General features: G+C 42.8%; 3 protein-coding genes across 3 annotated transcripts; all 3 read left to right on the forward strand.

The window, feature by feature from the left end:
* Positions 1-9315: 9315 nt before the first annotated feature.
* NPVF (neuropeptide VF precursor) lies at positions 9316-10923 on the forward strand. The gene is given in 3 exon segments (XM_037041299.1): positions 9316-9527; positions 10719-10757; positions 10759-10923. Coding segments are annotated over 3 exon segments (342 nt in total). The 5' UTR covers positions 9316-9389.
* Positions 10924-18786: 7863 nt separating this feature from the next.
* Positions 18787-45748, forward strand: SPMIP4 (sperm microtubule inner protein 4). Its single transcript, XM_037041276.1, has 10 exons — positions 18787-19079; positions 19752-19909; positions 24451-24618; positions 31882-31953; positions 35675-35704; positions 37276-37457; positions 39266-39354; positions 41104-41278; positions 41562-41653; positions 44704-45748. The coding sequence occupies exons 2-10, from the start codon at positions 19776-19778 to the stop codon at positions 45523-45525; spliced, it is 1764 nt and encodes a 587-aa protein (XP_036897171.1). The 5' UTR covers positions 18787-19079; positions 19752-19775; the 3' UTR covers positions 45526-45748.
* Positions 45749-56634: 10886 nt separating this feature from the next.
* CYCS (cytochrome c, somatic) lies at positions 56635-59162 on the forward strand. The gene is made up of 3 exons (XM_037041277.1): positions 56635-56757; positions 57844-58020; positions 58130-59162. Exons 2-3 carry the CDS (start codon positions 57852-57854, stop codon positions 58276-58278), a joined length of 318 nt encoding a protein of 105 aa, XP_036897172.1. The 5' UTR covers positions 56635-56757; positions 57844-57851; the 3' UTR covers positions 58279-59162.
* The last annotated feature ends 12434 nt before the right edge of the window (positions 59163-71596 follow it).

The raw sequence follows: 71596 nt of genomic DNA on the forward strand, positions 1-71596 counted from the left end.
CTCAAAAGTCTGAGGATCAACTTGGCCTTAATTACGAGATGCTCCACATTCAGTAACTTTTGAGATGGGGCAGGGGCGGGGGGTGGGGGGATGAGGAAAAAAGGCAACAGGCCAAGAATTATTCACTAGCCTGGTTCCCTCCTCAGTGCCAGAAAGAAGACCTGTAAGATAGCAGTTCATCTTCTACCAGCCTTCTAATTATGCCCTTCTCCCATGGCCTCTCCCTCCCACCACATAATTAGTTCTAAAGGACAGCGACAATAAAAGCAGCAGGGGCAGCGGTGACCAGGAACTGACGCCTATGGGTAATCTGGGCGGATGACTCAGTCAGCCCTGCTGAGGATTTGCTCAGTGTTTTCTCCAAATGAGCCGTTGGGAGCTGACTGGGGCCACTGAGCGGAGAAGAGCGGGCACTGTGGCTGCCCTTCAGCTCGTGGTTCTAATTTGGTCCACAGTGCAGCCAACCCACATCCCTCGCCCCACTCCAACTGGGCTCACAGCTGACCCCTCAGAAGGCTTTCCGGGAAGAGGAGAGCGTGTGTCCTCTGCTTGGGCTCTACCCTGAGGAAGAGGGTCAGCATGACCCAGGGCATCCTGAACCTCGTTTGTGAGCAGTTAGTTAAAGGACAGGCTGTGGAACCAAATGGCCCAGCCTCCTAGATGGAGGAGCAATGGAAGGGAGAAATGTCCTGGCAGATTTTCCATTTAAAAAACTTTATAAATTTTTAAATCTTACTCTTTCAAAATGAGCCATAAATGGGTCAAATGATATAGAATAGTGAAATGGATGTGATATGAATTCTTTATAATTATGAAAATGGCAGCTTCCTTATTGGCTACATGAGTCATGTAATATGTAATTCCCTGCCTTGGGTTATTAATAATAGATACACAGTTATCAAATTGTTTTAATGAACACTTCTAAAATACTTTCTGTCACTGAAAGCAAATATTTTATTGTAGACAGATATGCTTGCAGGACTGAACTAGGATTCCCAGTATTACCATTTCCAATTTAATGTAAATACTGTCAAAAAATTGACAGAGAACAATGAAGCTAATTACCAAAAGAATATATGCTTATATTTGGAATTGTACTCGAGAGTCCTATTTTTACCATTTCCACATAAACACTCCTTACTGATCTCTACACGGTTCATTATATAATGAGAGGGAAATCTGGACTGTTTCCGAGGGAAGACTATTTGAGTGTCAGGCACAGAATGGCAAATCTGCCAACTTAATAAAACAATAAACTTTCTTTCTCAAAAAGCAACAAGCCCCTCTACTCCAGGTCACAGAACTCACCTGGCCCTGATAAACTCAGTGGGAGGAAATGAGGCAAGAGAATATCACCACAGCAAAACAAAGGATGTGAGACATTTAGGAAAAAGGCCCAAGTTGAAAAAGAGGTTAGGACTATTTAGGGACCGAACCACCTGGCCTTGAAATTCTCAGGATAGCACTTCGTAACTGGTGCTGAGAATAACACTGGAAACAGGAGCACCTCCAAATGCCAAAGAAAGACACCTGAGCCAGGGCTCTCACCTGCCAGGGGGAAAAGGGAGTCTTACAGGCCCTCAGAGTTGGCACGGCTTTTGATGGATATGTAGAGAAGTGCCTGGGAATTGTGCCCTCAGCTGCCCCTGGGGAAGGAAGATCCAGAATTTGTTTTGTTTTGTTTGGTTTTCTATCATCAAAGCCCCACACGAGCCACAAAAATATCGCACCAGAACACCTGCTTGCAAAACAAAGACCCAGATGGCATAGATGAAAGCAGTGTCTACTGGAATCGCCAGGCTGGGATAGCGACCTTCCTCAGCGTCTTCAGAGAGAAACAAACACCCACACCAACAATAGCTAAGTGGTCTTCTGACTGCCAGTCAGAACTTAGTTTTTCACCAACTTGGGAAATAGTTTTCCTCTGAGCAGGGAAATGGATTCAGGGAGAGAAGAGTCTGGATTTGCCTTACATCTACCCAGCTGTACAGGACACCTTTTTGATTTTAGTCTTCCCAGTAGCATCACTGATCCCCAACACTTCCACAAGTTTGCAATTGGATCTCATATGTTAATGCAGTTTGCCCACCTCTGGTCCCAGATGATTGGTTAGGATGGGGCACCTTATCTAGATGGGGCCAATCAGAATCCTTCCCTGGTATTTTGCATCTGCAACTGAGATAAGGCAGTTCCTTGAGGGAGGAAGAGAGTGGCTAAAATTGAAGCTATGTAAACCCAGAAGGTATTAACAAAGTGATAGAGAAGTAGACAAATCAAGGCAGCAGTAGGAGGGGATAATGAAACTGATGTGCTGAGAGAAAAAATGAGAATCCAAGAGGAAGTCCCAGTGGTGATCTGAATCCTAGGCTTCAGGGGTTCTACAGTCCCAATCACATTCATAATGCATCCCAGTATCCTCATAATCAATTCCCCATTTTGCTTAAACACAGTAAAAATTTCAGTAACATGCAACCAAGGAGATCTGAGTAATATATCAGGTACAGGAGAACCTGGTTTTGCAGCTGTGCCAATAGGAAAGCCACAGCTACAAAATATTTACAAGAATAGGGAACTGCTCCAGAGGCAGGGAGGTCCAAAGTGAGCCCGCGATGATTTCTCCCCTATTCCATTTCTCACCATGCATCGCTCAGCCCAGGATGCAGGGACTCCTTATCCCTGAATATTTCCATCCAAATCAGGTCAGGGGAAGGTATACAGTAAGGGAAGTTTTGAAGTGGTAAATTGAAACAAACAACTCCGGCCAAAAAATATGGAAACATAAGAAGGACTATTCCACTGCTCCTGACCCAGAGGCTGGTGGGCAGGGCGTGGACAGAGGTGGTATTCGCTGGAAGATCTACATGAGTCTTCCCAGTTGGATGCTTCTAGACCATGGATCATTGACGACTCCTATGAAGGATCATGAACACACCCCTTTGAAGGGGGAGACAAAAGCAGTGTTGAAGAGAAGTGTGAACCCCTTCTCAGTGATGAAGCCCAGCCACTGTGATCCCAGTGATGCAGGAGGCCACCAATTCAGGGTGCCCCCAGGATCTCAGTCCTAGAGCAGAGGGGCAGGCGGGATGACCAAAGCTGAAAGACCAGTAACAGAACGGAGCAGAGGCCAAGGGCCAGTGTGTCAATGCAAGGGCACAGAGCTCACCCTGCTTCCTGCTCACACCACAGCAGTGACCTGGCTGCTGTGAACCTTTGGGGAAGTTCTGAACAGCCTTCTGGAGCACAGACACCACAGAAGCCCCCATCAAGGAAAAAATTCATATGCATTTTTCAATTAGTCCTGTTATCTTTTTTCAAGAGAGGAGGAAGAGCAACTTCCAGGGTGCACATTAGTGATGATGCTCATTTTTAATAGCCACCCATATGCCTTTATTCCTGTTTAAAATGAGAAAACAGTCGTCCTTTCCAAACATCCCCCAAACCCACACGGGTGTGGGTTTGAGCAACAGGTTTCCTCCCCATTGTTGCTAGGCTAAACCTAAGGATTAGGCTACATTCTCCCTAAACTATTCAAATTTGCAAATTTTCTTTTATGAAAGCAAATTATTCTTCAAGAGCACATTCCACTTTTCAGAGCAGGATCCTCCAAACACAAAGATAAAATGAAACTCAAAGAATTAAAAATTACAAACCAAGATCTGGAAAAAGCACACACTTTGTAAGAAACTAAATGATTCTGCTCGGGTTGGAATAACAAGGTGGCTGCTGGCTTATTTTAAAAATATCAAAAGCAAGACTAGCCAGAGAAAAAGAAAAAAACCCAAGTGAAGGTCTTGGTTTCCATTACCTATATTTGTATAAAAGCTATGTGTTGTTTTAACTAAACATATGGTCTTTGTCCCGCATGTAAAGAATTCTGAGTTTTCCTGACACTTTGGCAAGAGGTACCACAACCCCCTGCCAGGCCAGTAAAAATCACACATTTTTTTTTCTGCAAGGGAAAAAAATGTCAATAAAAATGAGCATTAAAAAGCGTAAAAACCTTGAACTGGAAAGCAGTGCTGGAGAGAGGCTGCTTCCTAATCAGCCTCGCACAAGTGCTTTTACAATTTTTTATAACATCAGAGCTCCACTCGTTTGAGAGATCTCATACCGGTCCTGAAAGTTTGTTCAGTATGTTGTTCTAAAACATGTTCTTTAGACATAGGGACCTTGCCATTTAAACAACCTTCTAGAATAAATCACATGGATAAATTTTTATAAATATTTAATGTTCTTGCATTGTACAAATTGATTCTTTAAGTTACTTCAACTAGAATTGAATTCCAGCAGCTCTTAGTACGTAGAGGAATAATCTCTGTCTCACTTTCTCGCGGGCACCGTTCAAGACCTTGGTATTGTAATCTGTCATAATAAAAAGCAGAGAAGTAAATACAGCACTGCTATCAAAATATGACAAGCTCATTATAACAAGCCACTCATAAATCTTGAAACAAAGGCACAACCATACATTTTAAAAATAGTCATTTTATGCAATTTGCATAAGATGATTTTATTTGAAACCAAGGCAGGTATTTCTTTCTCTCTGCACACATAATGCTGAAATGAATTATACAGTAATTCCATCGCCCACCTCTAAAGAGGGCCTGAAATTAGTTAACAAATGGCTGAAAAATACTTTGCAATCATGAAATGCAAAATAAAACGATAATGCCCATAAATTCTTCTGCATAGCACAACTGGATTGTGCTTAGATGGAAAGGCGGGGTGGAAAAACAAAATGGTGTAAAAAGGCAGATGCCCTGGAAGTAATCTGCTGGGTCAAGGGTGAGAAGAAGGGTTCCACAATGAGGTTCCTCTGGATATTAAAATTCAGCACCTCTCTGGTAAGTCTCACCATGGCCTCAGGAGACACAAATAAATGTGTGGAGTGAGCTGGCCCTTCTACATAAAGATTTAAATAAAAACTTGCAGCCTGTGGTGCAAAAATAATCTCTAGTTTTAAATATTTCACTAGAGCCTTAAAAAGTCCTAAACCCAACCCAAGTCAGCTCAGTTCCCGATTTGTGGAAATGATCTGCCCCTCTTCTCTACCTGCCTGCCAGAGCTTAGGATGCATCCAGTGGGCATGGAAAAATAATAAGCCACCAGAGAACCGTTTTCTGCCCCCAGCCAGAGGAGCCAGTAGGCCTATGAAGTCTGCCAGCTGGGAGACCCGGAAGCATCATCAAGAGGCCCTCCATGGAGCCCTGTAGTTCCTCTTCACACCCTTCCTGGTGTTTGGGCCCTTCACGGTGGCCAGATCCATATTGAACCTAATAAGCAGTATGTTGCACTACAATACAATAAATCTAAACACACATCCAACCTAGTTATGCCTGACTGTCCACGTATGGGTCTTCGTCCTGGAAAGCCTCAGATGTGAGTCCTCAACAAGAGAACCTTAAGATGCTATGATTTCAAGATAACCCAATCAACTTAAACTCTGATCATGTGTAAGTCACAGTAAAGAGCCAAAACTGGGAAAAACAATGAACCAGCAACTTCAGTTTTAACTGCTATTTCCAATACTAATGAAAACTTTATCCATTTACTTAGAAGTAAAATATCCTGAGCACCTATGACAATGGAAAAACCACTGTGGCCTGCACAAGATCCAGCCCTCGTATAGTTTCTGGAGCACCAGAGAGGGAAACAAGGAAGCAAGACAGTGAGAGTGAACAGAGCCATGATTAGGGAAGAACAAAGAGCCATTGTTGGAACTGGAAGCCAGAAGAGACCTGTTAAGACGTGTGATGCCTCAGGCGAGACTCAAACAATGATAAGAAGTAAGAAGTGGATGAATATTCCATGCACAGGAAAATCACAAATAAGAGACTTGGAGACAAGAGACAGCACATCCATTTGGCAGGACAGAAAAATGTTTGTCATAAAGCATAGAGTTGGTAGGGTGTGGAGAGAGATAATGCTGGAGAAATAAGAGTACAAGTGATGAAAAGTGGGCTTTCTAAGGATTGGGAGAGAAGTGGGAAATCATAGAAAGGTTTTAAAGAAGAAATCATAAATATTTGTATTTTATTTTAAAAATTCTGATTGCATTGTAGAGGGAGAATTAGAAAGGACCAAGAAAAAGGTCTAGGCAGTAGAAAAATGGTAACTGCATAATGGCAATGGCAACCGAGAAACGTGAACCAATGTCAAAGCTATTTAGTAGTTAGAAGAGACCAGACCCAACTGGGGAGGCTAGCAGAGTGAGTTAAGTATTCAGATGGCTTGAGTTCAAACCCCGAGTCTTCCACTTACAGGGAAAGTTACTTAATCCTTCTGCACCTCAGTTTCCCTTTCTGTAGTGTAGGAAAAATAATAGTACCTGCTCATGAAATTATTATGAAAGATAAGCTAATTCACAAAGTACTTCCAACAGTTCATGGCACACTGTAACTGCTCAAAAAATATTGTCTATTGAGGGTGATGGCTCAAAACTAGAAACAGTGGTTCATGAGCTGCAGATGGGATGGGATGTGGAAGACAAGAGGAGGAAACAGTCACGGATCCATGAAGGACTTTGGCTTGGACAAAGGGGTGGAAGGAGACTAACTGTGCCAGTGACCAAGTTGCTGCCTCTCAGCTCCAGATCCACTCTTCATTTTCTGCTCTGAGATCCTGGAGATGGACCCAGTAAGCACTTCTCCTTTGCAGCTGGCATTTGACTTTTTCAATAACAGGCAAGAAGAAGGGACCTTTTCTGGTTCAGATGTGCTTCCATTTGTTTCTTTTTGTTCCTACACAGGGCTGCCTACGGTGCATGTGGGGCATCCAGGAGCACCCACCCCCACCAAACTCCAGTAGCCCAGGCCCACTGAGTCTGAGAAAACCCAGAGGTTGCCTTCCTAGCCTTGGCCCATCTGTACCCTGGAAGGGTGTCTCCCACTTGTAATGTGGCCAGGCGCAGCTGGAAGTAACTCTGCAAACTTCCCTGCCATCCACACCTTCTTCTGTATGGTCTGAATTCCAGACACTTTGTCCTTCCCTGGGATAATCTCCCTTGGCCCCAGGGTGTTCTTTACCCTTTCACAGTTAGTCCCTGCTATAGTGCACAATTCTTTCTGTTAATCATTTCCTGGTCAAATTACTGTGTGTTTTCTGTCTCCTGATTGGACCCTGCCCAATACAGAACTCTTCACTGAAGTGGAAAACATGGGAAGAGAGACAGGTATGGAAAAAAAATTCCATTTTGGACATACTGGGCTTGAGATGCTTGTTGGACGTTTCAACAGCACTGTCTGGTGGGAAGCTGAGTACCTGGGGGTCTACAGCTGAGGAGACATGTCCAGGCTAGAGACACAGGCTTAGAAGAGAATAGCTTTAAAGTCTCCAGAATCTTAGTGAATGAAGCAGGTATGTAAATGCCACATGCCAGGGAGACAAATATATATTTTTAATCTTTCGTGTGCTCATATGTCTCATCAAGAGCCCCTAAATGTGCTGTATACATGACAGCACATTTCATCAAAAGACTTATGGTAATTTTGCATCCCGTGTGTTAGGTAATATTGTTTCGTATCTGTTAATATTTTCAAAGTTAACTGCCAGTAGGGTTGAAAACAGCCAAGCCCCACAAGAAGATAACTCTAATTACACTCCCAACTTGGAAGCTTAACCCTGGCGGACGTAGGGGAATCATTCGTCACTCAGCTACTTCGGTGCTGCAAGCAGGAGCACTGTGAGCCGCACTGAAAACCGGTGAACTGCTGAAAGGGTCAGACAACTAGACACAAACACATTTTGAAGGAGTCCCGGGCCAATCCCTTCCACTTTTTCCAGAGTGTGAACTTGACCAACATAACTTGCCCCTTGCTTTTCCTATTTCTCAAAAGTTTGGAGCTTCTGACCACAAAAAAAAAAAGAAGTCCCATCAGCAGTTTGCAAAGAAACAATTTAGAAGAGAGATGTATTAAATCCTCAGGGAAATTAAACCCAAATAATCCAATAACAGCATCACAAAATTAACAATAGACTATGAATTGAATCCATTGCCTCCTACTGTGGGGATCCTGTGGCTACCCACAAACCAAAACAAATGGTGTCCATTTCCTTCAGAGAGGTGGTGGGCAAGGGTGACCTGGGGTACCCTAGAGTTTACCCAGTCGTGTTTTCAGCTTTCTGACTGATTCTGGACATCTACAGTATAGAGAAAGGTCTTTGCTTCTGCCCATTTCCTACCTCAGATCATCGCAGATTAGTGATAGAGGCCAAAGGGGTACAATCCTTGAGACAAAAGGTGCAATTTTATGACTCACTCTTTTGTGAATTCCCCTCTAAGTGTCTGTGTCTAAAAGTAGCTCGAGTATTGGAAATCAATCAATGTAAGGCTTTTTTTCTACGGAGAGGGCTGAATGGCAGGTGGGAACGTGGAATGGTTCCTCTAGAACCCAGGCAATCAAGTGGTCAGGTGGGTCTTTGAGAACACCAGGCATCTGCTCCGAAGGAGACTCTGGCATTTCAGTAAATAAGCATTTATTTCTGTAAATTCTTTTCTTATGCTCTGATGTCTGTCTGCTTGGGGCAATGTGAGATTACTTAAGCAACATGGGCCAGGGGGGCCACAAAAGCAGCCTGTGTGTGACTCACCAAACCTCTGCGCGGGTTCTTAAGAGCTTTGAGGAGGAAGGTAGGATGCAGCATCTCATAGAAATAAAATCCCGGTGATTTATACAGCTTTGCCAAATAAGGCCCACAGGGCAAATACAAACAGCCTTGAACTGCCTCCGGCGTCCCTGGAGACAGCCAGTTTGTCAAAATGCCTATCACATGGTCTCATGCACACCCTTCCCGTTACCGCTGACATTTACTCCCGAAGCTTTTGAATAACTGAACAGCATTTCACAAAAAGTTAATTAAAGGCACTTTATTTGGGTATTATGTGACTTAGAATTATTTTCACATTCTTAATTTTGTTTGACATTTTGAAAACACTATGCCTAATTCTTTTGTGGGGGTAAAAAAAATTTTTTTTAATGTGGCTAGCATGTACTGAATGCTATTTTATTTTCCTTCTCCCAAGAACTGACGCAAACACCAATATACTTTTTGTTTGAGCATGGAGAAATAAAGCATTCTGTTTGGAATCTTAATTACTATGGCCCCAAACTTACCTAATTAGAAGTTCCTTTTTAATGAGAAAAGGTGATTTCCAACGTTAATGAATTTGTATACAGAAACACTGCTGGTTCCCACAATGAATTACCCATGTTCCTCACAGACATATTTTAGTGAAACGCTTCAATTAATATTAGCACTTGAAACATGTGGGACTGATTTCCCCGTTAAAGCAAGCTCCCCTTTGTTCTCAGACAATCCAGGAAGACCACGGTTTCCGTCCTTGGAGGCATCGGCGACACATAGAAACTTAATTCTAGATTTTGGACAAAATGGATGTTATTTCATCAAAACAATTCATTTTATTGCCTTGAGCCACTTTGAGCTTGTTAACATCAAACATCTTTTGTGCGGATGAGTTAGCAATGTCTAATCTTCCCAGCAAAGAAAATCATGACAAATATTCTGAGGTAAGTTTTTTAACTCTCGTGCAGCTAGCACTGACTATGCATTTGTCCAGAGCCCAGTGCTTTCACAAAGGGTAAGGAAGCGCTCATTGTGCTTTGTTTTTTTGTCACACGTCAGCCTTCCCGTGACAGTGGATGGATGTCACACAGATTTTCGAACCCAACAATGAACAGCCCAGCCTGTCTGGTGACGGTGTGCATGCAGGTGTGACACTTACCAAGTGCAAGGTGCATTAATGATCTTCAGTTGATGCAGAAGCACCCAGTTGTAATAAATAGTTGCAGAATTAAGATCTGGAGACATTGCAGCTGGACACCTGAACTGTCTTCAACTACAAACAAAAAATATGACATTTCTATTTTCTACTTGGCAAATGCAAGCTGGTAAGTTTGTGGTAAGTCTGACTAGAATGTTTATCCCTAGATGATGGAATTGCAAGTTGTTTTTATTTTCTTTATGCTTCTAGATATTCCAAATTTGCTGAAACCAGGGTGTATTACTTTTTACAATCAGAAAGCAATCATCTAAAAATCCTTATATGGACAAACCTCCAAGGTTAAACTAAATCTAATTATACATTGCTGTTTTTTAAATGGTTTCTTTAAAGTTGGCATATTACTGGGGCTGTAACCCACAAACTAATTGGTGCCGTGCTAAAAATGTGATTTATATACCAGTAAAAATACAATCTGTGTCTTGAGAAATGCTTTTGGGCTGGAGCTCTGAAGAGGAACTGGTGAAAATGACATTCCGTGGGGTGTCCTCCAACTGCACCCCAAAACCTGGCTCGCGTCTCTGTTCCCACGTACCCACCACAGAGGGAGGAAAACAGGGAGAGGAGGAAACTTCAACAACATGAATCAAAACCCAAAAGCGAATATCTGCATTCAAATACACTTTTGCCTCATTTCCCACCTCATTATATTCCTGCTGCTCAAACACATTGCTGTCTTCACTTGATATATTTTATGAATATTTTATAGTTGTCTTACAATAGTCCAGGTACAGAGAAACTGGATTGCTTTAAGAAGCATAATACGAATTATTTATTCAAATGTTCTGTACATGAAAACAAACTTTGTTTATAGCTTCACCAGTTCTACAGATTAAAGTTTGGATTTAAGTTAATTTTGGGTTAAAATCTACTGCTTATAACAATAATAAGTAATTTTAGTGATAATTTCTACTGATAGCCTAGAAAAGACCTTAAAGGGGAAAAGAAAATAAATCTGTTCTAAAGAACTAAAAGACTGGGGTCCAAAAATTTTCATGAGGAAGAGCACGCCTACCGCCAACAAAATGCCACACTCGGTGCCCCCCCCCCACCGTCCTTGAGGTTGGGGGAGGACCATGGGGGAGGAAAGAAGCACTGGATCAATGGCCAACCCTCCTCTTTGACTTCCATCGCTCACCCCAGGGTGGTTTCATGGGCTTGCAACCCAGGTGGTCACACAGGGTCCTGGGTTTGGTTACATACCCTCTTGATTCTGTCTTGAAATTCTTCATACCTTTGGACAAAGGGGCCGGTATTTTTAGTCTATATTTGAGTTCAGGACAGGAACATGGTCACATTCTGCCTACTCTCTCTTCCAGCCTCACCTGGTTTCCTCACTCTCTGCTTTCCTGGACCTCACTGGGATGGAAGAGAATTCAAGATGAGAGGCAAAGAAATGGTACTGTTCTTACCAGGGTGGAGAGATTCACTCCTGGGACCCAGAGGATGGTACCACCCACCATTGTGGGGCCCTCTCCCTGCAATTCTTCTGTTTCCCCTAACACCTCTCAACCCCCAGGCTGGCCCCAGCTGTCACCCAGGGGCACAGGCACCCACTCCATCCATGCCCATTTCTCTTCTGGGGTCCTCTTCTGTAAGACTCAAAAGAGCTTCTCTTTCCTGAAGCCTCCTCTGCTTGCCCCCGGCTCACCCTCCACACTGGAGGTCCTGCTCTATTCTGCCTTCCCAAGATGTATTAGCTTTCCGGCCTGGAGTCGGGCACCAGGCCTCTGTTTTTCTCAACCACATGGAACACATCGCCTCATCCTGTGGAATCCCCTCCCTGGTGAAGTGGAAGGGACGCAGTAATCCCCAGACACCTGGGCATGGGTGAGGGCCATTCACAGCAAGGTCACAGCTCTTCAAAGAAATCCCCTCTAAACCCAAATCCTGTCCTTTCATCATCTCTGAGTAGCTGAGGGAATTGAGAACTAGGAGAACAACTTTTCAGCCACTTCCTTCAAAAAGTCTGCAAATGGTGATCTTGCTTCGGGAATCTGACATCTGTTAGATTTTGGTGTTTCAGTGAGACTTCACTTTTGACATCCTTTGCAACAAAGACAAATCTGTCTTACAAGAATGCTTATAGCTGGTAAAAAAGACAACTTCTCTGAATCATTTCAGACATATGTACATTTTTCTGAGGAGAAAGTTTGGAGTTCAGGGTTAAATTTCTTTTTTATTTTTATTTTGTATTAATTTTGGAGAGAGAGAGAGAGAGAGAAACACTGCTGTGTTGTTCCCCTTGTTGATGTATTCATTGGTTGATTCTTGTATGTGCCCTAATCGGGGATCAAACCCACAACACTTGTGTGCTGGGACGACACTCCAACCATGGAGCTTCCGGGCCAGGCACTGGAGTTAAATTCTCGTGGGGGTTTGTAATCTCACAAAGTTGAAGAATTACTGCAAAAGAAGGTTTTTATTTCTAGAATTGTTTTAAATTAATATCTAATTCAATTTGTAAATGAATAGTGTTATCTGAATGGCCATTAAAATGATATGGACATAACACCAAAATAATCAGAATTGTTCAAGTGGTTTAATCCGACCCTCCTCCAAATGCTGGCTTTTAACCGCAGCATGAAACAGGGTGAGCAGGTGGTTATGCTCCTCTCCTCCACATCTTTCCCAGGCTCACCCCCAAATACCCTCACTTCCAACACCTCCCTTTCCCAAGGAAATCCCACCTGGATCGGTCCTGACCTAAAACTCAAGCAGCCTCTAAAGGTGAGTGGAGGGTAGGGGCTTTGAGGGAAAGGTGGGGACTACCCCAGTTATACGTCAACCACTGTCACGGAAGGCAACTACCATGCGATCTCAGGCCCCCCTTTCATATATCATACCATGACCGTGACCTTGAGAAATACAGAAAGGAAAAAAGACATGCACTGACTCTGGGACCAATTTCTCAGTGAGAAAAATGAAAGGTCGGTGCCCACCTAAGTGTGACCAACAAAATGAAATAGGCGAGAAAGGGGAGAGTAATGGCCTCCACTCTGTGTGTGTGCGGGTGTGTGTGCAGGTGTGTGTACGTGCGGGTGTGTGCTTCTTTCCCTGAATGCAGCTTTACAGGACTCTTCTCCTTCGGACGGTCTCAAACTACATGTTATTTCTAAAAACATGCACTTTCACATTTCTGTATCTTTGTTCATTCCAAGCTCTTCACCTCAAAAGCCCCTTTTCTGTTAAACTCCTTCAACATGCAGTTCAAATTTGGATGCAGCTGCGTATAACAGAAAATCTAAATAACCTTGTTTTAACCAAGAGAGACTTTTTTTTTTTGGCATAAAAATATCTGGAAGGAAGCAGTGCTGGGCTGGCATGGAAACTCCACAGTCATTCCAGAGCCTGCCATCTCTCTCCTTCAGGGTCCTAAGTATGTGGCTCCCCCCAGGCCATCATCAGGTCCCCTTCCAGGCAGCAGAAACAAAGGGACAGGCAAAGGGGCACTCTTTTGCAAAAGGGCACTCTCTTCCAAAGGGACCCTGAAAGATCACCATCCAACATTTGTCCTGTCATTGGCTGCCCCAATCGGCAAGTGAAGCTGGGAAATGTAGTTTCTCCACTGGACGCACTGCCCCAGCCACTGTAACTATGGCTAAAAGAGCAGGGACGTTGGATGGACAACTGGAGGGTCAGTCCAGCCCCGATAAGCTCACTTTGCGGTTATCTAAAATGTACAATATTTCCTTTTTTTTTCTTTCACCAGGTCCAAGTCAACACTATTAAAATTTCAGATAATTCTTTGCTGTGGTGGCTAGTCTTGTGCTGGGCAGGGCGGGGGGTGGGGGGGATTTAACAGCACCCCTAGTCTCTACCCACTAGATGGCAGCAGCGCCAGCCCACAAATGTGACAACGAAAAAAGTCCCCAGACATTGGCCATTGGTCCCTGCGGTGCAAAATCCTTCTTAATTAGGAATCACTGCACTAGATCGTCCTGCTCTTCCCCAGCTTAATGCTGCTATGGGAGTGACTGTTTGTTGTTATGATAACTATGCCTGTTTTAGCATCTAATGCTGTGTTGCCCATTTCTGTTATGTTCATTTGTACACATGAGGACTGCGCTGAGAAAGAGCTTTCTGAGGAAACAGAGTTAACACGTGGGCCCCACTGACACCCGTCTGGCTCCACAGTCTGTGCGCTTCTCCTCCAGACACTGCCTGTCCACAACCGCCCCTCCAGCCCGGCCCTCGGACATTTTAAGCATTCAGGCTACATGTGTTGAATTAAGCTTTAAAAAGTAAACACAAGTATCCTGGAGCCCAGGAATAGATCCTAGTGTTTAATAACACCACATACAGGTTTCATAAAGGAAAGGGAGAAAGAGAAAGGGAGGGATGGAAAGACGAAGGGAGGAAGGAAGGAAGGAAGGAAGGAAGGAAGGAAGGAAGGGAGGAATGGATTCCTAGGCAGCTTTAATAAAGTATTTATCTTTAAAAGCAGGTAAGGAGGGGAATACTTCTCCTTACAGAACAAATGCTGGACCACTTTGATCTTACACTCTAAAGGAGAAATCGATGCTCTCCCCCTCCCCGCAGCACATTGAGTACTATTGTAGAAGATTCGACTCAACTATCACTTCCTTCCGTGGAGAACTGAACTGCTCCAGAGAGCCACTGAATAAATAGGCAGTCAGTGGCAGAGGGAGTGGGGAAGAGGCGTCGGCAGACAAGCTTCTGCAAGGATAGCTCTTTCCGTCTCTGGGTTATTCCCAGTCTCTTACGGGTCTCATTCGTGAATTAGGACAAAGCAGTCGAGGAGTTAAAATAAATCAGAATACAATTCACTGACATGAATTGTAAGAGAGTTCCAGTATTGTGGCCATTCCCTTCCTTTCCCCAGACTTAGGTTTGTTTCCAGATGCTCCGCGGAAAATATAACTGCTTTGCTTCTTACACTCAGGCTTGAATTAGGAAGATACTATGTAGCGAATGTTTGTCTTTCTTTATTACATCTGTGTTTATGTTAACTCACTACTTATTAAGTGGCCCTGAGTACCAAACTTATTCATTAGGTATGGCACATTTTATTCATAATTGTTAGAAGTATTAAAAAATCTGGAAGATTTCACTTGCCTTTTTTATGCATTCTTTTTACTGTGGTAAAATATATATAACATAAAATTTACCATTTAACCCTCTTTAGTGTATAATTCAGTGGCATGAAGTGCATTTCACTTCCCTTCCGACATAGTCTATTCTCTAATTATACTCACACTATTAATATCTAAATAACCAACCCAACACTTTAGGGTTGCTCTGCCTACAAAAAAAAACAAAAAACTCCTATGACAACAATAAGGTTGATGCTTTTAGAGGTGTCCTGACTCTGACGGATTGACATCTTGTTCAGGACTGTCACGTTTTCCAGCAAACCTTGAATTTCCCCTGTACTCACTTCAAGCTTCTTTGGAGTCGGGTGATCGTTGCCCATCTTTTCCCCCCAAACTGTGTTATCATCTCACCGGCTCACGAGAGAGACACTGGATCACCTGGGGTTAGAGCCAATGCTTCTCCGGAAGTACCTGGGACAGTCAGGTAAGAGGAGGTAACAGTAATTTTATAACGGTCATGAAAATGGAAAGTTAGTTTTATTTTCCTGAGGAATGAAGGGTGGTCAGCAAACATCCATAAGCTATTTTCCAGACCTTCTCTTCGAACTTCAGTGCTCTACCCATCCTCCCTACAGTTCATTTTATCCTATGCCATGAAGTTTTCCTCTCCTAATGTAACATTCATGCAATGTGTTTATTCCCACGTGTAGCTTTGGAAATGGGAAGTATCGCTGCCCATTATTCTCTTTCTAAATATAGGAACTAACGTATGAAAGGACTGACACAGGAAAATCACAATTAGAATCAGGAGTGAAATTAAATTATAGTGAGATGAATGTCAAATGAATGCTCTTTGTAGAGGTAGAAAAATAGTATTTAATCCTGAAAAAATTATCTCAAAATTTATTTTTCTTCCTGCCAGATTTCCAGGCATTGGTATATTGTGGTTAATAAAATATAAAACTATTGTGTCTCTTAAAATATGCAACAATACTAATTAGCTACAGCAATGCACCTACATAATTTTCAAACTGCTTTAAAAATAGCATGTAGCTTTTTTAATATTACTGTATTTTTTTATTGTTGTTCAATTACAATTGACTTCATTTTTGCCCGTTGCTCTCCCCTTCTAACTCAAAGCACTGAAATGTAACCAACACTGAAAAATTGCTTTTAACCTCTAGAGGGCAGAATATGCTCCACATCTGTACTTCACTAATTTTAAATTACTTGACCAAAAACGCAAAAACCACCACCACTACCACAACAAAAACCCTCTAAGATCCTCTGGTTGCATACTATACAATGCACTTGATACTTAAGGCCTAGTTAACAACTTAAAAAATTTTAACTAATGTACAGTTGCCTACATTCAACAGTTTACAAAAGGCAAAATTAACAGTTTTGCAGCCTGAGTCTAGCTGTGAGTGAAGGATTATTAGCACCAGGCAGTCAGTGCACACTCAGAGAAAGGCAGAGTACTTTAAACAAACTGTGATAAAGTTTAAAGAGTAAGATGTTAACAGCTGACAGCACCATATCTGACTTCGAAGGGAAATGTAGGCACCATGTGTGAACAATGACATTTCTTTCCCTACCACTACAGTTTGTTGATCTAAAATTCTAACATTTTGTTGAGAATTTGTATGTATATGAAATCTCGGAAAAGTGAGAAGGGGGAGAAGTCATTTTTAGAGGAGCAAGTGTTCAAACAATGTACCTTCCAGGCATCTCTTTCTATTTGTTCAAGTTGATCCCCTACCCCCTGGAATTCAAAGGCAATTTTTAAACTGATACAATTAATATAATCTTTTTTCTTTGCTTTCTTCTTTGTTTTAGAAATTTGAAGTCCTATAGAAAAAAATTCTAAAGAAATTCAGAGTAGTGGGTTCTGGGGAATAGAAATTGGGGGTGATTAGGTTGGGCTTGAGACAGTAGTTCTTCATTCACTTGGGACACTTTTAAGGATGAAAGGGGGCACTCTTAAAACTACACTGGGATAATGAGGGTAAATCAGAATCATTCCTGGAAGATGGGATGCAGTCATCCTAATTGTAAACCCTATAGAATTCAGATGGCTTTTTAAACTTTGTGCATGTATTTCTTTCCAACATAGAATTAATGTTAAAAGGAGACTGATAAGTCTTTGGAAGTCCATTAGTACAGCTTCACATGCAGAAATGTCATTGGTGATATTCCTCATGTACCACCACCCAGCCTGGGCCCACACACCTTTCCTTGGCTCACGTTAGATTTATTACAGGGCAGCTGTGGATGTGAGCAGTTTCTTTTAAACTTGCCAATCCCACCAGTAGGCAATAGCACAGCACCCTTTCTCTCCTATGACTAGCCCTGATTTTAAAAGCGCATTGCTCTTCTTAGTCCAAAAAGGAGTGGTACTGCTACTTTGTCTGGTCCCCCCATTGCTTTTCTGAGCCACAACCTTTGTGTTTATTAGTGTGAGAGTGAATAGGGCCTGTCAACCTGAAAAGTGGGGAGAGCAGGTTTGCTTAGGTTAAGAAATGAGACTTCAGAAATGATTTAGTGTCCTGGGTAAGGTCATGCATAACCCTATAAGGCAGAAGCCTTATCAAGTTTGATTGGCAGGTGAATGGCTCCTGCATCTGAGAAACTGCTGACTTCGGTGATGTATCATCCCCGGGTCCATGCCTGCTCCACTCCTCCGTCAGGCTGCCACCATTGCCTTTGTGCTGTCCAGGGGTGTGGGGCATGGCCAAGACTGACAGAGAGAGAAGGTTGAAGGGGCAGTTGTTAAAATGTCACCCATTCAGAGTGAAACCCAAACGGCTTAATTTACCATGATGTGTTTTAATTAATGAGAGTGAAAAAGTGAAGAGGTTGTGGTTTCTAATCAAACAAAGTAGTGCTTTAGCTACTGAAATGCAAATGGCCTAATTTGGAGTGAAACAAAAGTTAATTAGGTCAAAAGATGTATTAAGAGGAAACTAAAAGCATCTTTGCCACGGTTAGATCTACAGTTGGTTTGTGGTTAAAAAAAAGGTACACATGAAAATTCAACAGTGAAATGTTAGTATTGTAACATTTGATCACCTTGTAACTATTTAAATTTTATAATAAGTACAACCTTTGCATTTCATTGCAGAAATTTTAACGTAGAAGATGGCTGGTCCTCGGTCACAGTTTAGGAAAAATATAGGAAAAACATAGTATATACAGGGATCAGTACTGTCCACAGTTTCAGGTATCTGCTGGGGCTCTGGAAACGTATCCCCCCAGGATAAGAGGGAACTACTGCAATTTACCATATGCTATGTAGATGCGTGATGTAAATCCCTGTGTTTGTTGGGAAGAAGGTGTATGTAATTTTAAATCCTACAAATCCCCTAAGAGGTAGGTATTATCCTCATCTGACATGAGGAAAATAAGTTAGGTTTGCCTGGAGATCAAAGCTATGCTCTTATCCCCTTTACTATCCTGATTTTCCTATCTTCTCTGTGGAAAGTTCAATGTTCCCTCTTATGTTCCACCCTTAGTGAAGTGCCTTGTTACTACAGCACTAATATTGCAGTCCCTATTGGTTTATGTGATTTGCCTCCCTCGATCTGGCCTCATTGTCCCCGATTAAAGCGAGGAGAGAGGAAGGACCGGTCGAATGCTCTAGGATTTCCTTCCACCCCTTTTCCCTGGCCCTGCGCTCTTCCTCCGTCCAGTGGACACAAAAGAACGCCCCAACCAAGAGACACCGCTAGAACAGGCATGACTCCAAAGAGAAAGGATTGCGCCGCCAGAGGGCGCCTGTAGGCGGGTCGGTGAGCGGGTCGAGACTGGACCAAGGGAGGGCCGGGTCTGGAGCCGAGGGCCTGATAGGAGGTGGATAAGCCCATTTCGACCCCGCCCCCCGACTGAGCTTTCGGTCTTCTTTCCTCACTTCCGGTTCCGCTTCGATTCTCACCTGTCTGGGAGCTGCTGGGCTGGCTTCCTGCGAAACTTCGTAGCGCTGCCGGCCGCCCCGCAAGAATGCATTACCTAGTGCCACGGTCATGGTCACCGTCACAGGCACCCACGACCCCACCCCTAGCCTCCTCGCAGTCCCTCTCTCTCCCTCACCCGCACCTGCCCGCAAGCTCCCCGGGGCCGCAGGTGCGGACGACGGCGGAATTCCACGCTCCGCGAAGGCCCGCCAGCTCTGGGGAGGAGAAGGGGAGGCTCAGTCCAGTGTTGCTCCCAGGCTGATGTCCCAGGTGCGTGGGAAACCCCGAGATACCGATCGGCGGGGCGCCGAAGGCAGGGAGGCTCGTCCTCAGCTTCCGGGGCGCACGGTCCTAGCCACCGCGCCGCCTCGGCGTCCCCCTTCAAGTCCAAGAGAGGGGTGGGATTTTCACCCTTTGGAGTCCAGCTCACGTTTCACCGCTGATTATCCACCTCTCTGCTAAGGACTTAACCTTGTTGGGATACTCCAAGACTTAAGAAGCTGTTAATTTTCTTGGATAATGAATCCCCCTGCTTTTTAGAAAAGCCGTGAGAGGCTGGGGAAAGGGGATGGTGGCGTGATCAGCTAAGTTTTTTTGAATAGTTATGGTTAAATTTGAGGCAAGAATGGAATGTCGGCTCTTGTCCACGAAGTGGAGAGGCCTTGTGTGGACCTAGAGTACTTTGGAACATCTTCCACTTCGTGGATTTGTTTCAGCTGAAATTAATTTTCACAGAACCTCAGTTGCTATTTATTACTGATGTGACATCTGGGAATCCACAGAGGAGCCCTCAGTGAGGAAGGAAGCCCCTGATTGTTTGCTTCGTTGCGCTGAACACTTTCGCTGTACAGAGCATGTCTCCTGCCTGCCCCTAGGGAGGAGCAGTGTGACAGTGATCCAGTCAGTGCACTCCCAAATCAAGTGTGCCCCCCTTTTTTCCAGGTTGTGCTTTTTTAGCCAAGAAGCATGGAGGTAATCCACCACCGGCCCTGCTGTTGCAGGGAACTGGAAGGAGCTGACATGCTCTCAGACACCTTTTACTCGAATGCGTTGCACACTCCACTACAGACGCCTACTCGCCCAACTGCCTCAGAGGACAGGTAAAACAAAAGCTAGAGAAAGCAACACAATTTAAAAGGGTCTTAATAGATTTCTATAATTTTATGTATGAGAAGAAACACTTAGGGTTATGGGGCTCTTCTGTTTATCACATCATAGGGAAGGCATAACATGACAATTATCTAAAATAGCATGCTCATATCTGTTAGGAACTCGATGAAAAGTAAGTTGGTGTGTATTTTTAGAAGTGGACATCAAATTCATCCACTACAGTCTAGAATTCTAGAATGATTGGTTCCTTCATTTGATAATTAATATTTTTTTTTATTTTGTAAGACCATCTGGTTAAAAATACTCCCATAGTCTATCGTTCATAGTTGCTGCCTAAATTTTTGCTTTACCAGATTTTCTGTAACACATTAATTACAGGTTATGATTAAAATTGCATCTAATATATATCTAGTCACTACTCTATGTGGACACTGTACCAAACGCTTTCTAGAGTAACTCTTTTAATCCTCAAACAACCCAGTAAGGAAAGTATTATTATTACCCCCATTGTACGTGTGAAGGAACAGGTAAAACAAATTTTCCAAGATCTTAGTGCCCGCTTTTCTATGTTGTATTTACTTGAAGCATTTCGGGGGAGGAGGGAATTCATAGAACATATGGACAGTGAAAAACTAGACTGTGTGGTTGTTTTCTTGTTTTTATTTTTTAATTTCATTTTGCCAGACCTCTTATTTAAGAATTATTTCTTTAAGAAACCAAACAGGGAGTCACCTAGCCGCAGCTTAAACACTTGCAAACTGAGACACCAGCTGCCACACAGTTGATGCCACACAGGCAGATCCGTTCCATCTCTGACTGCGGCTGATGGTTAGATCATTTTCTTCCCACGGAGAACACTTTTCCTCCTTGAAATTTCTACCTGCTTTCTATGGCTTCTTCCCTCTGAAGCCGTACAAAATAAGGGAAACAGTCATTTCCAGGACAGCAGCCCTTGCTCAGAGTTCTCTTTGCCAGGCTGAACCCTGCTCTCCACAGACTTTCCTGTTGCGTCTTCTTCCCTCTTTCATCCAGACGTTCACCACCTCGATCAGACTTGCATGGCCTGTTCCAGTTTGTCAACATGCTCTTTATATGAAAAAGGAAAAAGGCAACTAGTTATAAGACTAACACGTTCCTTGAGAATAATTTAGAACTCTTTAAAATCCACAAAGAAAACAAATTTTTTGACAGAAAAATTATAAAAGTAAAGCACAAGGAAGAAAACCTCTGCACTTCCTTTGTTGACCACTGTTAACATCTCAACATGCGTTGTTAACATCTCTCCATTCTTTTTCATTTAAAGATCATATTCGACTTATTTTTCAGAAACTTCTATTTTCATACCTGTGGTGAAGAGGATTCAGCTCACTTCTACTGAGTCAGTCCTTGCTGCACCTGCTTTTCTATGACCTGATTCCAAAATGTGGCCATCAGCCCAAAATTCCTACTCAGCTCCAAGGCCTAGCAATTATCCAGAGCTTCTCTGGAGTCAGAGGGAACCTTTAGCAGGTCATGTGTGATCTGGGGAAGAGCAGGTGACCCTGGCTCATAAGCAGCATTGTGAGGTTTTCTACTTGGCCAAAAGGGACCTGAGTAGGACTTTAGGGTGGCCATATCCGACTAATTCTTTATCCCCTCAAAAGTCCTCATCTAGCTCTGGCTGGTTGTGGCTCAGTGGATTGAATGCCAGCCTGAGAATCAAAGGGTCGCTGGTTTGATTCCCAGCCAGGGCGCATGCCTGGGTTGCAGGCCAGGTCTTACACTGAAGCTCCCTTTTTAGCATTTTTAGTTGTTTTCAGTGGGAAGGTTGGTCCAAATAATCTAGTCTGCCATTGCTGGAAACTGGATGTCATTAAATCCTTCCTAATTAGGAAGCACATCTTTTGCCATATTCTTAAGTGCTTTGTGAGACCATCTTTCTACCCTGAATTTTTCATTACTGTGCTGCAGCCCTAGAAACAAATCTATCTCTTTAGTTCTTGCCCATTCACTTATGTATGTATGCATGCATTCAACGGACATCCGATTTAGTACCTCCTATATAACGTGGATACAACAGGGAACGAGGTAGAGTCCCAGCCCTTCACTTCCTTATTAAGAAAGAGCAGAAAGACTCCTCTGAAGTACCAGATATGCCCATGTCTCCAGCCCATGGAATGGTACAGTTGTAAGGGGTTGGACTTTTGGAGACCTGATTTCTGGGAAAGGTAACTGCTGAATAAGGAAGTGTTTCTAAAACTTTAGCAGGTATAGGAATTATCTAGAGGGCTTGTTGTAACAGATTACTGGGCTCCACCCACAGAAATTCTGAGTCCTAGGTCTGAGGTGGAGCCTGAGAATTTGTACTTCTAACAAGCTCTTAGAAAATGCTGATGTTGCTGGTTCATGGTCCACACTTTGAGAATCACTATTAAAGAAGCTGTAGCTAGAGCTTAGGAGCAAGTGTTTCTGCATCTTTACAGTACTCTCCATTTTTTAATATCAAAAGATCATCTGTAGCCAAGACCAGTCAATGCGGGAAGAATAGTCTTTTCGACAGACGGTGCTGGGACAGCTGGATATCCACATGCAAAAGGACGAGATTGCATCCTTACCCCACATCCTGCATAAAATGAACTCGGCGTGGGTCAGAGACCTGAGCTTGAGCTGAAACTGAAAAACTGTCAGAAAAAAACGGGAGTATATCTTCATGGTCTTGGATTTGGGGATATATTCTTAGATATGACACTAAAAGCACAAGCAACAGAACAAAAAAATCGATAAATTAGACTTCATTTTAATTAAAAACTTGTACTTCAAAGGATGCTATAAAAATGAAAAGATAACATACAGAAAAGGAGAAAATATTTGCAAATTCTATCTCTGATAAGAGACTTCTATCAAGAATGTATCAGAACTTGTACATCTCACTAATAAGACAGCCCAGTTTAAAAACGGCCAAGCATCTGAACGGATGTTTTCTCAAGGAACACATACAAATGGCCAGTAAGGACATGAAAAGATATTCAACATCATCGGTCATTAGGAAAATGAGAATCAAAACCACAAAAAGATACCACTTCACATGCACTACAATGGCTTTAATTTTTTTTAAAAAAAGGTAATTAACAAGTGTTGGCAAGCATGTGGAGAAACTGGAACCTTTGTACATTGGTGGTGGAAGAAATTTTCCATTGTGGAAAACAGTTTGACAGTTCTTTAAAAAATTAAACAGAATTCCTTTGTGACCCAGGATTCCACTGCTAGGTATTTACCCGAAAGAATTAAAAAACAAGTATTCAAACAAAAACTTGCACATAAGTGTGCGGAGCAGCTTATTAACAGTAGCCAAAAGGTAGAAACAACCCAAATGTCCATCAACAGATGAATGGATAAAGAAAATGTCTTACAGCCATAAATGGAATATTATTCAGCCATTAAAAGGAATGAACTACGGACACATGATATAGTCACAAAAGACCACATACAGATTTCATTTGTGTAAAATATCCAAGGTAGGCAAGTCTGTAGAGGTAGAAAATAGAATAGTGGTTGCTTAGGGCTGGGTTTGGGAGGGCAGGATAGCAAAAGAGTACAAAGTTTCTTTTTTTTTAAGATTTTATTTATTTATCTTTAGAGAGGAAGGGAAGGAGAGAAATATCAATGTGTGGTTGCCTCTCGTGCGTCCCCTGCTGGGAACTGGCCTGCAACCCAGGCATGTGCCCTGACTGGGAATCGAACCATGATTGTGTGGTTCGCAGGCCCGCACTCAATCCACTGAGCTACACCAGCCAGTACCCAAAGTTTCTTTTTGAGGTGATGAAGATGTCCTAAAATTATTGTGGTGATAGTGGTACATATTTGTGAATATACTGAAAACAATTTAATTATACACTTTAAATGCATGGATTGTAGGCCATGTGAATTATATCTCAATAGAGACATTTAAAAAAATAAGCATACATACTACAAATGCAAAAATAAAAATGGTAATCAGTAGGCCCTCAGGAATTTAACCTCATTCCTCTAGCAATCCAGTGATGCCTAAATAACCAGTCTCCTATCATAATCTACTTAGCACTGCAAATTCTGTCTGTGGTCTAAAAAATGTGGTGTAAAAATAACTTCGAAGCTATGGGGATTTTAGTTGTTTGTCTTAGTCCGTTTGGGCAGCTATGACAAACAGCCGCAGACTGGGTAGCTCATAAACAATGAACATTTATTTCTCACCATTCTGGGGGCTAAAAGGCCAGGACATGGCACCGGCAGGGGCACATTCTGCTGAGAGCCTTCCTCCCGGTCCATAGCTGGCACCTCTGTGCAGTGTCCTCATGTGGTGGAAGGGGTGGCAACCCCCCTGGGGTCTCTTTTCAAAGAATATTCACCCCACTCATAAGGGCTCTACCTGTGCGAGCTAGCCACTCCTAAAGGCCCCACCTTCTTGTACCATCACTTTGGGCGTTAGGATTTCAACACCTAAATTGGGAGGACACAAACGTTCAGACAACAGTATTCCATACTGAAGCTATTGAAAGTCTGTCTTTTCCCACAGGTACCAGGACTTCAGGGAGTCACTCCAGCAGTGTAGGCTTCCATGGGGCGCTGACAGGGAACACAGTGGGACCGTCCCCACTTCACTCCCTGAGGAGCACAGGCTGAAATGTCGCGTCCCGGGCAAGGGACATCAGCACTATGGATCTGGTGGAGAAACCTGGCTAAGGTAAATAATCTTTCTGCCTTCCACATCAGCGTATTCATTGTATTTCTATTGTGAGTTCTTTTTAACTTCATCTACCTCCAAACTTATTTCTTTTACTATGTATAAGAAGACACAGATGGAAAAACTAATCATATAATTTCTCATTGTGAAGTCAGTAAAAAAAAAAATCTGTGTTTATGGTTGTCTTTCTGCCCTTAGAGGTGTTCAAGTATTATGATCAGAAATTTGGATTCATTTAATTGCCTCACTAATCACACTTCATCTAAAACTAAATAGGAATATTCCTGTGAAAGATTCAATTAAAAATGTGTTTGCTCGGACAAATAGCTGGTCTAATTTATACAGAGGTTCTCGATTTTGGAGGACTTTTGATTTCTAATTTGTTCGTCAATCTGTAGTCATTAGTACCTATTGGGCATTGTTTTCAATGATAAAAGTATTTCAGAAATCATTTATAAAACTTAAAGTCACTCTTCCAGTAACTTTATTTAAAACACGGATCAAAACTGAAGAGAAAGGAGAAAAAACCTGAGCAGCAAAGAAAATGTCAGATTAATTATTTACTAAAAATTATGAAATGTAGTCAAAATAAAATCCATCAAACCTTCACAGAGTCCTTATTCCTGCTTACTCTAACAATCCTGGTTGCCTAGTTTACTAACTGTCTAGTTTGGTTTGTTGTTCTAAAGCCATCAAAAGAAATGAGGAAAGACAAGCCACAGCTAGAGAGAGACGGTGACGACATGGGCATGTGGCAGCCAATGACCTTTGCAAAGCCTCAGGAAAGCCATGGGAAGCAAACCATAGCGTGCAAAGGGGAAGGCACTCACCTCCCCGAAAGGGGAGACTCAGAGTCACAGCACTTCCTGCCTCCAGCCCCAAGTCGAGGATCTCTGTGTGCCATTCACCCCTGTCTGGTTCAGTTACAAACGCAACCTGATAGATAACCCCCATGTATGCCCTTGATAAACCACCAAAACACCCTATATGAAATAGTAAGGAAAAAGGAGAAGAAAAAATAGTTAATATATTAAAGTATACAGGACATAGTGAGGAAGAAAATATGGGATGTGGCTATAGTGTTTGTTTCTACAGCTGGCCTGAGGCTCTTGTTGGTGTTACAGGGGTTTGCTTTCTCCACCACTCAGTCCAAGTTCCCTTGCCCTCAGCCCGAACCTGAGCTGGTAGGAGTTCATTATCGGGGCGGGGGGCAACCCCAAATTCTGGTTCTGAGAGATCTAAGCTTTTAGTGTGAGGTTGCCACAGTATTCCATTAACTTTATGCCCCTGGAAACAATACTAGGAGGTGTCAAAAAAACCACTTTAGGTTCTAGAAATACTCCTTTCATACTCCCATCATCGTATATCAGCAGTCCTTTGCCCTTGACTTTAAGGATCAATCACCCCTGCCTACTTGGTACAGTCCTTTCTTATCTGCTTTCTCCATAGTAATAAGGAGCCCCAGGTGACCACATTCTCAGTTCAACTTCCAGTTCAGTGGGACCATNAGTACCTATTGGGCATTGTTTTCAATGATAAAAGTATTTCAGAAATCATTTATAAAACTTAAAGTCACTCTTCCAGTAACTTTATTTAAAACACGGATCAAAACTGAAGAGAAAGGAGAAAAAACCTGAGCAGCAAAGAAAATGTCAGATTAATTATTTACTAAAAATTATGAAATGTAGTCAAAATAAAATCCATCAAACCTTCACAGAGTCCTTATTCCTGCTTACTCTAACAATCCTGGTTGCCTAGTTTACTAACTGTCTAGTTTGGTTTGTTGTTCTAAAGCCATCAAAAGAAATGAGGAAAGACAAGCCACAGCTAGAGAGAGACGGTGACGACATGGGCATGTGGCAGCCAATGACCTTTGCAAAGCCTCAGGAAAGCCGTGGGAAGCAAACCATGGCGTGCAAAGGGGAGGGCACTCACCTCCCCGAAAGGGGAGACTCAGAGTCACAGCACTTCCTGCCTCCAGCCCCAAGTCGAGGATCTCTGTGTGCCATTACCCCTGTCTGGTTCAGTTACAAACGCAACCTGATAACCCCCATGTATGCCCTTGATAAACCACCAAAACACCCTATATGAAATAGTCAGGAAAAAGGAGAAGAAAAAATAGTTAATATATTAAAGTATACAGGACATAGTGAGGAAGAAAATATGGGATGTGGCTATAGTGTTTGTTTCTACAGCTGGCCTCAGGCTCTTGGTTTTACAGGGGTTTGCTTTCTCCACCACTCAGTCCAAGTTCCCTTGCCCTCAGCCCGAACCTGAGCTGGTAGGAGTTCATTATTGGGGCGGGGGGGGCGGGGGGCAACCCCAAATTCTGGTTCTGAGAGATCTAAGCTTTTAGTGTGAGGTTGCCACAGTATTCCATTAACTTTATGCCCCTGGAAACAATACTAGGAGGTGTCAAAAAAAACACTTTAGGTTCTAGAAATACTCCTTTCATACTCCCATCATCGTATATCAGCAGTCCTTTGCCCTTGACTTTAAGGATCAATCACCCCTGCCTACTTGGTACAGTCCTTTCTTATCTGCTTTCTCCATAGTAATAAGGAGCCCCAGGTGACCACATTCTCAGTTCAACTTCCAGTTCAGTGGGACCATTGTTGTGTTCTCTGATAAAAGTATTTTGCCCTTAACCTCTGAACCAGCAAAGACCCTGGCTATGGAAGAAGTTTACTTCTCAAGTGTAACAAACAGTGAGAGGCATTATCCCCACTTCTGCTCTTTGCTTTTTCGACCGTTCGTTCTGGCACTGGGGGGAAGTATTTATTGGTTATTGCTTCAGGGCATGTGCCACACTCAGCCATAACTGAATCTTCGATAGCTATTCTGCCGTTCTGTGTATCTGGAAAGACCAGTGAATCCTTTAATTCAACCATGGCCTCATTTCTTGTGTGGTAAATTACTTAAGTTGAAAGTACTGTTGTTTAAATGGCATGCAGTGATTAAGGCAATCAGGAAGCCCTCCAGTGATGCGACTGGCAGGAGTATAGTTAGAAGGAAAAGGAAATCCATGTTAACAAGTGTCTAGTCCTGTGACGATAAATCCGGTCTTTCATGGTGGAAGGGTCCAGTGTAATCAGCCTCCCACCAGACGGCTGACTAAAAAACCCACTAAGACACCCAGGGAGACTTTTCTCTCTTCAGTATTTAGGGTTGGTAACTTCTGGCAAACTCAAATGTGGCCAGGTCCTTTTTGATGAGGGTGAAGTTCATGTTGACGGATCCACACGAAACGACTTCTCTCTGCCACTATGCTAACTCAGTTTATGGACACATTGAGCAAGTGCTGGGGTGACCAGAGAAAGCCGGACTGGTGCTCACAGAGGTGCTCGTTTTTTCTACCTCATTAATCAGGACATTCTCAATCAGGGAGTTTTCTGGGTGAGCATTCCGTGGGGTGCAAAAAACCCTCACACTCTACGGCCATTCTTAGAGGCTGAGAAAGCAAGCTTTTTGGAATCTGCATTGGGGTATGAGATATAAGGTAGGTGTTCAAAAGATATTGGGCAGCCACAAGGGACAATTGAGTGCTACAATCTATTAAAATATTACAAGCACCAAGAGTAAAGGCTTTGAGTGATAACGTGTTCATGTAGGTTCATCGATTAGACACTCCCGGTGGGAGATGGTGGCCATGAGTGAGGCTAAGGATCTGTGAGGGTAAAGTGGATATGGGAAATCTCTCTACCTTCCTCTCAACTTTGCTGGGAAATTAAAACCGCTCGAAAAAGTTATCTTTTTAAAAAAAATCTACGAGGTCCAGCCTCCTTTGACCACCCCCCACCAATCCCAGTCTCTTTCCCAGAGAGAAAGATACCACTTTGGTGTGTCTCCTGGATTCACTCCTTTTGTTATGCATTTACATAATCATCCAGGCACCCGTTGAAAATATATTGTGTTATTTTATGTGTGGATACACTTAATACATAGTATGAGGCAAGTTAGTTCTTTTTATCTTTGTAACCTAGACATTATAAATACAGGTCTACCTCATTCTTTTTAATTTGTCATAGTATTCCGCAATATGGATACAGCATAAATGATTCAGCCATTCTCATAGTATTCCCCCCCCCCCTTTTTTTGGCATCAACTATAAGTAATGAATGTACTCAAACAGTCCTGCTTGAGCTCATACTCGAATGTTTCTGTGGGGAAAATCCTAACGGGAAGTTATGGGTCACAATATATAAATATTTTTTATTTTGGTAGATATAGCCCCAGTGCTTTATATTCTTTTGGGAGTGGCTAAAAATGTCTGTTTCCCCATACTCTTGGTATTATAGTATCAAACTGTACAATTTTTACCTATCTAATGAGTATCTTGTTTATTAGAATGTGTTTCTCTGCTTAAGTTGAATACTTTTTTCTTAGGTATTGCCATTTACATTTTCTTTTCTGTTCTTTTTCTTTCTCCGTTTTTATTGTTTGTCTTTTAGCTGTAGATTCTTAGTTGTTTTTTGTGTTCTATATATTAATCCCTTACATATCTTTATTGCTAGTATTCCAACCTGTGTTTTATTTGAGATTTTTATGCTGTCCTGTGTTTACATTTTTCTTTTTTAAGTACATTTTGTTGATTATGCTATTACAGTTGTCCCATTTTTTTCTCCCCTTTATCCCCCTCTGCCCTGCACACCCCTCTCCCAGCAGCATTCCCCCCGTTAGTTCATATGCATGGGTTATACATACAAGTTTTTTGGATTCTCCATTTCCTATTCTTAACCTGCCGCTGTCTATTTGGTTCATGCCAATTATGCTTCTTATTCCCAGTACCTTTTCTCCCATTCTCTTCCCACCCCCTCAACACTGATAACCCTCCATGTGATCTCCATTTCTGTGATTTTGTTCCTCCTGTTTAGTTGGTTGCTTGGTTTTTGTTTTTTAGGTTCTGTTGTTGATAGTTTTGAGTTTGTTCTCACTTTACTGTTCATAGTTTTGATCTTTTTCTTAGATGTCCGTTTAACATTTCATATAATAAGAGCTTAGTGATGATGAACTCCTTGAACTTTACCTTATCTGGGAAGTGCTTTATCTGCCCTTCCATTCTAAATGATAGCTTTGCTGTATAGAGTAATCTAGGTTATAGGACCTTGCTTTTTATGACTTTGAATACTTCTTTCCAGCCCCTTCTTGCCTGCAAAGTTTCTTTTGAGAAATAAGCTGAAAAGTCTTATGGGAACTCCTTTGTAGATAACTGTCTCCTTTTCTCTTGCTGCTTTTAAGATTCTCTCCTTATCTTTAATCTTGGATAATTTAATTATGATGTGCCTTGATGAGTACTTCTTTTGGGTTCTCTGAGCTTCCTGGACTTGCATGTCTATTTCCTTTGCCAGATTGGGGAAGTTTTCCTTCATTGTTTTTTCAAGTAAGTCTTCAATTTCTTGCTCTTCCTCTTCTCCTTCTGGCACCCCTATGATCTGGATGTTGGAACCTTTAAAGTTTTCCCAGAGGTTCCTAAGCCTCTCCTCATTTTTTGAACTCTTGTTTTTTCATTCTGTGCCAATTGAATGTTTATTTCTTCCTTCTGTTCCAAATCTTTGATTTGAGTCCCCGTTTCCTTCCCTTTACTGATGGTTCCCTGTATATTTTTCTTTATTCTACTTTGCATAGACTTCACTTCTTCCTTTATTTTGCATCTGTTCTCAAATCATTTCAGTGAGCATCCTGATTACCAGTGTTTTGAACTCTGCATTCGATAGGTTGGCTACCTCCTTGTTGCTTAGTTCTTCTGAAGTTTTGATCTGTTCTTTCATTTGGCCATATTTCTTTGTCTCAGTGCGCCTGTTACATTGTAAGGGGCAGAGCCTTAGGTATTCACCAGGATGGGGCAACCCACATCACTGCATTGTGGCACACTGTACATGGGGAGAGGGATCAGAGAGGGAACTGCCACTTGTTTGGCTCTTGCCCTGGTTTCAGTCACTTTCCTTGCTTCCCACAAGCAGATTGTACCCTTTCATGTGCTGACTCCCAGATGCGTGAGTTTATATATGGTCTAGGACCTCGTGGGTCTTTCCAATGAACTTTCCTGTGAGGCTGGGAGTTTTTCCTGCCACTTCAACCCCCAGAGATTTTTACAGCCAGAGGTTTTGAGGCTTTATTTCCTTGCACTAGAACCCTGGGTTGCATGGTCTCACTCCCCAGTTGTTCCTCTCAGCTTATCTGCACACAAATGTGGGACCACTCAGTCCACCAGCCACCACCTTTAGTGTGTCCTCACACCGGGCTTTCCATCTCCACCCCTCCTACAGGTCTGGATGAAAGTTCCGTTAACACCTTGTTTTCAGGCTTCCACATGTTCGATTTTCTGGCAGCTCTGGTTGTTCTTTATTTTTAAATTGGTTGTTGTCCTTATTTTAGTTGTGCAAGGAAGTGAAGCTTATCTAACTATGCCTCCATCTTGACCCAAAGCTCCTGAAACTTCACATTTTTTATTCGATGTTATTGTATTTCCTTTTGGTTTTTGACTTTTAAAAGAAAAATGTTATTTAAAATGTTTTTTCACCCTGGCTGGTATAGCTCAGTGAACTGAGCATGGGCCTGTGAAGCAAAGGATCGCAGTTTGATTCCTAGTCAGGGCACATGCCTGGGTTGTGGGCCAGGGCCCAGGGAGGGATGCACAAGAGGCAACCATACATTGATGTTTCTCTCCCTCTCTCCTTCCCTTTCCCTCTAAAGATAAATAAATAATATGTTTAAAATTAAAATGTTTTTCCTACCACCAAGACAAAGAAATACTCTTATATATTTTCTTTCAATATTTGTCTATATTTCTCAATCCTTTAGATTTTAATCCATCCGAAATTATCTTTGTGAGTAGAACAAAGTAGAAATCTATTTTTTTCCAAATAGCTAGTGAAATTTTTCCTGCATTGTTTATTTTCCCTTTTCTTTTCTTTTTTATTGAATTTCTCAGGGTGATATTAGTTAATAAAATTATGTAGGTTTCAGGTATACAATTCTACAATACATGATCTGTATATTGTATTATATTCACCAGCCCAAGTCAAGTCTCCTTCCATCACCATTTAGTCCCCCTTAACCCTCTTCTCCCTCTCTCAACCCTCCTTCCTTCTCCTGTACTATTTATTGAAAAGTAAATTCTTCTCTGCTAGTTTAAAATACCTCCTTTTCATAAACTGAATTTCCATATGCATATAGTTATACTAATCTATTTGTCTTTTCCTATCTCACTGTTACACTATATTAATTTGAAGATGTTCAATTTAATGTTTTCTTTCTTTTCAGAAAGCTTCCTATTGAACAATTCTATTATTTGACACAGAACAAAAAAAGTGACATCTATGGAAATGATTCATTGTAAGTTTGGGTTTAGTTTCCTTATATAAGATCAAATAACATTTTTTAAGTGAAAATGAGTTATATGAGAAATAAAAAAGCCCCAAAATGGAAACTTTTAGAAAACACAAAAGTGTTCCTTTTTTTCAAAATAGCATTAATAATAAAAACGAAGACCAAATGACAAAAGTAAAACAAATAAACCTAAAACACACTAATTGCTTGTGGTATTTAAACAAGTAGAGAAAAAATTGGATATATGGAAAAGTAATGTTTGAAGTAATTCGTACAGGCCATCTTGGTAATTTCCCTGCCTTTGACCTAGTTACTCAATCTAATGGGAATATTACTTTCCTTTAAATGTTCACGGAAAATGCTCCAGTGCCCTCCACAAAAATGTTTATTTAGAATTTTATAAGATCTTCATTCTGATAATCTACAAATAACTTGGTAAGATTATTCCCTAGGTCTCCTTGGGATAAGGAACACTTGGTCATTATTTTTTACTCATTGAAATAGTTTGTTGTATATAATATAAAAATTATACTATTTAATATTCAGATAAAAATAAAATACTGGCAGTATTGAAGTAACAATGAAAATATCCCTTCTTTGCCTTTAACCATTAGAATTACTAGGAATCTGTTTATAGGTGAGAAGTTAATATAGATCTTGGCCACAAGAGGGAGCCAAAGAGACATATTTGTGCTTACTAAAACTTGTTTATCCCTTTGGGATGGGTTAACTTGGAAAAGTAAATATAGAGTACAGCAGTAAAATACTAGAATGATTCAGGTCAAGGAATCAGTGTCTATAAGCCTATTTTCTTTTCAAACTTTGAGGGGCATTTTTTTTTTAGAAGCTTTCCTTTTACTTTAAAAAAAATTCCACTTTGAGTCAAATCAATTTTAGGCATAGACTTGTCAATTTCATACTTAAATTTGCTACACAAGAAAATTTTCACGTGCTAACCTAATGTTTCATAAATAACAGCCAATTGAGTAACTGGATCCCTTGGAATTTTATATTCATTGTCCCACTTTCCTCAACTCAACAGCAGTATAACTGGAAGATGAAACTTTTTTTTTAGTTCAAATTTCATAAACTTAGAATCCAAATAAAGCAGGATATAAACATTTTATGATTTATGTGTTAATAATATAAACTAATAAAATTATATGGTTAATATACCATTTTCTAAACAGAAATATAAAAAATTAAAGAGGATATGCAGTTTTACTGATCTTTACTGTCAACTGATAAGCAGCCTGTTCATTTTTTATGCCTGGAATATTTCATAAATATTTGAGTGATTTGAAACTAATTGTTAGAATCCAGTGGATATGGATGGCTGTCCTTCCATAGTGTGGACTTTGTTCCTGGGCAGCGTAATTAGTGAATACACAGCCTTCAAATGAACTGATTCAGAAAAGGTATACCTTCAGAAGCTTGTAGTCTTGTCCTAGCCTCTCTGTCAACTGGGAGAGATCAACAATCCTAGGCAAAATGTCAAAGAACATACAGTACTGATATATCTTCTCCAACCAGGCTGCACTCACGTGAGTGTGCAGTTACTTTAGGTCATGTAATTGCACCACATGCCTGGTGGCAGGCTGCCTCAGAGAACTTTTGCTACCACCTGACTATGAGGGTGAATGTCAGAAAAACCAGAGCTCTCTTATCGTTAGAAGTAGGCAGTTCTAACTGCACTGCAAATAAGAAATGCAGAATAGGACACCTGCTACATTAGGCAACTCACCAAGCCTGGGAGACACAGCAGCTGTACCCAGTACATAGAAACACACATGGAGGTGGCCAAAATGAGGTGAGAAGAAACATCCCTAGTGAAATAACAGAACAAAAAGCCAGGGGAAAAATGGAGACAAGTAATCTACTCAATACAGAGTTCAAAACACTGGTTATAAAACTCAAGGAACTTAGTTTTGACCTCAACAGCATAAAAAAGGACCAGTCAGAAATAAAGGATACACTAACTGAAATGAGGAATAATTTACAGGGGATCAACAGTAGAGTAGATGAAGCTGAAAATCAAATCAACAATTTGGAACACAAGAAAGAAAAAACACCCAATCACAGCAACAAAAACAAAAGGATCCAAAAATATGAGGATACTGTAAGAAACCATCTAGAACAACTTCAAGCACACCAACAGTCACATCATGGAGCTGCCAGAAGTGAAGAAATAGAGCAATAAACTGAAAACCTATTTGAAAAAATAATAACAGAAAACTTCCCTAACCTGGTGAGGGAAATAGACATACAAGTCAGGAAACACGGAGAGTCCCAAACAAGGTGAACTCCAAAAGACCCATACCAAGACACATCATAAATAAAATACTGGGTTGGCCAAAAAGTTAACTCAGTTTTTCTGTAAGATGGCTCTAGTTATATTTAGTTGTCTTTAACTTCATTCGAAACAATTTTGTTAGATTGTATTGTGACAGTTGTCATATCAGCATGCACTTAAAAACTCTTATCAAAATTGATAAATTTTTGTGTAGCCATTTTGATATTGAAGATGGAAGAAAATATGCAATATTTTCAGCATATTATGCTTTATTATTTCCAGAAATGTAAAAACACAACTGAAACACAACAAAAGATTTGTGCAGTATATGGAGAAGGTGCTGTGACTAATCAAACGTGTCAGAAGTGGTTTGCAAAGTTTCGTGCTGGAGATTTTTTGCTGGACAGTGCTCTATACTTCAGTAGAGGTTGATAGCGATCAAATCAAGACATTAATTGAGAACAATCAGCATTATACCATGCAAGAGATAGCTGACATACTCAAAACATACAAATCAGTAAAGTTATGTGAAAATGAAAAATATGTCTTTTATTTTTTCACAAAAACTAAACAGACATTTTGGCCAACACAATAAAAAAGGTTAAAGACAGAATGAATCTCAAAAGCAGCAAGAGAAAAACTGTTGGCTACATACAAAGGAGCCCCATAAGACTGTCAGCTGATTTCTCAACAGAAACTTTTCAGTCCAGAAAGGATTGGCAAGAAATATTCAAAGTCATGAAAAGCAGAGACCTACAGCCAAGATTGCTCTACACAGCAAAGCTATCATTTAAAACCAAAGAACAGATAAAGAGCTTCCCAGACAACAAAAAACTAAAGGAGTTCACCATCACCAAACCATTATTACATGAGGTGTTAAAGAGACTTATTTAAGAAAAAGAAGAATAAAACCATGAATAATAAAATGATAATAAATACACATCTATCAATAATTGAATCTAAGAAACAAACTAAGAAAACAAGAACAACAGACAAAATCATGGATATGGAGAGCATTTTGATGCTTGCCAGATTAGAGAGGGATGGGGGAAGTGGGTGAAGAGGTGAGGGGATTAAGAAGTACAAATAGGTAGTTACTAAATAGCCATGGGGGTGTAAAGCACAGTATAGGAAATGGAGTAGCCAAAGAACTTACATGCCTGACCCATGGACATGAACAATGGTGTGGGGATTGTCTGAGGGAGTGGGGTGTACTGGGTGGAGGGGGACAAAGGGAGACAATTTGGGACAACTGTAATACCATAATCAGTAAAATGTAATTTTGAAAAAAGATTTTATAAAGTTGGTGTTGTCTAAGAGACACTGTAGTTGGAAAATGGATATTGTTTTATTCTTATGCAAGTTTCTAATAGAAACGTAAGCTTTAAAAAGTCCTTAATAAAAATTAGGATTTGTTTCCTGTTTTTATTCTAGGATGCCCAAACCACCTAATTCAATGGTACGGTAAGTATACAGTGTGGCTTTTCCTTCCCAGTTCTGTTCAAGGAAACAGCGTTGGCATCCACAGGTCTTAGTGTGAGGACAGATGGGACTTTGCATGGGTTTTAACAAGTGGCAGGAGAGGCTGGCGGAAGTCCAGAGTAGCAATATTAATCTTTTCCTCCACTTATATCCCCTGCTATTCCTTTTTTAAAAAAATCTCATTGAGGATATGTTTATTTTTATTCATTTTAGAGAGAGAGGAGGTGAGGGGGAGAAAAACAATGATGTGATAAATTTTCATTGGTTGCCTCCCATACGTGCCCTGACCACGAGTGAACCCACAACCTTTTGACGTATGGGACAATGCTCCAACCAACTAAGCCACCTGGCTAGGGCACCAATCTAACCTTTTACTTTTGTTTTCTAATAATATATAAATATTTTTCTATTCCATGTTCTTCTTAATTTCCAGTTTCTTCTAATTTAGATAGCTTTCCAAGATTTTTTTAAACCTCTGCTAGTTTGTCAAAGGACAAACTAGGAAATGATAGGAAACTTATATCCTTATGATCTTTTTAACTTGCAGAATTTTCTTTCAGTGTACTAGCTACCTTTGGCTTTTTGATTTCTGAATAGCACTGTGTACATATACAGGCAGTATATATGGTTGACTGATTACTTACAGAAACAGATGGCCTGCCCTAACCAGTGTGGCTCAAGGGCTTGAGCATCATCCCAGAAACCAAAAGGTCACTGGTTTGATTCCCAGTCCAGGCACATTCATAGGTTGCAGGCCAGGTCTCTGCTTGGGGGTGTGCAAGTGGAAACCGAATGGTGTTTCTCTTGCTCATCAATGTTTCTTTCCCTCTCCTCCCTCCCTCCTCCTCTCTCTAAAAATAAATAAAATCTTAAGAAAAGGAAAAAAAGAAACAGATGGCCAGGGTTGAAAGTTCAATCCAAGATGGTCAGAGATCACTATGTGTACTGAAGCTAAATGCTCAAAATGATCCATAAAATAAAGTACTAGAATCCTCTTAAAACAAGAGGCAAGAATTAAAAGCAACTGGAAATTCTAAAAACAATAAGATTCATGTATCTTCTGCTTCATATTTTTATGTCAGCTGTGAAAGTTATTCACTGATAAAGAATTCATCATCATTTACTTAGAAAATTATGGTAAACTTATTCTTTTATTTGTCTAGCAAAATTAAGAATATTTCAGCCCTGGCTGGTATGACTTGGTGGATTGAGCTCCGGCCTGCGAACCACAGGGTCGCTAGTTCAAGTCCCAGTCAGGGCACATGCCTGGGTTGGGAGCCAGGTCCCCAGGAGGGGGAGCACAAGAGGCAACCACACATTGATCTTTTTCTCCCTCCCTTCCCCTCTCTCTAAAAATAAATAACTATAATCCTTTGTAAAGTTTTTATATCTTTTTTGGTTTATATTGCTAACTACATGAATACAGGGACTTTGGCTCACTGTCATATCCCCAGGGATTAGACCAGTACCTGCCACAAAGAAGGGTTCCACTGAATACTTGGTTAATTTTTTTAAAAGTGCACTTCTGTTTTTTTTTCTCAACTAAATCTCAGCAAAATCTGCTCCCCGTATCCGATCGAACACCCCTACCACACGCACATCTGTCGCGGCGCCCTGTTCCCAACCTTCACATCACCCGAGGATCTCTACACTGGCCTCAAGGCCCGGAGCCGACAGCCCTTTCCACCCACCGTGCCCACAAAGGCGTATGATACAACGGTTCTGAAGACGAGAGGTGAAATATGATTTAAAATCAGAATGGCATTAATGCTTCTTCTATTTAGAGTTTACTCAATAATCAAAGTAAAGAAAAGTGGGGCAAAGACCTGGAGTCACAGAAGCGTGACCCGTCAGGTTGGAAGAGCTGTTCTCAGCTGTGGCCGCGCTTCTGAATCGGCCGAGACCCCACCGCCCGCCGCTACATTCAGCCTCTGTGCAGGTGCTCCCAGCCCTTCATCTTCATGCACAGCTTCCCATGGTAGAGTCAGAAAGAAACGTTGTAGTGTTGGTTGTTTTTATTCTGCTTACATTTTGTTTTTATTTCCTCTTTCTTCCTTTGGTTTAGCTTTTAAAAACTCTGCCCTAGCTCAGGTGATCAGCCCAAGGGACCATGGTGGGTTCAGAGTCTGGACCCGATGAAGCGGCCATGATGAAAAGAAAAGGTCTTCATTGAAATGAGACTCAGAAAGTGATGGGAGCAGTTTGTTCAGTCCCTCTGACGCCCGGGAGCATGTTATCACATGTTATCACAGAGGTGAACACGGGGGCTGTCCCAGATGGACAGTAACAAAGGACAAAGGACTGTCCTTTATAGCAAAGGACAGTAACCCTTACACTGGTCACCGAGTCTCTCCCACACTACACACCTCACGACAGGAGAAACCTGTCACAAACGAGTGCAGGCAGCTACAGTGGCAGAAAAGGTGCATGGTAGGCAGAGATAAATATTTGTTGGACACGTGTGGTCTGTGAAGAAGGTAAGACCCAAGAGCTGTCCGTTAATGCAGGTCCTCTGTACATGAACAACTGAACCCACCTGTAAGAACAGACACTGCCATCCTCACCCCAAACCTCAGTGCCGCATTAGGAGACAGGAAGGTTTTGAGAGACGTCACGGTGGAGTGTTTAAGCGCGTGGACTACGGAGTCGGGCTACAGGGGTAGAGCTCTGGCCTTGCACTTACTCACCACAGACCGTGGGCAAGTTTCTTCACTTCTCTGCCTCCACTTCCCAATCTGTAAAGTGGAAAGAGTAGTACTACCCCATGGAAAATAGAGATAAGTGTTAGCAGTTACTGTTTTTATTACTGTTACCCACAGTCAACCATGGTCTGAAAATATTGAATGGAAAATTCCAAAAATAAAAATTCGTAAGCTTTAAACTGCACACCACTCTGAGCAGCGTGATAAAATCTCCGAATGTCCCGCTCTGTCCCACCCTGAACTACGTCATCCCTCTGTCCTGTGTATCCATACTGTGTGTGCTGCCCACCCCTGAGTCATGAGGAGGCCTCTGGGTCACCGGACTGAAAAGCAGAGTGTGTATAGGGCTCAGTACTGTCCTTGGTTCCACGTAGCCCCTGCACATAAGGGAAGGACACTGTCCCACCAATGCCTAGGAAACTGTTCGTTAAGATGTTCTCTTTCAGGGCCCTTTTAGTAAGCAAGTACTAACTCCATTTCTTAATGTATATAGGCAGGGAAAGGCAAAACAGGTAGTTTAGAATTACATTCACTTAAACGAGAAAGAGGATCCATAATTTACCTAAAAATTCCTTTCATTAACAGGAAAGGTGGAGGACCAGTCCTCCCACTGCTGGAGCTCGGGGGCTAGCGAGTCAAACTCAGTTTAGGTGGCCCTCATGCCGTGCCTTAAGGGGGCGACGGTGAGAAGTCAACCAGAGTTAAAACTAAAGCTCCGATGTGTGCCTGCATTCCTCTCTGCCTCATACTTTCCTGTTTCCATGTATTGCACCCATAACTCCATTATGAGGAGACTGTCCTTGTATATTCAGGATAACAGTGCTCTCCCTGAAAATTTCAGGTAATCCTTACAGATATGAACTGCTTGACTTTCCCATGGATTCAAAGAAGAAAGGCTTGACTTGGCCAGGCCAGGGGGTATATTATGATGTAAGTACCTTTTTAAATGTGTTTAAAACAAAGTAAAAAGTGTTTCTACATGTTTATAAAAATCCAAAAGACGGATTGTTTTATATTCTCTCTGGGTGAAAATTTTGAGATTTTGACCAGGATTCGCTTTTTTTGTCTTGTTTTGTTTTCTTAGCTGATTTCTGATACTTTTGGCAGTTATGTAACATTTCCAGTTACCAAAAAAAAAAATGGTTCCTCCAGAGAGAAGGCGGAAAAGGGCTGTATTTCACTGACTGTGTGTCCCACAACTCCATCTTTATGGCTCATAATATAGCAAGTAACTCCAAATATGCATACAGGAAATGGGAGATTTTCTCAGAAAGATTCACAATTTATTATGCTAGCCATTATATTTCTGTAGAATCAAAAATAAAACAATAGCCACTGTTTATCAAGAAGTTGCTACCCACACTAACCACTCGAGACCACTTTATATACGGTACTTACAATAAGGCTCCGAAGGTCAGGATCAGCGTCCCCATTTCATGGATGAGGAAACCAAGGCTCAGAGGCTTTGTGACGCTGCTATTAGCACAGCAGTCGGGCTTGTGAGGCTTCAGTCTCTGCTCTTAACCTCCATACCATGACTCCACACAGATAAAAAAAAAATTTGAGAGTATGTTTTTTGTAGCTGGGGACAGTGGAACAAGGAGGGACTAGAAGATAGAGGGGACAGCAGAAGGGATAGGAGTGAGCCGAGGTGGGGCTGCTGTTGGCTCACTGGAAAGTCAGAGAAAAGGGGGTCCTAGAGACAAGTTCAGGAGGTGAGCCCCGGAGAGTTGCCACTGCCCATGGCTCCCCTGGTTGCAAGTCTCATCGGGACCCTTAGAACTTAGAAAGAAAGAGCACACCTGGGAAAGAAAGGGGAAAGAAAGACGTGGGCATGCCCCTGGGAAGAAGTGCGCCAAAAAAGAAAAGTTTAAATCATAAAGGAAAATATCTAGAAATTTGAAAGTAGTACTGGTTACCATTCATTGGCCAGTGAGTGAGTTTGTGAGGGGCAGTGCCCAGTATGGTATCTCTCGGTACCTAGCAATCTATGAGGTACGTAGGGAGTAAGGGTGGAAGACTGGGAACCTTTGATTTCCATTTAGAAAGACCATTGCAGCAGGCCATAGTGCGGTCACTGCAATGTCACATATTGGTAAGCAATTTCCTGTTTATGTTTTCTGAAATTGTGCATCAAGAAAAGTCCTTGGAGAATCATCTGTTTTACTGGATCTCATTCATTCCTTCAAGTAAAATCTAAGCAACCCAGAAATGCGAGAAGTTATTCTAGAGATTATCCTGCCATTACGTGTTCTTAGAGCCAAAGTTTCCACCTCTGGAGTTTAGTTTCTTCTCTCGGTTTCCCTCATTTCTACTCGCTCTTTAAAGTGATGCTTTCCTGTGTCACACCCCTTTGCAACAGCTTTGATCGGCTCCCCTTCACCTAAGTGTGAATGCCAGAGCCAGAGCTACGAAGACACTTCAGGGTCTTTCACTCTTCCTACACCTGGCTCCACTTGCTAGTCCTCCAACAGGTTCATGGCCATTTCCTATTTCTGAATACCCTCCTTTCATGACGTCTCTTCTACCTAAAACTTGCTCACTCCTCAAAGCTCAGCTCAACTCTCATTGTGTGTGTTGCCTGAAATTCCTTTGCACTCACCCCTGGTGAGACAGTGGGTCGGCTCGTGTTCTGCTAGATGACATTAATAGCAATAATCTTGTATGTTCATATTCTAGTTTCCTAAATGTGTTGAGAAAAACAAGCAAGTATTCTACCCCAAACCTCCTAAAACCTTCGCTCCTAATGCCTGTCTAAATTCCTGGGATCATGTTAACTCTCCAAAAGAAGCCAACATACAAAGGAATCTTGAGAAGTCCCACTGGGTCACTTCATACACTCACGATTTTACAGGTATGAGTTCCGTTTCATACAGATAAAAAGAACAAAATTAGAGAGTTGACAAATGCTGTTACAAGCTTTCATCTTCTAATATTTCTCCTTGTTTCTTAATCGAATTAATAGAAATTAAGGTGGGTGGTAAGTTTCTCTTAGCAGATAACTCGGAGGTTAAATTGGTTTTCATTTTATTGGTCCTAATTATATTTCAAAGGGGAATGGTACGTTTTTCTTCGAGAGGTCATTTACGTGCCATTTTTCATTTAACCAAATAATAAGGTATGTTGTTTCTGTTAAGGTCTGGGGCCCATGAACCCCCTTGAACTGGATGATTACCATGAAAAGGAGGTGGCAGAGTTAACTGGACATATGGGATTTGACCCAAAGCCTGTAAGTAGTTGCAGTCAGCTCTCAGTTATTTGGGGAAAAGTATCCATGTGTTGGTCTCTTTCTTGCTTGGCCCACTTCTTTTTGCGTATTGGTGACTAAACTAGAAAGAGGAAAGTTTAACTCATTTTAGAAGTGAATTCTGAATTGACTTGAACTGGTTTGAATACCTTTCTCCACTATTTTGAAGGGTAAGCAAGGTTTCCTTTTTTCTTCATGATGCTGGTGGTGTGTGTCGTTGTTTTTAGCAGTTTTTATACTGTGGTACTGTTGCTAAAATTGACAGAGGAATTGATTTACAAAAGCTTACCTCCTAACTTAATGAGATTCTTAAATTCTGTGAATCTCTCCATATTAGTATATCTTATACATTATCACTGCTCTTGAAAAGATAAAGCCTTCTTCCAGAAATCCACGATAATTGAGAGTTGGCTGAATTACAATCAAAAGCCAATTTGCTGTAAATATCAGGTTTCTTAATTGACTGTGTGGAATGGTCTCAAAGTAATGATCATGCCCTTTAGTGACAGAAGCTATAAACTTGTCAGCTTGAGTATGTAAATGAAGTAAAATGACCTAATAGTACTCATTTATTGTTTTATTTGGGTCTAGATTTTATCCTCCAAAACTACAAAATTTTGAAAACAAAATTAATAGTTTCAACGATAGAAATTATGGAAAAACACATTAAAAAACAACTAAGCTATTTCAATATGAACTCTTTTTATGCTGAACTGTATACTTTTTTTTTACATTAGCTTCAGTATTTCCCAAAGCGATATAGAATCATTAACACCTGAAGTAGTACCATAGACTGTGCTGTGTCATTCACCGAAGGGTTTTTCATTTTCTTTTTTTTTTTTCCAATTTTTTTATTTAATTATTTTTCAAGTACAGTTTTCTGTCTATTACTCCCATCCCATCCCACCCCCCAGGTTTTTCATTTTCTTTATTCCTCACTTGCAACAAGTATTCTCTGAGGCTAGGAGAGGTGAGATGCATACCCTGACATTGGCAGGTGTGTTCAGCAACTGTCCAGATTCCCACAGATTCGACCCTGTGGGGTCTAGCCCTTTAGGAAGTGGCTTTATCATTTTTATGAAATACATGTACAGTTGTACAAAGGATGCTTGTCAAGTACATTATATGCAACATTACTGTGCAAGTAAATCAACACCTAAGTTCTTACTAATAATGTGATAAAATATGCCCAAAGGAGTTGGAATTTGCAGTGAATCCTGCTGGTTTCTGACTAAAGCATAAATAACAGATCCAGGAAGCCATGCATTTGTGGTACTAAATATGTGTATGAAATATTTTGCTGCAGTAGAATAAAATAATGGCATTAAAAACTGCTTCTTACATGAAGGGATACTGTCAAAGTAGAATATGATACACCCTATACTTCTAGTTTATGGAAAACTAAACAAAGCATTTCAAAGAGTTGGACTTTTTTCCCTCATTTTGATAGTGTCTACTCAAACCTGATTAGTTAAAGCTTATAACAGATTTGTTAATAACAGTATGGAAATTTCTCCGACTGTGAACAAAGCAGGTTCCAAAAGGATGTTCCCAAGTCCATTTTTTCTAAGTCCAAACTGCCGTTACTTTCTTAACATTGTCATTTTTATTTCCACTATCTGTTCCATCATCGTCATATAGCCATTGTTTTTCACTCTTTTCTTCAACGTATACAAATTTTCAAGCACAGAAAAGTTTAAATAATTTTACAGTTAACATGCATGTGCCCATCACCTAGACTCTACGACTGGCATGTTACTATACTTAGCACATAATTCAGCTTTCCATCCCTCCAACCACCCCATCAATACACGTATTATTTTTATTTGTTAAAAGATTTTATTTACGTATTTTTAGAGAGAAGGGAAGGGAGGGAGAAAGAAAGGGAGAGAAACATTGATGTGTGGTTGCCTGTCACATGCTTCCCACTGGAGACCTGGCCCACAACCCCAGGCACGTGCCCTGACCGGGAATCAAACGGGCAACCTTTTGGTTTGCAGGCCAGCACGCAGTCTTCTGAGCCACACCATCCAGAGCAATACACTTATTTTTATACATTTCAGAGTAAATTGAAGACATTAGTCTACTTCAGCCCTACACATTCAGTATGCATATCATTAACCAGAGTTCAGTTTGTTTGAAGTTTCTTCTTTTAAGGTAAACATTCAATGATTTACAAAAATCTTAAGTGTACACTCAGTGAGTGTTGCAAATGCACACACCTCCATAACCCAAACCTCTATCAATATATGGAAAATGACCATCATGCCACAAAGTGCCCTGGTGCCCCTTCCCAGCCAACTCCTCTCATCCTCCTGCCCCGCAGACCGGTGTCTATCACCAGCCCTTTCATGCACTCCCTGCTCGCAAAGTTATGGGCATGACTGAGTCCACAAGTTTTATAAAACATCTCAAAAAACAAGAATAGATATAACTAAATCCTCTTAGACCAGTGTTTCTCAAGCATCCTTAGCCGTAGCATCACCGAGGTGCTTCTTCAAAAAGCAGGTTCCTGAGCCCCACTGCGACCGACCTTCTGACTCACAGTCTCAGAGGATCAAGTTTAGGATCTTGTTTTCCACCAGCTCCAAAGCTGATTCTGATTCCACCAAGGTTTAAGGACTCTTGCCTTGGCCTAATAAAGAAGACTTTGGCAGAGACTCAAATAACTGCCCCAAACTGTTAACATCACCTGTTGCTGATGGGCAGAAGTTTTGTTCCAGGGATTCATTTAGATCTTTGAAAGTTTGAAAGCAAAGCGTTCCCACATAGAGGAATTTCCATGTCACCAAATGAAAACACACCCTTTCCATATTAGCAAAAATGGATAGAGGAGAAAAAAATGGGCTCATTAGGACCCAAATTCACTATTTTTAAACATCAAAGGACAGTGGAACGCACACTGCCACACCCACCCTGTGTTCCCTGACAGTGAGAACAGGCAGGACTCTTGACCTGCCACGGTGGCAACACCCTTGCTGTGCCGTGTTTATTAACGCATCACTTTTCTCCTTTTTATCCCTCCACTCCAGCCAGAAAAATCCCACCCTGCCTTAAAAACCGCCAGACCCTTGGAAGGACGACTCGCTCGATTGCTTCAGAACCGACGTCCTCTGGAGGCTATTGTCCAGCAAGGGCCACCTTCCTGTCCCGATTGCACCCCTCGAGTGTTGTGTAACTTTCATACCTTTGTACCCAGTTCTACAGAAATGATGGCACTTAGTGACAACACACCAGCTGGTGTGACCAATAAATACCAGGAAATTGAAGAGAAGATTAAGGAAGAACAAAGGTTCTTGTCTCCCTGTGCATACCGACCTTGTTACCCAACGAAAGATCTGGCTGACATTTATGGCATACAACCATTTCCAAAAATCACAGATACTCAAAAGACAGAGGATTTGTACTGGAGACAGCTGTCATCGAAACCCCAGCCTACACCTTACAGTAGCCCAGACCATTACATTCCATACGAACATTTTAAATCTGCCTTACATGACCCGTATGCTATGTATCCTAATCCCGTTAGCCTTGGTAAGCCTAGTATTTCACAAAATAAACTGGACTCAACAGCTTTGGATCTAGAACGCTTTTTAGGTAAGCCAAAAGAACAGTTGACCTTCAGCACAGAAAACGATGAAGAAACAAGATCACTTCTGGGTTGGATTCCTAAAGTTGGAGAGGCCAAGACTCAAACCGACCTGCTGGCACTTAAGAACTCCTTCTCAAAAAGCGATGCGCAAAAACGTTTCCATCAGTCGATTCTAGGAGACCATAAAGACCTCAGGGACAAGATGCATTCCGGGATGAGACACCAATTCTATGGCCATAATTCGTATTATTTCTATAATTGACATAATCATCCTTCCCTTCGAAACCCAGCCTCTTGCAAGAAAAGAAAATGTAACAGAATTTCTTCCCTGTTGTTGGATTCTGTTTTATAGAGGAGCCATAATGACCTTGTTAATGAGGTTTATGTTTTCAGGAATTTAAGTTAGGATCTGCTCAGAGGAACCCAGAGAAGGTGATGTTTTGACTTCTTGAAAAGTTTAACGATTTGACAATAAAATATTAGTATCAGAAAAACTTAAGTCTTTAATCTCATTTTCAAATTCTACTCCAAGGAATTTTTCTAAAACCACAAAAAACAACATGTATAACAAAGCTTATATTACTGTTTTTTAAAAATGAATATTTGAAAAAACTCAAATGCCCAATAATTGACAGATGTCTATACAATTTATATTAGCTTAGTAAAATAAATATGCATACACGATCCCTTTATGTAAATGTTTGTACAAAATAACACAAGGTATGAAAGGCCAAACTCAAATGCCCAGTTAACTGAGGGACGAACAAGCCCACAAACTGTATTACCTTAATAAAGTATGTGTGTGAGGCTTCTTTGTTTATGTAAATGTAGACAAAATAAGTCAGTGGGAAAAGATGATACCCAAAATGCTCTGCATGCGCACATTCTACGCTGGATGTTTCTTTTCCTTTAACCTTACGGTAGAGAAACCCATTTCTTTAATGCAGGAAAATTGCAGTGTGAAGAGCTGGCCATGGCTTTAATTAGTAACTGATGAGTTCTCATTGTGGCAAGAAAGAATGGTGTCCTAGTCCCTTATATAACAAAATACCATATACCAGGTGGCTTATAAACAACTTTTATTTCTCACAGTTCTGAAGGCTGGAAAGGTCCAAGGTCAGGGCCCTAGCACTTTCCATGTCTGCTGAGGTTCTCGCTGTCACCTCACATGGTGGAAGGGGTGAAGGAGCTCTGTGGCCACCCTCTTATAAGGGCATTAATCCCGTTCCTGAGGGTTCTGCCTTCAGGATGAAACAATTCCCAAGGCCCCATCCTCATAAACAAGGTTGGGGGTCAGGATTTCAACATGAATTTTAGGGTACACATTTAGACCAAACAAATGGCTTAATATCAGTTACCCTAAAGCCAAATATCATTTTTGGAAGGTGCCCACAAGAGTTCCACTAACCCCAGAGATAGGTCAATCTAATTTGCCAACGCTACAGGGGAGATCTGGCGAGATGGTTGGAGAGCGGAGAGGGAAAACAGCGGTGCTGGAGTCTGCCTTCCCTCGAGAAGGGAGGGGTGGGGAAGTGCGATGCCCTCTGCCCCCTCCCCGCCCCACCCCGTAAGGATGAACGAACTATCCTGGCTTGTAACAGCAGGAGGAAGCTTGTAGAGTGCACATGGGTGGGAAAGTTTGCAGCACACCTGTTCTGGCAAGTTAACATGATGGCAGCGGAAGGCATCCCCACTGAGCATGTGCCAGGGTAGAGAAATGTTTGGACACAGGAAAAGGCCCTCCCACTTCCTTCTGGAGCGCCTAGGATTAGGGGCCGAGATTTTTTAAGAGGGTGGGCGGTGACTCCACTTTTTCTCCCTTTTGGTTCCCCTTGCTTGCGCTGTTAGGAGCCCAAGCCTTCTGGGCCACTGGGCCCTGGAAGCCCCAGGTCTGGGAGGGTTTCCCAGGCCCCTCCTGGTGAAAAAAGCACCCGAGGCACAGACAGTTGGCACTGCGCTGTGCAGTTCTGCTCTGCCTGGAGCACGGACTCTCGGGCGGGCAGATGGCCTGAAGGATGGGGCCTGGGCGTTGGGCCTGCCGGCAGGAGCGGAGAACAGGGCAGCGGATACAAGTAGCTCCAGCGAGCCAGACTCCAGAAAGATGCCTGAACCCGGACTGTGGCCAGGAACCAACCAAGCCACCTATGTGATCGTGCTGCAGCTTCCCACGTTTCCCAAAGGATGGGATTTTAAATGGGAAAAGGAATTCCAGGTGCAGCCTTGAACTAATGTGGCAAAGGGTGGCAGGATTGCCTTTAGGTGTTTTAGAGGGAATGAGCTCTGAGGCAGAAGAGCTCAAATGGCCCCCCAAGCATAGTGCTAAAGTGCTATCTAGTGTTCCCACGTGCGAGAAGTGCGTGCTGTGCATTACAGAGAAAATGTTGGTTAGATTTGCTTCATTCAGACATAAGTTCTTAGACTTGACACTAAACTGTGATCCATTAAAAAAAGGAGATAAATTTGCCTTCATCATAATTTAAAACTTTTGCTGTGCAAAAGATCCCAGTTAGACGATGAAAAGCTATGCTACACACTGGGAGAAAATGTCTTGCCAAGCACGTATCTAACAGAGAAATAATATCCAGAATACATTAACAACGCCAAAAATTCAACAGTAATTGATACGGAAAACCTTTGTTCACCCGACCCCCAAGCACCCCAGGGAAGAGCTCGCAGGCCATTTAAGAAAGTAGGTAACAGGATGTTCCCAAGGACTAAGATAAGCCCGGTAGCCAGAACTAATTCCTGCATTCTGCTTCCGTATTCCGCTTTGCCACATAGACAGGAACCCTTTGTTCAGGGCTCAGAATTTGGAGACTGACTCTTCTGGGCCTGTGCACGTAATAAACTACTCGTGTTTTCCTCTATCTCCTCTCAGTATTTCTTCCCGCAACATTTGGTTCCCTGACTGGGAAACGAGCTCATGCGAAGCAGGCATTTACCTCCGGTGAAGACAGTGGGGGTTCGGTGGGCAGACCCGGTTGTGAGGGGAGGAGCACTTGCCCCGGTGATTTCGGGCCTACCAGTAAGGGAGGACCCTTTCGCTGTACCCTTGGCTGCTCCAAACCCCGGGCGGGATGGGAGAAGCGGACCACGACCTGTCGGAGGCGCCAAATCGCTAAGTGCCCCGGGGACCGGACCCAAGACCAGGGAGAGACTGAGCACCTCTCAAGCCAGAAAATTTGATCGGAGTCAGGAGCTTAGACTGAGTCCCATCGCCGGACCCTCACTCGGGGAGGGAAACGTTTTAAACTCTTGGGTGTTTGTCTGTGTGTTTGTAGGAGTGACTGTGTTTGTGGCTTTGTGGGTGAAAAACCTATGGAGCAAGAGTGACACCCCACCCCCTCTTGCTGGAGGGAGGAGAGGTAGCCGAGGCCCCGCATGGCCCCCTGTACCTGGTCCTGCTAAGCGGGTTGCCAAGGTGACAAGCAGGGCTATCCCAGCCGAGTCCCCTTGACTGAGCCAGGAGTGAGCTGTGAAGACCTCCCGGCCGAGCTGGCCGCCCCGGCAGTGGGTCCTTCAGGAAACCTGATACCTCCCGGGAGTAGGGAGCCACCAGATTTCCTAAGCAGAGGAACCAAGATTAAAAAAAGATAGATAAATTTAAATAAGTAGAAATATAAAGGATGTGAACGTTTTAAACCTGGAGTAAAGGAAACCTAAACTACTTGTTTTCTGGTTTCGTGGGAAAAGAGCAAATTTCCTACATGTGGTTCTGTTTCTGATCAGAAACCTGTATTGTAAGACCTAGGAAAGGTCGCTTGTAGCCGGTTGGGGAGAATGCCTTTGCCACCTGGGACCCAGGAAGGGTGAACTGGGGCTGATGAGTGCTCCAGCCTGAGGCAAAGCAGCACGCCTCTGCCATGAGACTGGGCCTGAAGGAGCATGTCTCTGTGAGGCACCAGTGGATGCATTGGTGCATGAGAATGCCTGTGTGTTGTTTCAGAACTCTGTGTTTTGGATTTTGTTCTGTATCTGCTCTGAAAAGGAAAAAGAAAAAGCCCACTGGCAGGCAACAAAGACCAGGGTTACAGGTGCCTACAGTTCTCAGCCTAGCTGGCTTAGACCCAGACCAGACTGCCACAGTGCTTAAGAAACTTTCCCACTCACCTCAGAGAGGCCCTGGCCAGAGGGATCTAAAATCATTCACCGAGAAGGAGACTGGATGACCTTGGACTGATTTGCTGCTGCTGGCACTACTTAGAATTAGGAATGCCCCTAAGTCTTTAGGAGACCTCCTCCCATCCTCAGAATAGATAAAGGGGGGAGATGTAGCAGGAGACCTGTTTAGACAAGCCCAGACAAGTCAGAGGGACTCGTCCGTTTGCTGAGCCACTAAGATAAGGAGGGGTAAACAACTAAGTAACTAAGAAGTAAGAACAAAAGAACATTATATGACCCTATCAGCAGCCCTGCTTTCTTGCTTCTGTAAACCTGCTTAGCTGTGTGCTGCTGCTGTGTGGACCCTGCAGCAGTCAAATTCTCTGTGTAACTGGTTTTGATAAGAATGGCTCTAGTTTTGAAAGTTATGAACTGAGGTCCAAGGCTGACCATCTGATTTATAGGGCGTTTGCAAGGTCTAAGCTTCAGAAAGGTGAAAAATGTCCCTGCGAATCTAGGGACTTTTAGCTGCCAGATACTGAGTTTAAGTACAGTCCTTCCCAGTGTGGGAAAGGAACAGGGATTAAAAGTGAATTATGGATAAATCTGGATAGGTAAAAAGGCTATAGAAGGTTTATGAATATTGCAGAAAGTCTGTGGAAAGTTATAAAAATAAATGGAAATGTGAAAGTTTTGGAAAGAAATTATGTGGTGTTAGTAATAGAAGGTATAAGGCATGGAGATGCATCTTGATGGGTATTAGAAGGAGAAAGATTTTCCTTCAAGCTTTGTGTTTTTCTCCCTACCTGATCCCTCCAGAATTTGGCATTCTGAAGGAATGAATGATGACGTAAGGTTTCTTTGCATAAAACCAATAAGACCAGTCATTAATAGTGGTTTTGTTAACCAGGACTTTGACTGGAATGTCACGCCTGAAGGAGGCATGTATGGGTTCTGGTCGTTACCAGAGAGCTCAGAGGAACTGGGATTGACCTGTGAAGCTAGCGAAAGCCCACGAAAAAAAAAAAACCTGGTACTTTGGTTGGTTGTGCAGTTCCAGCCAGCCTTTCCAGGGAAGGAACGAAGGTTGTCTTCCTGAAAGATGGCTAAAAGGAACCTATAGGCACAATGGAGGCTCAAGGATTTGAGTGAAACGACTAGTACAGGCGAAGCCAGATGGAGGATGTGTGGCTCTGCTTCTGTGCCCTGAGGGGCAGACTGAGAAGTCAATCTGAAGGTTCCCTGTGTGAGTTCCAGCAAAGCGGATTTGAAGATCATAAGTGATCCAGGCTGCTCTTGGTGTGTTTATGCAAATAAACAGTCAAAATCAAAAGTGGAACCTAAAGTAGTCCTTATAATAACAGTGAGGGTGATCTTAAGGAGAAAAATTACAGTTCTAGGAAAATCACTATGCTCAGTATTAGATATCAGAATGGCGCAGCTAACTGTCTTAAATTTTCATTTAAGAGTTGAAACCAGGTTTGTGATGTCACCAAAGATGTACAATTTACAGGTGCAAAGGACCTGTCAAATTGCCACTGTTAAATGTCATTTCAGGAAGGACCTTGCAATGGAATGTCATCCCAAAAGACAGTCTCACAGGCACAGCAACTGGTTTAGGGATTATTGTCTGAATTAACCTGTGGGTTCTTCTGTTTTCATAGGCCGTATGCCTATGACCTGCCTATGCCTATAGATGATTAGTTACAATATAGGCCTCACTTAAGAAGCCCATCTTCGTCACGCCCCCCCTTGAGACTCAATGGTTTGATTAAACTAAGTAGTTAGGTTGATAAACAGTTGGGGTGGTCTGTGGGCTTCCCTTTAGAACTGATTTTCCCTTTTCTGTCTTGATAACTTGGACAGAAAGGGCTCAGAAATCTGAAAGGAGGGAAATTCTAATGTATTCCCCTTAGCTCAAGTGAAGTATAATGGGCCACAAGTCTTGGATAGGTGTAGCATGCCTTATATACCTTCCTCCAGATAAGCCATTCTTTACTGAAGTCCCTGCCTTTGTCATTTAAAAGTTATAATTTAATTGTGCTTCCAATTTCTTGCCTAATCTATCACCTCCAGAATATGACCTGACCAGAAGGCCAATGGTCCAGTAATGCCAGCCTTCGGACACCAAGCCTGCAACTTCCTGGTGACAGCCAACTGACCAGGACCCTGTAAGGTCCTTCCCCTTGCAGGAAGGACTCCCTCCGTGCTGCACCCCCCTCCTCCTCTTCCAGGGTACCCCTGACCCAAGTGTAGGTAGGACGACGTCCACGTCCAGCCTGAAGTAGTTATAAGAAGATGAGACCTTCGTCCATTGTCCTTTATATGATTCCAGAAGGAGAAAGGAATCTTAGAACCCCTCCCTAATAGTAAATCACAGGAGGAGAAAAATGATGAGGAAAGAAACCTCATTAATGCTCTGAATCCAGGAAAAGGGGGGGACCTGTATATTCCTAGGATAGAAATGTTGCTACTATGTAAATCAGTCAGGGATCATAGCAAAGAAAGTTAAAGGAACCAGAGAGCAGATCAAGCTGCTAAGGCAGCAGCCATTGGCTTGGAAGAAGCTGAAACAACCGCCCCGTTGATGGGCCCCCTCTTAGGCCTACAAATCAACCTGCAGGCGTACGCCCCAGCTGAAATAGAGTGGGAAGACAGGCTGGGGGACAGGAAACTACTGAAGGGAATTGGAGGCTGCCTGACGGACAAATATACGTCCCCCGGGGGCAAGCAAACCATCTAGTGAGGTGGTATCACAGCCTCACTCACATGGGCAAGATGTCCCTAGAAAACTTGTTAAAAAGGTACTTTTACTTCCCTAATCTGGCTGCGCTCTGCGCTTCAGTGGCCATGATGTGTGTGACGTGTGCCAGGAACAATGTGGTGGGGCACCCAGGAATAAAGCCAGAAAGTTATGTATAGGTAAAAGACTGGAAAAAGGAACCACTCCAGCCTGTATGGACTGGGCCCCACCTAGTACTACTAACTACCCCAACTGCCCTCAGAGTTGCAGGTGTCGCCCCTTGGATCCATTACAGCCAAGCCAAGAAAGCAGCTGAGCCAGTCCAGGTTTCGGAGCCCCCTGATGAGCAGCGGAGAGTGCCAGCCCTGAGAATCCGGAGATGGCAGGGAGGAATCGGGACATCGGAGGAGTGGACCCTCGCACCCGCCACTGTTCCAGAAGCTCCAGAGGGCTAAGGAGGACCCAGAGCCACCAGCAGACTCCAGCGCATGGATCGCTGTTCCTGGGAATTCCTGACTCTTGGCATCTTTGCGGTGATCCTGGGAACTGGACTAGTGACTGCAGCCCCCCCCCAAGAATGGAGTACTGGGGAACAGGCCACTCTTGGAGCAGCCTATCTCTGTATTGTCTGTACCTTTGTATGTATAATACGTTTTTGTCTACCCTGTTCAGCCCGTCTCAGCTCCGGTTTGCAGATGCGGCATGCCAGGAGAAAGGGTAAGGATAGGAGGCGGTGTAATGACCCGGTACATACTGCCAAGATCCTGTCCCTCTAGAGGCATCATTATCAGAAGATACCCCAAGATTTATAGGGCAGCCTTATACTAGCCTTATAGTGATGCTAGACCAGCTAATAGTGCGGTCAAGCATCAAAGAGGGGAATGATACAGAAAACCTTTGTTCACCCGACCCTCAAGCACACCGGGGAAGAGCTAGCTGGCCGGTTAAGAAAGCAAGTAACAGGATGTTCCCAAGGACTAAGATAAGCCCCGTAGCCAGAACTAACTTCCACATTCTGCTTCTGTATTCTGCTTTGCCACGTAGACAGGAAGAACCTGCAGACTATATAAACCCCAAGAACACCTTGTTCAGGGCTCAGAATTTGGAGACTGACTCCTCTGGGCCCGTGCACGTAATAAACTACTCGTGTTTTCCGCTATCTCCTCTCGGTGTGAGTTTCTTCCCGTAACAAAATAACAAACAATTCAATTAAAAAATGGGCAAAAGACATTAAAAAAACATTTTACTGGAGATACATAGATGGCCCATAAGCACAGCAGAAGATATGCAACATCATTAGCCACTAGGGAATGCAAATTACAACCACAAGGAGTATCTATTCTGGATCTCCCACCCAGCCTTTCACAAAGGGATCCAAGTGGTGTAACTATGCACTGCAGAAGGGGGAATGCCTATTTATTTCAAGATGATGAAGCACTGGTTCTTCGCTAATACTAATCTCTTGGGAGCCAGAAGACCACCATGAGAGAGGCTTGACAGGTTTTACCCAAATCTGCCCCTTGGTGAAGCCAATAGGAACACAGACATGCTGTGGTTACTCCCGCAGTTTTGACAATGTCACAGGAATAGATACACTTGGCAATTGGCAGACCCCTGCATTGGCTCCCTAATCCGTAAAGCAAGAAAAGGCCCAGTGGAAGTCTCTGAGCACCTCTCCTCCCCATGTGCCCCCGTCAAAATACTCAATACCACATCTTGACAAAGGGGGCGAAGAGAATACACAGGCTATTAAGCAGACCACCATCAAAGACTTGAAAAATGAAAGGGTGATTATTCTTGTCACATCTTATTTAAATCACCTATTCTATCTACTCACAAGATATGTAGATTTGAGAGAATGAGAATATATCAAATTTAATACAGTGATGATGTTCATTGAAGCTGCTATTCCATATGTAGTAAGAGTACATACTCTCTATCCTCTGGAAAATTTATTGAAGTTACTGAGATTATTTATTCCTTAAATACTTGGTATAATTTATCACTGGAGCCTTCTGAGCCTCGTTTCCTGTGGGAACGATATAAATTATGGACTAATTTCTTTAGCAGTTACAGTACTACTCAAGTTAGCTCTTCCTATGTTTTGATGAATTGTATTTTTCAAGGAATTTTTCACTTGACCTTCATTTCTCAATAAAATAATAATTATCATTTCAATGTCTATAAGATTTGTCATTTTTCATATAGGTTTTTCATGCCTTTTTCTTACCAGGTGTTTTTTTCTGTTGTATTAGTTCATTCTTTAACTTTCAAACCTTTTGTAATCTTATGTTTTAAATGCATTTTTTGTAAAAAGCAAATATTCCAGTTTTTTTAAAACATTTATTTATTTTTAGAGAGAGGGGAAGGGAAGGAGAAAGAGTGGGAGAGAAATGTCAATGTGCCGTTGCCTCTTATGTGTCCCCTATGGGGGACCTGGCCTGCAACCCAGGCATGTGCCCTGACCGGGAATCGAACCAGCGACCCCTTGCTTCACAGGCCCATGCTCAATCCACTGAGCTACACCAGCCAGGGCTCCAGTTTTTAAAATACCCTAATTTAAAAGTATTTGATAACTACAAAATTTAGTTCATATAGTGTAATAACTGATCTACTTGGGTTTTAAATTACCATCTTATAATGTGTGTGGGGGGACTTTGTATTTTTACTGCCTGCTGATTTTTCCCTCTTTTCTCTTGCCTTTAAGAAATATTTATCACCATTCCATTTTTTCTCCTACTTTGGAAAATATACACAACTTTTCTATTATTTTATTAGGTTTTCTAGAATCTAAAATATACCCTCTTCCTGGAAAATGAAAGGGCTTTAAAATATTTTAACACTACTTTTCTACTGGCTTATATGCCATTGTTATTCCTTTCATTATATATATAGCTACAACATACACCATACACGTGTGTGTGTGTATATATATATATATATATATACACACACACACACAAATGTACACACACTTATGGCTTAGTTTTGCTTGTCCTCAAACTGTAAAAACCTTATACTAAATGCAGTTTATTTCAATGGTTATAATTTTCATTTCTAGAAGTTACCTTTAGCCCCTTTGAAAATCTGCCTGGTAAACAATATCAGGACTTCAAAAGCACAGGCTGTATGTGCAAGGTGTTGCTAAGCTTGCTCTTTTACTAACTCAGACTGTTAGCAAATGAGCCTACTTCAGGAGTACCCCTAAATGCTCCTTATTTTGGTCCCTTCCAAAGCCACGAGAGGTCTTGAATAGTGTGACTTCTGCTGTTTTATAGCACACTTCTGTGGCAATAGTGCATGAGCTTAAGAGTGAAGAGGACTGGAAGTCAGGACACAGTCACATAGGAAATTGGGTGGTTTGGAGCAGAAATCATAGGCCCGGCGGTTTGAAGGGATCTAAGGCAATCTAGTTAAACCTCCTAGTATCTGTTGCTGAACTTGGGGGCAGGAGGAAGGTTGCTAGAATGGAAGTCTGATGAGAAAAAGCCCTCGATGGTTTACTCTAGGAATTGCACATAACATATATTCAGTAAATACTTGACTGAATGAACGCGGCAGTGCTGGACAGAATGAGGAAAAACTCAGTTCAACTTGGGAGCTGAATTTGAAGGACAAGGGAGTCAAGAAAAATGAGTAACCTAATTGAGCAGGAAGGGGGAGGTAGTTCAGAAGAAAAAATACACAGGTGGAAGCTGCGGTAATCAAACCTGTATTCTAATATGACCACAACCACATTAGCTTACTTGAACATGACCTTCACCTAGGTTAGATGGGATGCAAATCTAGTCTGATTTCCAAGAATTTTCTAACCACGTAACGATGTTGCTTTCTAGATGCTGCCTACACACCCTCCTGGTTCTTTCTGCACACCACAGCGAGGGAGAAACTGGTGTCGGCAGAAAAGCCAGCAGGTAAGGGGCCAGAACTGTAAACCCGTCTGCAGCACCACCCCCAGTCCTGGGGCGGCCATCGAGGGGAGTTTTAGAAGATGATTTACAGGAACAGGGTGGAGGGAGAACAAGGTCAGGTGTACGTGTCCAACTCCTGGAACTCCCGATTCCAGTTATCAGTTTGTGTGTAGCGGGCGCTAGCCGTGAAAGTATGACCAAGTACGGGCAAAGGTCGCCAACTAAACGGAAGGTACCCAGGAGAGGTCTCCCTCCCGGGCTGGCAAAACGCCGTCCGGAAACGCTTTACCTCACCCACCACAAGAAGAGAAACACCCGCGAGATGACACCCTCAATCCACCAGGGCACTCCACTCCCCCTTCCCTGTCGGCGCACGCACGCACGCACGCAGAGGCCGGAGGGTGACGTAATCTCCGTACCGTAAGACCGGCGGACAGTCGTAACTGCCAGGCAAGTGAGGCTTCAAGAGGAAGGGCACCCCCGCGATACACTCTACCCTGCTAGCCAGCACGCGCGCGCAGGTCGCTGACGCAGGCTCTGGCGATTAAAGCCAGTAAGAAGTGGCAACGTCACCACGCTCGAGTCGACCCTGCCGCACCGCGAGCCGCAAAAAGGCGGGGCGAATTTGGTTGCACCAACACCGGTACTTAGGTGCGGACCAGCGTGTCCTTGGAATTAGAGAGCGGGACGTCCGGCTTGCGAGTCGGAACTTCTGTGTTTCGCGCGCGACGAAAGAGCGGTGAGCGCGGGTCACGGAGTACACTGCAGGCGGAGGCTTAGCCATGGGGCGCGCAACGGCGTGGGGGACGCGCGGGCTGTTGGAGGCCTGCGCCTGGGATCTCCGAGCGGAGCCCGCGCGGGCCGGCCGGGCGGGGCGTTAGGACCCCGGACTTTGGCCAGGCCGAACCCTATGGGCTAAGGCTAGAGGTGGGGTGGAACTCCCCTACTCTCCGAAACTAAGTCAGGGCCCTGAAATCCCGGAGGCAGCTTGGAAGTAGATGGGACAGAACGCGGCCTCCCTGTTGGGGCTGAGTAGCGGTGGAAGTAGTAGACAAGACTTCCCGGGGTCAGGAAGAGCGGGAGGACGGTGCGCTGCGCTTCGCGTTCTCCTTCAAAGAGAGCAAAGACTGCCGTTCCTACGATAGGGGGTAGTTTTTTTTTTTTTTTCCGATCACTTCTCGCTTATCCCCTGACTTGCCCAGGCATCTCAGGAAGTCAAAATCACGGTCTCCTTGAGACCGGCCCACATGGTTGACCTCGTGGTCGGCCCCCAAGGATCCCGGAGGTGGAGAACGCGGTTCTTTGGGAGACCTCGGAGCCCGTCGCTGACCTCTCACCTACAGCAAGGCCGTTTAGAGTGACCTGAGCAGGCTGACACAACCATGACCTCTTAATGTATTTTGCCCATTGTCAGAGGGAAGTGGCTTAAGTTAGTGAGTGGAATAAATAGGCATTCTTACTCTTAGTCGAAATTTCAGTAGTTTTGGCTTAGTGCACTAACCTTGAAACTTAATCGGATTTCGTGACTTTCTGTGACCTTGACCTCATCTTTTAAAACAGTTTCGAACTAGGTTCCCAGTTTGCTTACTTGGGCTTTAACGGTCTCTCATCCGAACACACACGGATATGTTTTTAAGGAAGTTCTTTCAAATAGTGTTTGCGGGTTTCAAGTGTCTGTTGCAAGTGTACTAAGTAAAACGAAATTGAGCCTGGTACTTAATGTCACAGATTTACAATGGTTCAGTAATTAAGTGGTCAGTGATTGGTTACCACCATGTTTTTTACTTGGAGGGAAAACTTAATAAACCGAATCTTTCATTTTTAGGTTTTAAAATGGGTGATGTTGAGAAAGGCAAGAAGATTTTTGTTCAGAAGTGTGCCCAGTGCCATACTGTGGAAAAGGGAGGCAAGCACAAGACTGGGCCAAATCTCCATGGTCTGTTTGGGCGAAAGACAGGTCAGGCCCCTGGATTTTCTTACACGGATGCCAACAAGAACAAAGGTAAGAGGGAGGCAGTTAAATAACAAAGTACTGGTTGCTCAGTTGTAACCTGGGGTAAATCCTTTGTCTGGAGTGTATCATACTTAACAGTACACCTCTGCTCCTTTAGGGATAACCTGGGGAGAGGCCACGCTGATGGAGTATTTGGAGAATCCTAAGAAGTACATCCCTGGAACAAAAATGATCTTCGCTGGCATTAAGAAGAGTTCAGAAAGGGCAGATTTGATAGCTTATCTGAAAAAAGCTACTAATGAGTAATAGTTGGCCACTGCCTTATTTATTACAAATGTCTCGTGACTTTTTTATGTCGACCATATTTAAATTGATCTCATATACCAGAATTCAGATCATGAATGGCTGATAGAGCATTTCTTTGGGGCAGTTCTGATTTAGATAATATTGGCTTGTGGTTAAATGAATACGATCAGCTTTTTGAACTTTGATGGTAATTTCGGTTCAGCGACTGCTATCACTATTTCCCTCTTCTAAAAATATGATTGGACTTGGCTGGTAATATTCACCTTTCCACAGAGGTGGTGAATGCGGTCTTAAACCCTGTAGGAGATTGGTTTTTTATTTAGATTTATGCTAATATAAACATTTTAAATACTGAGAAAATCCCTTCACTGTTTATTAGAAAAGCAAGATTTGCTTGTATTTCAAATTGTGTTCATTAGCCTGTCAAAAGGCAAGGCCTGAAGGAAAGCTGGCAGTGTCCACTTTATCTATTTGGTCCTAACTATGCCAATTAAAAAAAAAATCCTGTATCTAAACTGTTGCCTTTAACTTACTGAAAGGCATTTTAGTGTGGTTTGTGTATAATATCAAATAAAGAATATTTAACACATCTCACATTTTATAGATGGTCTATAAGGTCAGATGCTTTAACAAGATAAAGTATCACACTTTGAATTCTTTAAGTCAGACTAAGTTATAATTCAGGATTGTCTTGAACAGAAACGATTGCCATTCAGAAACGATTGTAGAGTTACTCCGATATGTAGAGTTACTCCGTATGTGTGGTTGATGATGGTGCTTTTGCCAGCTCACTAGAAAGGTTAGAGGAGAATAGATCAACACAGAATTGTACATTATGTGATGATGCGGCTTAGGTTAATTAAAAACAAAATCACAGATCATGATTTTTCTAATGTGATTGATTTATACCTGATCCCCAAATTTTAATGGTTGAAAAGGACAATAGTCCTAAATAGTGATGCAGTGGGGTTATTAGCTATATTTACTATTTACTAGATGGTGTTTACTTGGTCTTCTGGAACAGCCTGGACTAGAACAGCCCTTAAGTAATTCAGCCCTCCAGGTCTTTGGCCAGGGTGATCACTGCAGCATTTATGCCAAACGTGGATGGAAGAGCGTACTCCTGGTCGTGTGGTGTTTATGTACTAAGTCCTTTTCACCAACAGTCTGTACCATACATTTAGAGTAGTTCCCGCAAATTTTAGGGAGACAGTGAGAGAAAGTAAGTCCTAGTCTGAGTGTTAATGGTAGGGAATTTAAAAAAAAAAAAAAGACATCCTGGAAATCTTTCGGCCATAAAACCCTTGTAACAGGACTTGGTAACCATAAGTTAGTGGTGTTCGGGGACAGTGTAGAAGTTTAGCTTGTAAGAGATGATCTAAACCCAGGTGGAAGGGGAGTTGATCTGTTTCTGTGCCTCCTACATCACCTCAGGCCAAGGTTGGCAGAGATTGTTACTGAGTAGCTGCTGTGTTCTGGCCTTTCACGCGGTAAGGGCCTCTGCTTATTTACAGTGTGAGTGATCCTAGTAAGTTCAACAGAAGGCCTATTGCTAACTGTGAGGGCTGTGTGCTCTTAGAAATAAAGAAATGAGACAGGCCCTGGCTAGGTGGTTCAGTCTAAAACCAATTTTAAAAATCCTTGGTGAGGACTTACGGAAGAAGGGAGGACAACAGTCTAGCACTGTGTTACCCGGTGTAAGGACTGTCTCCCAGGTGCCCCCTACACCTGGGTTTTGGGTTCAGTTTTAATCAACGAGGTTACGCAGCACAAGTGGGTGGTGTGTTGACAGTGCACATCCACAGGGAGAGCCAGTGACCTGTAACGAGTGCTTCCCCTGAGCCTTCTTCCCTCGTCTGGGATTCTCGTAAGTACGTGATAGTGCCCTTAACCCTGATTCCAATTCCTTTCCTAAACCCGATGTGCCGCCTCTGTGTTTTACCAGTTCCAATGATAAAGTTGGCAGTTTATTTTAGGTCGGTGACATTCTGGTAGAAATGCGCCTTTGAGTCATCCTTTTCCTGCATTTTTGTTTACTTTCTCTATAGACAGTGTACATTTTTGCTTTAACCGCTGAAAAGATTATGGTAAATTGAAAAGCCTGTGTTGGAAGTCACACGCGGCCTAGGAAGAGGCCTCGCTGCAACTGGCGCTCCCCATTCACTAGACTCACGCTGTTTTGTATCAGGCCTCAGACAAAGGTAAACCAAAGCCGGTTTTCATGTGATGGAGAGTGCGTGTGTCTGATGATGGGGTCTTTGGCTCTCATTGACTTTCACAGTACTTTGAAAGCCAATTAAGATACAACTGAGCATGCGGTAAGAGTGGGTAATTAAGGAATAGTTCATACAAGCAAGGCTACTACCTGATGGTGGATAAATGCACATCTGCCGTGACCCGCAGTGTGTTTCCCAGGTGAATCTAAACTGGGCAGTTCTGGGATGCACATCGAACTGCCTCCTTGGCTACGTTACTTGTGCACCAGACTGACCGTTGTCCTGGCGTTCATGTGCTTAGAGTATAATAAAAACACTAGGTTTCCACTTAACAGTTGGATTCTAGATGCCCTTAGTTGGAGCTTATGATCAGTTGGAAACTGGTCATACCCTCGGGCTGTCTTGGTTCACTCAGAAGGCTAACCAGCTTTGCTCTATTTCTCAAGGAGTAGATGTATCCAGGTTTTTAGAAGGAACTTAACTGGTCTCCCTGTGTATCACCAACAAGGTATAAAAATTCCTGTACATAGAAATACACAATGGCAAGAAGACATGTATAGTAATTGATAAATCACTGACAGTTTTTAAAAATGGTAAGAGATGGCCTGACTTGGTAGAGCATTGGTAAAGTGGGATATTTTAATCACTGAAGACAGGTGCCAGAATGCTGGAACTGGAAGAGATCTCAAAAGATTTTTTTTGCCCCCCAGAAAGTGGAGAAGGGAGGGAAACATCAGTTGGCAGCTTCTTGCATACACCCCCACCAGGGATCTGAGTTACACGTGTCCCGACTGGGGATCCAACCAGCAACCTTTTGGTTCACAGGCCAGCACTCAGTCCACTGAGCCATACCAGCCAGTGTGAGCTCTTAAGAGGTTTTTACAGTTTTTATCTGTGCCACTGCGGAGGTGCAGGTGAGAGATGAAACTAACCTGAACCAGGCTGAGGGACCTGTGGGAACTGCTTGCTTTGTGTTGGGCTGGGCCACTAATGGGGTGTGGTGGTCACACCTAAATCACTGGGAAGAGAGAATCGGGCACAAGGTAGATCCTGGGTTTGGAGAGGGGTAGGGCTAGCCCAGTCCCTCCACATCCCCATTCTGACTGTGCTGCAGCCTTCCTCTTGAGAGGGGTGAGGTAAGTGGTCAACAGAAGTTAAGTGGCCTGTCCCCTCCTCCCATGCTGTGAAAAGCCCCTGTGCTTGGGAGCGTGGTCCTTGGAGGGTGCTGGCCCCAGAGTGGCCACAGTCAAAATAAATGTGCTCTTAACGCATGGACCTGGTTTACGGGGACCTCAATTCCGGAGAGGAGTCATGCCCCTGCTTTTCCATCCCTCTGGGTTTGTTACCATTTTGCACTCAACACCTGCCAATAAAGATGTCCTAAATTGAAAGGAAAAAATTAAAACTTTTGAGCAACAAAGCTGAAATCACAATCAAGATATCCTGACTCCTATTAGTCTTACTCTAAACCTGCTCTTCCCAGACATAAATGAGCTTCCTTTTTGCTTTTTCTTCCTCTAATCATTAGAAATGGGGCTACGTTCCACCCTGGTCCCATTAAATAGTGTGTCTGTAGGTTGAACAGTGTATTTTAAGAAAGGACCATGGCACTGAATTACATTTGTGGTGCAGTGCAGAGAGTGCTGAGTTTGGAATTAGAAAAATTGTGTTCAGAGTAGGGGTTGGCCAGCAGCCCCTGGGCCCAGCCTGGTCAGATCCCTGTGTCCGTAAATTTGACTTTGTTGAGACAAAGCCACGTTCATCCGTGTCTTCTCTAGAGCTACCTTTGCGCCACATCATCAGAGCTGAGTGGTTGCTGCAGGCTCTGTGACCCCCGATGCCTAATGTACTGACTGGCACTTTACGGAATAAGGTTCTTGACCCCTGGTTTATGGTGGAGCTTTGCACAGTCTCATTTCTGCCACCTGGAGAATAGAAATAAGCCGTTCCTCATAAGATCGCTCCCAAGCACTCACTGCATGGTGCCTATGGAAGCTCTCCTGGGGTCAGCACTGAAATACTTGTTCATTTTATATCCAGGTCAAATTCCTTGAAAATCACTCATAAAATGACTGCTCCCAAGGCCGGCAAAGACCTGCCATGTCTGGTATTCTTTCCTATTCTCAGGTGTCTGATGCGTACACTACGACCTGTGACACCTGTGACTTTTTTTTTACCTTCAGTTTCACACTCCGTGGAATAAAATACATTGGCATTGTAAGGTTTTAGGAATGTATAGTTGTAGTCATCTGTTGGTAACCCAAATACGTACTTCATTCAGCACAGCATTTGCCCAGATTCCAGTCCCATAACTCAACTTGCTGCCACCTCAGTTTATCCTCCCTACCTCATTAGTTGTATGGAACAGGAAAGTCTTTTGTGGATAAGTTCTGCAACTTAGCAGAATGCCATGTAACAAAACCAAGTTTTTCCCAGACTACTTGAGATACAGAAGAGTTAAAGTCCTGTGGTGTCTCAACAATACGATGAAAGGACCACATTCACGGACCTGTTGTCCTGTCCCTATTTTACATCTAAGTGAACAGGCTCAGAGTGGTGGTTACGGCCACAGCTCACATGGGAGCGCGACTTTGGGAGAATCACATGTACTGACCCTGCCTTTTCACGGTGCCTTCTAAAACTCCATGTAACCTGGGTCGTCCCCACTTGCCTCGGCAAGAACCCACACTTTCCCTCCTTCGGGTGGCTTTCCCAGCCTCTGAACCTCCGCAGCCCTTGCAGGGGGAGCCTGCTTGGTCTTCCGCACTGTCCGCAGCAGGGGCCTTGCGGTCATGGCAGCTCCCAGAAGACCATTACTCCTCTTTCACGAAGACCTCCCTGTGTGAGATCCCCGACGTCTGCCCAGACCCTTTGGTGCTGTCTGTGCTTCTAGACCTTCCTCATACACTGGGAAATTCAGCCCCTCACCTATGTACTTCATTCTGACTTTTTACCCTGAAATTATAGTGGTAATGGCTATATACAAGTGAATGACTCATCCTCAATGCTACTGTATCCTCAAACTTTTTATGTGATTTGAACTCTTCTCAGCACTTCTTTTTTTTATATAAAGTGAACTTTAAAAAAAAAGACTTTTTTCATTCATTTTTAGAGGGGAAGAGAGAAAGGGGAGAATCATCGATGTGTGAGAGATACATCAAGCGGTTGCCTCTTGCACATCCCCAACTGGGGACCCTGCCCACAACCAGGCAGGTGCCCTGACTGGGAATCGAACCAACGACCCTTAGATTCATAGGCTGGCACTCAGTCCACTCAGCCATACCAGCCAGGGCTTCACTTCTTTCCCATGATGGCAACTTAGACTTGTCCTTGCCTCAGAACCCCTGCATTTCTGAAGTTAGATATCCCACTGCCCCAGTCTGGTCACAACCTCGGATCACTTCATGTCTCTCATTGTTACTTTTATTGCTGATTCAACTGAACCAGCAGACTCCCTGTGCCACTGTCCTTTTATATATTCACTGTCTCCTAGGCTTCCTCGTGGTTAATTTAGAAGTTCATCACGCTCTTCAAGTTTATCTCACCGCTAACTTCTGTCCTCACAGCAGATGGCCTTGCCTTCCATTTCAGGTAGGAATTCTCTACTTCCTGACCACAAGGAAGGTTTTTGTAGTTCGCCATCCCTTACCTTCAACAACGTTGCTCTTAATTCAGATGAGGCTCAGAATGCCCAGTTACCTCGGACAGTTGCTCCAGATGTCACCTGCGGGGTAGCACGGTCAGTCTGCCACCCATTCCCTGCGCCCTTGTGCTCTGCCTCCCCTCCCTTAGAAACTGGACAAGCCAGAAGCTCCCTTCCATCCCAGTGCAGGGGCTTTGCCTTGGAACTGCTCCAACAGAACAAATACACTGCCTGAGTTCTGGAAATTACGCACTTTCCATTAAAGAGATCGTAGCTGTTCTACCTGGATCGGGCAGGGGTAATCCATCTGATGAGTCTTTCCAGTTTGGGGATGAGAGGGGAAATCTATGGGAAATTTTCTAAGTTGCCTCCCCTCAGCTGGAGCAGATCATGTTGTAAGATGAAAACTATGCTTTTTCCTGGTGAATGTTGGAGGCACACAGCCAAGTCTGAGCTCTGCTGATAGTGCTTAACGGAATTTTAGGCACATTAACCTTTCTGTGCCTGAAGTTTCCTCCTTTATAAACTGACATTAAGTATATTTACCCCTGGGGTTGTTTTGAGGATTAAATAAAAGATTGTACTTGGCATATTGCCTGACACTCAATAAACACTCAAAGGTTAGCTAAGTTTGAACTGGATGGACAAGACATTTGTCAAATTAATAGTTGGACAGATTGTATGAATGGGAGATGATGTTGACTAAGTGCCCGAAATTAGAGATTTATATCCATGATTCGGGTGCATAATTCTGATCATGCCCCAGGCATAGACCTTTTTTAGTAAAAGGCTTATCTTTGCCTTCAGCAAGCCTGCCTGTTGTTCTTGGACAGCTAGGTTAACATACCTTCACAATGTCAGAGTAATCCTTGCTTAGACCCCCTGGGGGGTAGCCCCCTTCAGTGGGGCACATAATCTTGCTGACAGTCCTGCACCTCACTTTCTTCCAACCTCCTGTAAACTTCCTTACATTCCCTCCTTGATTCCAAAAGTAAAGGAAACTGCTGAACTCTTACTCTCCAGAGCATTTGAGATCTTGCTTTCCGGTAATGGTGTTGTTTTGGCTGAAATAAAAATCTTACACAAATTCACTATGGTTTTAGATGTTCTTAGGTCCACAGAGTCCTTAACCCATAGTTCCAACACCTATGTCACTTACAGATTTTTTATTCCTTTCCACTTTTATAGGGAATCTATCTGCATGGTATGGCAAATGTAGCCCCGCCCTACTGGAAAACCAACAGGCGCAAGTCGGCACACAGGAAGCCAAACCGACAGATTGCTTTTCCCGTGGGAAATCAGGCCTGCATTGTACCCAGGCTGCTGTGAGGCTTGCCTTTTGCTAAAACTCCCTCACCCTGGACTGAGGCAGAAATGCTTACTGCATATCTTTAAAGTAACTTCCCAAAATCTGAGCTACACCTCCCAAGCATGGAGTGTAACCAGTTCAACCACTTTTCCCCTTGCTCTGCAACATCCTTCTCTTTGAAGTAATTTGCAGCATTCTTTCCTTTGTTATCTGTAAAAGGTAACCACCTACGGAGAACCTGTGCATAGTAAATGAGGACCGTCCTCATGTAATATACTCAGAAAAGCAATAAAAGTCTCTCTAGGCAGGGGTTGGGGCTCTCTCTCTCACTTAGAGAGTGGCCATGCCATCCCTTTTTCTCCAAAGGACTTCTGTAGTCTGTGTAAATTTGTTCATTGGAGCCACAACACAGAGACTGGTGGGTCAGAGTCTGTATCAAGTTTTTAGTCATTTTGTCCTTTTTCTCGACATGCCAAGGAATTTTTGATTGAATGCTGACATGGAGTGTGAAAATTATAGCGATTCTGGATGATATCTTCCTCTATAGAAAGTCCCCCCTTTGTTCTGCCTGCTAGATAGACTGGAGCCTGATTGCCCTAATTCATTTAGAGACTGAGCTGACTCCAGCCTGGGCTTGGAAGGGCTTTGGTTCAACTGGGCTCTTAAAGTGTGATCTTTCTGGGGTTCCAGCAGAGCCAGGAGAGTTGACTGGGCTCTTCCCAAAGTGAGTCTTGAACCCTATACCCTTGTCTTCTCAGCACTACAAGACTGGCACAAACTCAGTCCTGCTCCCTGGAGCCGTTTACCTGGGCTCCTTAGCCTGGGCTCCTTAGCCTCCTGCCTTGCTCAACTTGAAAGTGTGGCAAATGTCATAAGAGCAGAGGGTTGGGCACAGATTTTGCCCTTTCGTTCTTAGTGAGGCGTTCACCCTTCAAGTCTCTACTTTTTGTTTCTCCCTCCCCAGAGGTTTCCCTGCCCTTCAGGAGAGACCCTCTGCCCAGTCCTTCCCCCGGGTATTTAGGCTTTTGCCCCACATCCAGTGTGGCTCCTTCCTCTGAGGGAAGAAGCAGCTACAGACCTTTCTCTGCAGTTCTCTAATCTTTTTTAACCCCAAAGTAATACTAGCTAATGAGATCATAGCTGAAGTTAATTAGAATAACTCATTATATATTTTTAAGGATTTTATTTACTTATCTTTAGAGGGGAAGGGAAGGAGAAAAGGAGAGAAATATCAATGTATGGTTGCCTCTCGTGTGTCCCCTGCCGGGAGCTGGGAACTGGCCTGCAACCCAGGCTTGTGCCCTGACTGGGAATCGAACCTCGATCGTGTGGTTCGCAGGCCCGCGCTCAGTCCACTGAGCTATACCATGGCATAACTCGTTATATTTTTAACAAATGAAAAATAACCTGTTGGTGATTTGTGTGTGTGTTTGTGTGCATGTGTAAAAATGATTTTTAATAATATTCTGTTCATTTGGAATAGGTTATTTTGATATCTTAATCAACCATGAAGAAAGTATTTTATATTTTAATCTTTCAGTTAGTTTAATATATTATGTACATTTTGTGAATGATTTATTTTTTAATAATTTTTAAAAAGATTTTATTTATTTATTTTTAAAGAGGGGGAAGGGAGAGAGAAAGAGAGGGAGAGAAACATCAATGTGTGGTTGCCTCTCACATACTCCCCACTGGGGACCTGGCCCAAAACCCAGGCATGTGCCCTGACCAGGAGTCAAACTGGCAACCCTTTGGTTTGCAGCCCCTGCTCAATCCACTGAGCTACACCAGACAGGGAAGTTTATTTTTTTCATTTCTATTTATCCCCTTATAACCTCTTCTACCTCCATCCATCCACCCTGCAGTCACCACATTGTTGTCTGTGTCCACGAGTCCTTTTTCCTTTTTGTGTCCTTTTTCCTTTTAGCTTGATCCCTCCATCCCCCACTCCCCCAACCCCCAACAGAGCTGTAAGCCTGCTCACTATCTACCATATTTTCCCATATATAATGCACACTTTTTTTGCCCGTTTTTGAGGGAAAAATAAGGATGTGCATTATTATATGGGTAGTACCTGAAATACCTTGTATCTGTTCTTGTGTTTTATAATTATTTATTACACAAAATTTCTTATACCATAATATGTTAAAAAATAAATGCTAAAATTTATGATACAAAAAAGTTTCTAAATATAAATAAATAAAAAATCAAATTAAAAAATTAAAATGAAAAATTTTTTCCTGAAAGTTTGGGCCAAAAATGTGGGTGCACATTATACACGGTAAAATGTGGTATTTTGCTTGTTAGTGCAGTTTGTTCATTAGATTCCTCATATGGTGCAATCACATGGTTCCTGTCTTTCTCTGACTGGCTTATTTCACTTAGCATGGTGTCCTCCAGGTCCCCCCATGCTGTCACAAAGGGAAGAATGTTGTTGTTGTTGTTGTTCTTTTTTTTACAACTGAGTGTGGTATTTCATCATGTGAATGTACCATGAATGTTTTATTTATTCACATGATAAAAATATTTTAGAAGTGAAAAAGTATAAATGTGTTTTGATTGCTGCTGAATGCTCTAAGTTCTTGCTATTCATTTTTTTGTTTCCTTTGCTAAACATAGGAAAGTCATTTGATACTAGGACTGACAAAACAGTGATATGTCTTTGCAAAGTGCTGAATAGTCTTCAGGAAAATATTGTGCATGAACAGATAGAGTTTATTTTTATTGTTTATTTTTTATTATGACCACAATTATTGACATAATATTTTATTACATATGACCAAAATCAATGACAATGCTTTTTTTAAAAAAAACTTTGTTGCATAATCTGGCCAAATTTAGGGCAAACATTTAAATTACAGTAGTCTAATTCCCTACAGGCTAAACATACCAAAACCAGACATTCGTAAAGCGGAGGGATGTGTGTGATAACTGCACATTATTTGAAAGATTTGTGTGGATCATTTACGTGGATTATTTAAACACTGGCAATGGGTGAACTGAAATACTTTCTACTTCATTTTCACAAAAAGAAACTCTGCAGCTAATAGAAATCCTGTAGCTTCTTTTATTTTGCGTGTCTCTTTGATTTCCATCTGGCAGGTGGAAGTCAGAGGGCTGCCACCATTTCCGACATACTTGTTTTCTAGTTGATATCGGTGATGACTTCTATTTCCCCTGCTAAGTATCGCTGTCAGTGTGCTTTTAAACAGGTGCTCACTGTCAGATAGTGATAATAGGTTTGATCTCAGCCTAAAAAGATCTGACGTGAAAGATCTCACTTGACATTCCTTATGCCTTTGCAGTTTATCTCTTCATTTAAATTTTTTCCCTTCAGCTCAGATACCTGATGATAATGAGCAGTTTGTGCCCTGCTATCAGGCTGAAAGTTGAAGTATATTGTGACTCATTTCTCGAAATTTGTCTTTGTCTTTGTCACTTCCTTCTTTCCTTCGTTCTCTTTGGTGTGTTTCCATTTCCAGTGTCTGTTCTTGCACTGTGCTGAGGCCTTTTTAGCTCATAGTCCCCAGGCGACTTTGTTGGTCTTGTTGTGACATCAGCAGAATCCTTGTGTGATGTGAGCAGAGCTCCGAATCTCAATGAGCTCAGGACAACTGGGTCGATTAAAAGACGGCTCCTTCCCTGGGTTTGGTCAAGGCCCTTGGAGAAGAAGCAGGGGGGACCCATGAACGTGCCAGTGGTTACTCCCAGTTTTCAGTACGTTCACAAGGAAAAGCCTGGATGCTGATGGGAGACAGCTGCTACTTAAAATACATGTGAGATTATTTATGGTAAAACTAATAAAAACTCTGGAACAAACATCATTGGCTTAGCATTTTCTACGCACACGAACTTTCACCTCCTTTAATTTTGGCCTCATTTCTGCTTCCTGGCGCAGGAACACAAAGGAAGTCTAGTCAATAGCATCTCTTAGAATTTCCTCTGCTGGCACGCTGTGCCTGGCCCCAGGCCCGACTGTCAGAGCTGGCGTGAGGAGTGATTCATGGGCGCTGCCCTCCCTGCTTTGGTGGAGAGGTACAGTTCACTGACAGTGCAAACGTGGTTGCCACGGGGTTTGCACTGATATTTGAGCTTTGCTGTTCTACCAGCAAATGGCAGCTATTGACTTGAGGCACAAATACATAGTAACAAAAAAAGGTACAAATGTCATCTTGCTTATTAAACTGACCTAATGCCTTTTTGTTCTGTTAGCGCCATTTAGAGCTCTGACTTGTTTACTTTTCCAGACCATTGACAGTTCGTGTCACAGGAGACACAACAACAGTAATAATGGATTAACACCTCACCACTTAAACCTGTCTTTTCCCACCTAACACCATAAATCTGACCCACGTGGCCACATTAGTTCTGGGGATGGTTGTTGGTGAGCACTGTTTTCAGCCTGTATGTTTGGGATCTCAAGTTATGAGAGGTTTCTCCCAGCTCTTTCCTCAGTTACCAGTTATAGTGTGGCTTTGTTAAAAAAAAGCTTTGAAAAAAATTGGAGTAAAATATACGTAATGGAAAATGTACCATTCTAACTTTTTTTTATTGCTAACATATGTCCCTCTATCAAATATCCAGAACATAATCAACAAGAAAAAGCAAAGTACAACCAGAGAAATCTAAAGTTCTAACCATTTCTAAGCATGCAGTTCAGTGGCACTCCCTTTATTATACGAACGGCAACATTATCCACCTTCAAAACTTTCTCCTCCTCTCTCTGCGAAACTCTGTAGTTACTAAAAATAACTCCCCCCTCTTCCCTGCCCCAACCCTGGTATCAGCTTGATTTTTTTACATGGGATGATAATTTGTGTGCTATTTTATGTCTGAATATAGTTATCAGACATATGATTTCAAGCAACGTATTCAGCAATGATGTGAATCTGAATTAGAGACTTAGAAACTCCCGGAAGGGCGATAGTTAAGGATGGCGGCTAGGCAAGGCCACCGCTTCGTTATAGTGTGGGGACAGAACGGGCACTTTGCTGGCATTTCCCTTCCTGCAGGGTTCTCAGTGCTTTCTGGAAGCTAAACTGTCACCTGGGTGGTGGGATTCATCTCACTGAGTGTTTACATCTGAAAAAACTGGCAATGATTCCAACACTATGCCAAGTGCCAGGGTAAAATAACTGCCTTTCGGTGTTAATTTTTTTTTTTTACTTCTTTTCTTATCTGATCTCTCCTCAGGTTTTCTTATTTCTCACTACTTTTTCTCCTTGAACTCTTTTCTTGGTCCCGGAGGTATGATTTTTCCTTCCTCCTCCTCATTCCACCCATCTTCCTTCCTCCTTCCCGGGGGTTCTGCCCCAACACCTTTCCTCTTATTTGACCTGTGCCGTGTGATGGTGGGAATGGTCTACAATCTGTACCCTTTGGCGCAATAGCCACTAATTACACTGGTCACTGAGCACGTGAAGTGTGGCTAGTGAGACCGCAGAAATCGATTTGTTTTTTAATTTTATGACTTTAAATTGAAATACACACCTGTGGCTATTGGCCACTGCAGTGGCCAGTGTGCTCTGTGACGCTGTGTCTCCTACCCTGTGATCTCTCGCGGGCGTCCACTCTGCCTGTCGGCTGGGAGCCCGTACAGATCGGAACAGCAGCCCCGCTGGGCTCGCTGAGTGGCGGCATAGAGCAGCATTTACACAGTGACCCCCGTCTTCAGCGTGCTGCCCCCTGACAGTTCACTCAGCAAGGCCAGTTCGAAATCATTGTTCCNTATTGACCACTGCAGTGGCCAGTGTGCTCTGTGACGCTGTGTCTCCTACCCTGTGATCTCTCGCGGGCGTCCACTCTGCCTGTCGGCTGGGAGCCCGTACAGATCGGAACAGCAGCCCCACTGGGCTCGCTGCGCGGCGGCATAGAGCAGCATTTACACAGTGACCCCCGTCTTCAGCGTGCTGCCCCCTGACAGTTCACTCAGCAAGGCCAGTTCGAAATCATTGTTCCTCCTGACTGGCGCCTGGCTTCTGTTGCCTTCTGAAGCTGATGGCATCATCACCCAAGCTGAAAACCTTCCATTGACCTCAAATTCCTTATCGAGCTGTGGATTCTACCTTTCAACACTATCTTGATTTCAGGGTCTTACTCATCTCCACTTACTTTCTTAGTTCACACCCACGTTCTGCCTCGACAGTACTT

Source organism: Sturnira hondurensis, unplaced genomic scaffold, assembly GCF_014824575.4.
Source record: "Sturnira hondurensis isolate 20B ecotype Veracruz unplaced genomic scaffold, ASM1482457v3 Scaffold0002840, whole genome shotgun sequence".
NCBI lineage: Eukaryota > Metazoa > Chordata > Mammalia > Chiroptera > Phyllostomidae > Sturnira > Sturnira hondurensis.

Excerpts from the sequence above, each read along its gene's own strand:
- SPMIP4 (XM_037041276.1), top strand. The coding sequence starts at position 19,776 with ATGGAGGTAATCCACCACCGGCCCTGCTGTTGCAGGGAACTGGAAGGA. Across the intron at positions 31,954-35,674 it reads ATCTATGGAAATGATTCATT|GATGCCCAAACCACCTAATT; the intron begins GTAAGTTTGGGT and ends TTTTTATTCTAG. Across the intron at positions 35,705-37,275 it reads CCACCTAATTCAATGGTACG|CAAAATCTGCTCCCCGTATC; the intron begins GTAAGTATACAG and ends ACTAAATCTCAG.
- CYCS (XM_037041277.1), top strand. The coding sequence starts at position 57,852 with ATGGGTGATGTTGAGAAAGGCAAGAAGATTTTTGTTCAGAAGTGTGCC. Across the intron at positions 58,021-58,129 it reads GGATGCCAACAAGAACAAAG|GGATAACCTGGGGAGAGGCC; the intron begins GTAAGAGGGAGG and ends CTGCTCCTTTAG.